This window comes from Semicossyphus pulcher, unplaced genomic scaffold, assembly GCF_022749685.1.
Source record: "Semicossyphus pulcher isolate SPU_LCO1_2020_fin unplaced genomic scaffold, fSemPul1.0.p SCAF_5, whole genome shotgun sequence".
Lineage (NCBI taxonomy): Eukaryota > Metazoa > Chordata > Actinopteri > Labriformes > Labridae > Semicossyphus > Semicossyphus pulcher.
In genome coordinates this window covers 15,662,308-15,734,396 of record NW_027211726.1, presented here as the reverse complement: position 1 = coordinate 15,734,396, position 72,089 = coordinate 15,662,308, and the positions used below count along the sequence as shown (strand labels likewise).

Genomic DNA, 72,089 nt, shown 5'->3' with positions numbered 1-72,089 from the left:
CTGACAGCCGCCTCGCCTAAGCGAAGGTCTGCCTCGATCGATCCGCCCACACATCTGTGACAAACTTTAAACGAACAGCGGTCAGTTCGCTCTGTGCTCTGGTGATGGGCTGGACTAATGTGACAGATGGACTTTTCCGCGCACGTTGCAATTTTAAATACTTAAACGATATACCTTGTTGCTACTGAGAAGGCCACTGTATTTTTTCAACTATAAGATACAATAATCTTATAAATCATTATGAGCATGTCTTTGCTTTGCTTGTGGTAAAAAGTCATCAGACTGACTGACTGACTCAGTGACGGTACTTTCACAGCGAGTTGTGACATCGCAATGGCGGATCATGGAGCATATTGGACCTCCACTGACGCGACTCTCTGTCTATACAGCTCTGGATACCTTGTTCGGGGAGTACCTGCTCCTCCGCTGTCCTCACCTACGTCCGCAGCGCGCACCTGCTTTCAAACACATTGTCATCGGCCTCATGAGGACGGTCCTTGTAACACATTGCCCACAAAAGCGCACATTGACCTGATCCGGTCAGGTTTTCACCTAGTCTTGTTTAATGCAACAAGCCTGTTGATTGTCCATATTGAGTTTCAATGGTTGCTCAGCTCCAAAGGAGAGCAGGCTGCCTTTCAATTTCTGAACTTCAATACATTCAGTATCCTCCCTCTGTGTGTGTAAGTACAACTTCATGAGCACATAAACTCCTTCAGCCCATTGTGCCTGTAACAATGTCATGAAATCAACACTTCTTTTCATCAAGGAAGCAGAGCGGGGAAACAACAACTCCATATGCTGCTAACAGTTATCCCAGCTGTAAACTTGGCCTGTATTGACCATTTCAGATAAAAGCAGCTACTATTGTAAGTCTCTAGGACTCAGCTTGTACAGAACAGCAGCAGATAGATCAGAGAGAATCACTCAGGAATGGTGTTTTTCTTTAGTTTGCCAGAACACTGGGAAAGCTTTCACTGGTGTGTAGGAGCCGGTTGAGGCTTTAGTGGTCAGATCTCTCCTTCTCAGACTCCCCCTCTCTTCCTACATCTCTAAAAAGTGCCTGGCAGAGCCAGCCAGAGGCCTGTAGAGAACTGCGAGGAGACTCCCCAACAACACGACTAACCAGATAGTTAGTCAAGGAGCCGACCTCTGTGCCAGCCATTCAGCCAGCCAGCCAGCCAGAGCAGCCGAGTGTCTCCTGCATGCTGCCAGCTCTCTGTTTCCTCCCAGCAGCTACAATGTGGGATTGTTTACAGCTCTTTTTATAGTCCAGTGAATAAGCCCTTATTTTCTCCCAATCTACCCCTGCTGGGAGAGCCAGCCCAGACAGTGGGAAGTGGCCCTGGGAAGTCGTAATTATATTTGGCAATGTGTGCAGAGCCACACACGCTTATACACACACACACACACACACACACACACACACACACACACACACACACACACACACACACACACAAACACACACACGAGTGTTTAAACACCAGCACTTGCACTTATGCAAAGCCACCTGTGAGAAGGGCGTACATACAGGTACCCACACAGAGCTGAGAGCTTGTGTGCAGTTAAAACACATCATAAAATCACATACAATTTTAAAACAACACACACGCACACTCACATATAAAAAAGGAACAACGCCAAACCCTCCCTCACAGGAGAGCCAGCATGCACATGCAGAAACGAGCGGAGACTCCTCCGCAGCTTCGCTTGAACTGGCCTCGCTCAGCCTGAAACATATGTTTAACAAGCACTCCGGCCCATTTGGCTGACTCGCTCCGAGACGTGAGGGGACAGAGGACCATCATGGGACGAATGGATGTACTGCCTGATTCTGTGTGTTGCCTTTGTAACAAATACACCTGGTTTTCTTTGAATGTACAGTGCAACTGATTGAATATCTTATCCCATATATTAGTGAATTAATATTGACATGCTTTACTCCTCTTTCTTGCTTCATACTTTTGCTGTATCCCGATTAATTTTTTTAAGCACGCTGAATAAACGATCCGATAACCAACCTCTGTTTGTTTGTTTGCATGTTTTTAGTGTGATGATTTATTTACTAGTAATTTTTTTTTTTTGTCTGTTATTAGTTTAAAGTTTTATTGGCTTGTTACATAGACTGTATAAAAAGATGGACGACATGACAGCTCCCTAAAAGTGAAGCCATACCATCTCTATCGCCCCCTGCTGACTGGCTGCAGTATAGGTCATAAAGCCCGCCTCCTCCATGTTAACAGATGGGACATGAGTCAAGCTATAAAATCAAAATACACGTCAAATAAATGTTTCTCAAACATGGTTTCTGTCATTATAGTTAGTTCTTATCATGCTGATTTATGTCCAAGTGTTTAAGTTTGATTATATATAATGAATGGTGATATTTTTACGTCTACTATTCATTTTGTTTTGTGCTATGACATTACTTTAGGTGTTTTTGTGCATAATGATTGGTTGTGGTTTATGTCTATTAATGCACTCAGCAAAAAAGGTTTACAAGTAAGAATATACAGGAGATAAACTATATTTGTAAGACAATAAATACAGTAAATGTGCAGAACTTGCACAGCTATTTAATCTATAGCCTTGCATATTCTTTAAATTGTAGTTTGGAAGTGATCATGGGTTGATACGTCAGCAGCTGTCGTAGGAAAGTGTATTCGCTTCTGTATCATTTTCTGTGCCATCTGAAAGGAAAAAAGTTGACCGAACACTTCCTTGAGGAGCGACGATGTGTAAGTGAATCTGTACATATGCTCCCACTGAACCCATTTTGCCGTGCCTGTAAATGAAACTGGTCTGTATGAAGTAATCTGGGTGTCAGGCTCTCGAGCGAGGGTCACAGTGAAATAATGGGAACAGTGGGTGTAATCGTTTTGCCTTTTCCTCCAGCGGCACTTCCAGGGGTCCTCTTAAGTGCTCTTTGTGTCTGTGCAACATGTGTGAATGCATCGTAATCCATTCCTTTTCACAAATGCAATTCAGCCTTTCAGAGTAACAACATTAGATGAGATGAATAGGCCATCAAATGTGCCATGGAAAATTTGCAGCGGAGGGCAGCGCATGGCTCCAGTTGAAAATTGCACCGAACTGCAACTGGGTAAAATGTTTTTTATTCCCCTTCTTCTCTTACCTTCCCTTGTTTGCACTTGATTTTTTTTTTATACAAAGAGGCAAATTCAGAAAATCTTCTCATGTTCTGCTGATGCTTTGACAGCATAATAGCTCTGGGCGGACAATGAATCGGATCATAGCTCTGCAAAGAAACCAGTGGAGCTTTACAGGAATCCCATTCATCTGCAGGCGGTACTCGGATATCGTCATCATAGCAACATAATTTACATGAAAACTAAGTTGGATTTATTTATTCAATATACTATCAGTGCATCAACAAAGCAGTGAAGCGAAGCAGCAACAAGTATCAGAAATAACTGTTCTTGCTTGATTGCTCGTTAGAAGTCATTTATCCTTTAAAATAAACTGTATAAAAAACAGCGTCAATAACAACACTCACATTTGAATGGTCATAAATAGACTTCAGGAAGACATCCATGAAAGGAAAGCATTAAACACCCACCACCTGCTCTTTGTCTTCACCCCCTCTGCTGAAGACGAGACTGTACGAGAAGGATTGCACTTCAATGCACACAACCTGTTCAGCTTGGCAACTTTAATGTAGCATAAACGTATCTTAAAAGATGTTACAAAGACATATTCAGTTTCTGTTTGACTTGAACATTTTAATTTTCCTTAAAATACGCTGCTTAAATTAACAAAATGTATAAAAATATGTTTATCTCTCCACCAATTAGTGTCAGGTGTGTTAAATGTGTTGGTGTTTTGGTTGGTGTTTGTTTAAGAATAGATATAATTCAGGACCAAATCAACACATTACATGATAAGGATACAAAAAAAGCCAACTATATTCTGTTACAGTTACAGGGGAAAAATGTGCAAGTTATGCCTTCCGGCTGTGTCTTTATCCAAGGACTTGACATCTAATTTAGAAACCCTTTTCCACCGAAATTAGCACGTTGACGCAGGTTTTTTAGACCCGGTAAGACCCGAGTATAGATGCTGATAGTCTCTTTCCCCATTGCCAGTGGAGTATACTCCTGTCGGTCTGTTTTCTGGTGCGTCACCGTCTGATTACACAAAAACACCGGAGACAAGGTTAGAAAAAAAAGTGAAGATGTTACGGTGGTTAGGTCTTTATTGTATCTATTACTCATTCAGTCTGTTTATCAAACTCGACACATTTACAGGTAAGACCAACCGCTAACGCCAGCTGCACTGAATTCCAGTTAAAATGTTAGCTAACCTGTCGGCCTATGGTGATGGTCGGGAAAAAACACGAGTTCTAGACTGGAATAAGTTTATGGCAGTTTACTGGAAGTTCCAGTGTGAATAGTACGGAAGCCCTAAGCAGACATACATTATATTTTCCCATGATAACAAGTTATTTCTGGTCATTTTCTCCAGACCTCGACTTATTTATCACGTTATCACGAGATAACGACGCTGCACCACCGTAACGTCAGATGATCAAAACTCCCCAGAGTTCTAACAGCACAAAACAAACAGGTTTAACTTTCCTCATTAGTGTGGGCAATGGCAGCATGGCATGTCGTGGTCTGTAATATCACAGTGACACACCTGTTGTTTTGTTTTCTATCGCCGGAAAATGATCCTGTTATCACAAGAAAATGAGCCAAATTAATCTGTTATGATAATAAAACCAGCTTTGATTTCCAGAGATGCCGAGAAAAATAAGTCGAGATCTCGGGAAAACGACCAGAAATAACTTATCACAGGAAAATGGAGTAAATAAAATGTATGGATGCATGTCTGCTAAGGGCTTCCGTAGAATAGCATACTTAACAAAGTACATTTAAATGTGCATAATTACCACTATTACGGCATTCCCGCATTACAAAAGTCTTGAAATTTCTTATCTGATGTCTTTCTTTGCAGGTTGAGTGTAGTAACAAAGTAATCAGTTGAGTTACTTTGAAATTGTGATACTTGGATCAGGTTACTGATTATATTTTTTAACAGGTAATTAGTATAGCTATGGTTAAATATGGTGTTTTTTGTATCACAGTAAAGATCACAGACAATGCAGCCCTCTGTTCTGACAATCATGAAATTGTTGTTGTTCTGAAGCTGTAATCGTACGCATCTTTATGAATCATTTTCATAATTTCATCAGACAAGAGCAGCATCTTTTTGTCATTTAAAGAACAATGAGATAAAATCAGAAAAACGGTGCCATTACTTTCATACAGGCAGGGTGACACTACAAAGACAGCAATGATAAGAAAAAGTGTCAAACCTGCAAATTACCTGCTAATTAAAATATTCCTCCATATGCTCAGATATTAACATCTCATTAGCATTTACGACAAAAACACATTAATAGAAAAGAATTTATGACAAAAATAAATCTGACATATCAAAGCTAATAAATCTGTCAGACAGGGAGGTTACAGCGCGTTGTGATAGCGGTGAAAGTAACAAAACTGTCTGAGAGCGAGAAGAAAAGGTGAGACAAACGAGGGAGCGAGGAGGGACAGGGTGTGTGGGAGGCCGGTGGAGGGGGAGCTGGATGAGCTCACCCCAGGCTGGAGGGTGAATCAGGGGGCAAGTATGCAGGGGATGCTCCCTGATTCACCCTGGTACTGGCTTGTGTCGAGGCCTGGGATCCATCTGGCTCACCCCCCTTTTACACTATCTGAGCGAGGGAGGAGAGGTTGGGTCAGGGCTAGGTGTGTGTGTAAAGTGTGTTTGTTTTTGTACGTTAAGGGCACATAGCGTTAGGACTGAGGTGTGGGGGGGAGGGGCGCACTTGGAAGGAGAGGGAATACGGTGGTAAATAGTGTGATAGTGCAAAGAGGTTACAGGGGTGCCGCAGAGGCAGGAGAGATGACCTGGGAAACTCCGACTAAAGCAACAACAGAAAAAAACAAAAATCCACAAGCATCTGTCCTCATAACTCACGTGCTACAAATGTGTACAAGCACACACACACGTTCTAGCTAAGCCTTTTGAGACACCCAATTTGCACCTGTAAATGATTTGCAGGGACCTTTTTGCTCCTTATTTCTCTCTGGTCAAGGTGACAGGATGATGAGGACAAGGTGTGAGGAACGCTTTTCTACATCTGCAGCTGATGCATGTTTTTAGCCGAGGTGATTTCATGTTCAATTTATCTGACAATACAGGCTGGTCTTCGCTTTGACACAGTAATAAATACGAGTCTGAGCAGCGCTGTTTATTTTTAAGGAGAGTAGAGGTGATAATGAAATCAAGCTGTGAGCTGGTTTAGAGGAACATGTTTAGAAAGCTCTGCTTAGCTGCAGAGAGCATTTTATGGTGCAAAATCATAGTGAACATTGTTTACATGTGGTTATTTTACCAACGCAAGGAAGTAAAAATTAGTTAAAAGTAGGGTCACGCTTTATATTAAGGTCCTTGTAATAAGCGTTATAGGTAATACGACCCTCATAAGTTATAAGATGCTTATTAACATGTTAATAAGACTGTATAAGTGTTAATAATAGTAACATAATCATGTTCATTGTTAGGTTATAAGACACTTATAAGCTCTTATAAGAAACTAGTAAACAATTTATAGACAGCTTAAAGGAGACATCTTATTTGAACTATAGAATCAATTTTGTATTATTCTAATGTGTTTTTGTGTCAGGTTGGTAAAGTCTGTATACATTTTTAAATTTAATTATATTTCGGAGCCTCTCCTTCCTCCTGAAACGAACAAGCCGTTTTGCCATTCAAAGGTCAGACCTTAGCCACGATTGGCTGACAGTATATGAATTGACTGCGTAGCCCCTCAACTTAATGTTGCAGTAATTAACAATAATGCACTTTTTTGCAGCTACTGGATCTAAAGCGAGAACAGTGCCTTATTAAGGTTAATAAATCCTTTATTGCGCACTTATTAACAGTTAACTACTGTATGCTTTTTGAAGCTCCCAATTGCAATGAGCACTCCATGGAGGCTCAAGGTTGAAAAAATGTAAACCCGAAGAAAAAGCTCTTAGACCTCGATCTATTTTGACAGAAGCTACAACATGCATAGTTTTACATAACAGCCAAATTTACTGATTAAACCGAGTGAAATGTGTAGATTCGTAGGGTTAAATTTAGTTTAGTTTCTGTTTTTTTCACACAAAAATAAAAACATGTAGGGAAAATATAAATCATGTCTGTTAGTGTCGTAAAACCTGTAAATGACTTGTATGGAAACGCACCCAAAACATAAACGTATAAAGTAAATAGAGAAACATCTCTTGAAAAAGGGACCATTTTTCTATATCTTGTGTATTCACACTTTCTGTATTGCTCTAACAATCTGTTCACTCATTTATGTTGTAGAGTGTCCACACATTTCACAACGTGTTAATGTCATCTGTATTGAAACAAGACAATTATTTGCATTTGTATTCAGCTAGAGCTGCTGGATGAAGCCATGTTTTGTTCGGTTTGTTTTTGTCATTGACAATCCCACTGTTTGGATATTGATGTGTTGAAGTTGTTGTTTTATAATGGATGTAACAAACAACAATTGTCAAACAAAAACTATTTTATATTCATGGAGCTGTCAAACCCACATTTTCCTTTTAATGACATTCATGTTTGCTCATTGTTTGTCGTCTGGGATAGATTTTAGGTGTTTTTACAGTTTGACAACAATGAAAAGAAATATATTTACGACTTTGTTCAAGGAAATTTCATTCCTCATACCGAACGAATAATGGAAAACATTGGCTGACACAAAAATATTGCTTTAGCCTGAAAATCAAGGTAAATGTGATTTGCAGGGGACTGTTACTTTCAGACGCTTTCTGATAAAAGCATTAGAATCAGATTTGGGAAGAACCATATAAAGTGCAGTATTTGTCATAACGTCAGAGTGTCATACTCAGGAACACTTTTTGTTTTTTGAGGGCTTGTTATGGAAACCAGAAGCTTTATTCTTGTAAGAAAGATGATTAAGATAGGTGAAGCGTTTGGGAGCTAACCAAATTAACAGGAAGGGAGGCGTGTTGCAGTTTGCATGTTGTGGTTTGAACAGCTGAAAAAGACACATTCAAACATACAGAGAGTGATGGTGCAGATGTAAATGTGATCAACCATTCTGTGGTGGTAGGGAAGCTGGAGTCGGGGGAGGGGCTGAAGCGATATATGGAAAAACACGGGATCAGCTCAACAGGGTTTGGGTTGTCTGTGTGTGTGTGTGTGTGTGTGTGTGTGTGTGTGTGTGTGTGTTAATAATGAAAAGGGCAAAGGTGTGTATCTCTAATCCTATCATTAAAACAGGTCTGGTGCAGATAGTTTGGTATAATAGTTGTCCAGAAAGGTAGTGGTATTTGCCCTGTCTGTGTAAATGCCACCTTAGCCACAAGGCCCGTCAACCTGCTGTCTATATCTCTCACATTCATTGGGTATATGCGTGTGTGTGTGTGTGTGTGTGTGTGTGTGTGTGTGTGTGTGTGTGTGTGTGTGTGTGTGTGTGTGTGTGTGTGTGTGTGTGTGTGTGAGTGTGTGTGTGTGTGTGTTTTAGGGGAGGATATTTAGAAGTCAAATGCAAATATCACAGGAAGTTTTTTTTTCCTCTTTGCAGAGTGGACACCTGTGTAAACTGCCATGTCACTCGATGTGCCGCTGTGTGTGCAGACAGCCCAGACAGCCGCCTGTCAGGTGATGTTGACTCTGTGATAACTTCAAGCTTCTCGTACACACACTGACTTCAAGGCACATCTGGATGATGTAAGCAGCTTTGTAGCGTTCAGCTCCATTGGGGCCTAAGGCCGGAGATATACTTGCTTGTCAACCTTGTGTTCAGGGACACGGCTGGCTGCGTCATGAGCATAATTGTTCACATACTTCTCTATGCACTACGCGCATTACTGGAGGATACCTCCAGAGGGCACACCAAGATGTTCAGCACAGACGTAACAGTCCCAGACTTGTTTCCATTTAGTTTTGCAGGTTTCCATGTCGACTTCTAAAATTTAACTTATTCGTCACCAGCTGTTTTGACGGGCATGTTCTTCGCAGTGCAGTGGCAATGACACATCGTTCAGATGTGGATAATTGCGTTCTTGGTCTATCATTTCTTCTTCAAAACTTTCTGCCATTGTTGTCCCTGCTGCGTTGTCCCTGTCACATCCCCTTTGCCTCTACGCTGCCCCTAGCGTTCATGTGCGTACTGCATCTCACGTGGCGTTAATTTCTGAGGAAGTGCACAGACGACACTGCAAACAGATGCAGGGAACGTGTGGCAGCCGTCATGCGTAACTAAAAGCAAGTCTCGCGACTAATATTTCTGAATTTATAATATCTGAAGGATGATAATAAACTCTTAATGCTATCATAAAAATAATGGTCCATTGAAGAAGACTCAAAGAAGGAATCGATTGGACTTGTTTGTAAGTGTTGCTTTGAAATTTGAAATTAATCTTGTATAAATTAGACTTCTTACTAAGACTACAGACATGACAGAACAGAAAGTAGCGGGAATTTGACCACTAGAATGTTTCTGCCCCTCAAAGCCAAGGTACTGATTGTATGGACATTAGCTGTAAGCTAGCTGATAACACATACGCAGGCAACGTGTGTCAGAGTGTGCTTATATGTGTTTGTGTGATGTCACTGAAACGACAGTGCTTCCTGTTTTTACTTTCCAATCTCCTTTGTCTGTCTGTTCCTGAAGTCTACATTAAGCCAATCTAAAGGATCAAGGGTTAGCTTGAATTACACATCTTTAACTTGCATTCCTAACTGTTCATGACAGCATACCAACACAATTATAATAAAAAAAGATGTATAGCAACTATGTTGTTTACTATGTCGCCATTTAAGTATGTCATGTTTTAGCATGCTAATTAGCATTAAACATAAGTACAGTTGACTTAATGAAATCGCTTGATGTAACGTTGAGGGATTTTAAAAGGACATAAAAGTCTATACCAAGTTTCATTGTAATCCATCCAGTTGAGACATTTCAGTCAAAAATGTAAATGTCAAACTCTTGGGAGTAAACAGAAAGAGTCAGGTGATCACTGAAGACATTCTCTGGATCTTCAATATCTGCACAAAATTTATTGGGAAAATCCAAGGCACTGAGATACTTCAGTTCAAACCAAAGTGCAGGACTGACCAACGAACTGACCAACACTGCCATCTGTAGAGCCACAAAGTTAAGATGACTGAAAACTTGAAGTTCCTTCCTTCAGCATCTACACAGCAAATATACATTTCTGTTTATAACGGAAGATATATTCACTAACAACACTGATAGCACAAAAAGGCTTTAAAAAATAGTGTAACAGCAGGACAAAACCCAAAGTCAGACCCATAAATCCATCTGGCTGCCATGAAAACATCTTTGAGCACTGACCGCTGCCCGTTGTCTCTCTGCCCTTTGACAGAAGATTTTCTGGCATCAAATATCTAGAATGACAAGAGGTGCAGGGATAAAAAGAAATGAAACAAGAGAAAAGAATGGCACCCTTTATTCCTCCAAAGCCCCCTGACTCAATGATGTCTGGCCTGACCTTTGGTGACCTCCGGCTTAAGGGGACAAGAAAGAGAGAGAGTGGACAGTGTAAATAGAGAGGGCAGTGTGTGCAATTTTGGGGCCAAGAAAGAGAAGAAGAAAAGGGAGAAAGAAAGAGCATGATTGTGGGTGCCTGCTATTTTTTTTTTGCCCCCGGGTATAAGTCCTGTGGCTCGGACTCTTTTAAATCAAAGACGGTGCACAACCATGATCTCTGAAAGACACTCTTACTACCTTAAAAACGTTCCAAGGAGCTGCTCTATCTCTCCACTCCTCTTGAGGATTACTGAGAGCCCTTACCCAGGTAAATAATGACAAGTAAGAAAGAAACAAGACACAAAATGCACCAATACTAAGAAAGAAACAAGGACACATGACTGCTACATGCAATTTTTGGACGTTTCAAAAAATACTGCCACTGCGTTCTGGCTCATTACCCCGGTGTCATGTGATATCTGTTCAGGTTTGTTTCACACACAAAGAGGGAACAAGAGAACAAGATGGAGAGGTGAGCACAAAGATTAATAGCCACCATTTTCTTGGACCATGTATCATCTGCCATTGTCCCTGTTGCCAAAACACAGTGACTGCTGCTTGAGCCCGTTAAAATGTCACCGTTAATGATGTGGGTAACCCTGCTAATGTCGCTAATGTGTTGTTCCTATGGGGTTTGGTATCCTGCCCAGGTCAACCCCTTGTCTGTAAAACGTGAAGATGGTTAATCGTTTGTCATCTGCTGTTAGGACTAGCTTTGAGCAAGAGATACAAATGTAATTTTTTTAATTGATAACAGTTATGGATTTGATTTAAAGCTACATTAATCAATATTTTATGTTAATGGTTAATCAAAAGACTACATGTTATGTACACAGCTTTACAACCCTTCAAGTCATTGCTTTGGCTGCATTGGGGCCTGTGTCCACTAACGGCATTTTTTGCGCAGCACTATACAAAACCACCGCAGTTCAGCGTTTTCAGCGCTCAGCGTGTTCAGCGCAAAAACACCCTTGGTGTGTTTTTTGTCGCTGCACTAAGTTGAAAATAGTTCAACTTTTGGAACAAAACCATGCCCGTCAATGTCACTTCTCCCTCACTGGCCAATCAAAATCAAGAAGGGGCGGGACTTAAGATTTAAGCGGAGGTGCTGCCAGACAACTTTCGTGACCTAGCAACAGTAAGCGCCAGCGAGAAGCACTCTGAAATTTATGTTGTTGGCTTTGCCAGCGCAAAAAACGGCTTAATGGACACAGGGCCTGGCGCAGCTGTTTTCATTGACAAAGGTCTGATACATAGACTGAACAAAAGCAGTTGGTTTGTGAACCACCCGTTTTGAAGCCTCAGGTTTGCCATTTTGGCCGTCAGCATCTTGGTTTTTCGGAACCAGAAGTGGTCCCTTTTGGATGGCAGAGTGGACACTTTTTGTTATGTCTACCCTGGTTAACACTTGTCAATCAAAGACAGTCACGCCCTAAAGCTTCCCTGCTTTACTCACATTTTCTTCTAAAAGGGCTTTTTTACAGAACTAAAAATCATGCAGTATTGGAGAAACTTGAAACCAGATATTAAGGCAATAAACTCATGAGGAAAATCTTTACTGAGACAATCAGAATTATTTTAGCAACCAGTGGACCCGCCCACTTTTGGCCATTAGAAAGCTTAAGGCATTTCCACTCTTCCACTTTTGAAACCAATGGCTAAGTCTACTTCTAATATACAGTCTTTGGTCTGATTCAACCACTACTGCTCATCAACAAGCAGTGGTTAGCAACTAGCTGGGGACTATAGTGGCGCATTAAGCAGCTGAAGAGCCAGAGGTTTCCCTCAGGAGTTGGTGGAGACCAAAACGGAGCAAATGGAGAATAATAGCAGAGGTGCATTCATTACATTTGCCATATTATCTTTATAAAATGTCAGTGGTTTACAGCTAATTGGTTGATTTAATAGGTGCACGCACATTTAAATATGCCAACAATACAAATAACTGTGTGCATAAATACAGAACTAAACTAAGTAGAAGTCGAAGAGCTGGATGGCTGATGGTTGGGAAACCAAGTGAGCCTCTGTGCTACGTGAATGCACTCATCAGTGCTTGCCTACTCTCTGGAACAGTAACTCACAGAGAGAGACGGAGGAAGCTGAGATCTCCTTACTTCCTTCTGCAAAAACACAAGAAACCGGGAGAACCAGGAAACAACCTGTTTGTATTATTCCCTCAGGTAATCCCACGCTCACTGGTGCATGACCAAGCAGACCACTGTGGTAAACACAGCACCACTGCTGTTTCTCTGAGGCTTCGCTTCGCTCTCTGGAAACAACTTTGTGTCTTGGTCTTCCACAAATCTCAGACAATTTGAAGACACTTTTAAAGTCTCTGAGACATAACATGCGAGATGTTTGTTTTGTTTATGAAATATAGTCTTGTGAGTTTCTGGAAGGGTATACTGAACTACGCAGACAAGCCATGGCCAAATTTGGTATCTGCCAGTGAAGCTTATTCCCTGATGTTTAGTTCAGATATCTTTGATGTTTACTACAGCTTTCGTTGGCTGATAAACCGAACCAGAAAGGCACAACAAATGGATGCCCAAAACAATCAGCCCTAGAGAATCCACCAGAAAGCACCAGTACTTATTAGCTTAATGCGCTAACAGAGTCCTCAGTGCTCTCCTTTTCCCACTAACTGACGTGTACAAGAGGCCCGGCTCTCAGGTGAGTCAGTCTCAAGTGGCTCCTACTTGGATAGTTTACTCAGGGTGTCGAGTCTCCTGGGAACTGAGGGATAGGATGTCAGCTGCTGCTTCCTGCTTTAGCCAGTAACAGGAACTGGCTGAGTTCCAGTGTGTGCTCATGTGCGTGTGTATCTGTGTGTGTCTGTCAGACAGAAGACTGGGCAACAAGCCCAGGTACAGCAGAGCCCAGGTGTTCCTCAATGAAGAACACAATGAGCGTGTGCAAACATGGAGGGACAGACAGGCAAATGGAGAGGGATTGGTATCAGAGAGCACACCTGTTGTGCACCTGCCCTATCTGCTCATAACACACTCATTACGGATGCAGCATTTGTACACACACGCACAAGAACACAGAAAGGCAAAACTAGCTCATGCACATTCCCTTCAAATCACAACTATTGAGACAAATAAAAAATGCCTTGAGTTTGAGGCGGTAAAACTAAGCCAGAGTTTCCTATCGAGACACTTTCTCCGACCTCGAACAACTTCTGATCCTCTGCAACTTTTCTGTCACTTTCCCCCTGCCCTCGCTTCCTTTCTGCGCCCTCCCGCTGAGTTCTTCGCTCTCTGTGTCATTAGGCAGCGCATCAGGGATTAAGAAGGCGATGGGAGGATGTGATTCGCAGCAGAATCCGCTAAGTCTGGCATTACCACACACCTCACAAAGCACAGGGGAGTTTCTAATCCACCGCGCAGCGCAATCCCGCTAATGCATTCATATCAGACACACAGGCGGCAGAGGTCGGCGGAGAATTAAACACCAAAGTCTTGCTGTCAAGTTAAGCAGTGATGTGGTCATGTTGGTAATGACTATGGTAGGTAGAAATATCCTTATTTTTACTACATAATTCATTGACTTAAGTATATACATAGTGAATGATGTAGAATATTGATAGTTATTAGAAAATGAGAAATATTATCTTTTATGCCTTCTGTCATCATGAACCTGACTCCTGATGTCTGCACCAAAGTCCCTTACATGATAATCTGCATATTTGAATTTTAAACAGAGCAGCAGAAGCGCTGAAAGAAATTCAGTAAAGCAGCAAATCAATAAGAGGGGGGGGGAGGGGGAAAAAGGGGGGGGAGACATTATGTGTGAGACCAGCAGCGGTACTCTGTGACATGCTTCATCGCTCCTGTCTTCTCACTATATCTCCCTAATGGGAGCAAAGCAGTGTGTGTGTGTGTGTGTGCACGGATGTGTGTGTGAGAGAGAGATAGAGAGTGAGGGGAGGGGGGGGCGATGAGTCTCCCTGTCAGTAAGACTGGTAGAGAGAGTGTGTGTGTGTGTACATGTGTGTGTGTGATAGAGATAGGGACTAAATGAGCTCCTGGCGGGACTGACCCTCCTCACTTCTCACCGGTCCGTCAGAGAGACTGAGCGCTCCACTGGAGCATGGCCACAGCACGGTGTTGAATACTGAAAATACACACACACACACACACACACACATACAGGAGAAAGGCGTCTGCACAAGCCTTCTGTAATGCCCACATTCTCACAAATTTAGCACAAACAGAGGTGAACGCCATCTTAGAAACTAAAACAGAAAAGCAACCGAGGTCAGCGTGCAGTTCTGTTCACATGACGTCATGGCGCGCACAGAAAAAGTGACAAAATGCATGTGTTTGTTTCTGTCTTGAACAAATACCACCAGATCCAAACCGTGCATTGTCAAAATGTGCAGTGTCGGGTTCAGCAGCAGTCATAATTATGATTCATGTCTCTGTAAACAGCCATGCATGCACGAGAACGTTCCCTGCAGCCTAAAGTGTGGGAAAGTGAAGCATTACGCACATTATACGTGTGTGTGAGTTGTTGCACATGCAAGTTTCGGGCTAAGTGTAATTACTCTTGGTGACATACCTCACATGACTAATGGGTGGGATTTGGCTGCACAGCGTCGAGCTCATTTGTCACAGGATGGTAGGTAAAGCTTCAGCGCGCCTGTGGAACGCTGTTAAGGTCGTGCTCATGCAACGATATCGCCTGATTAATTTCATGTGTTTGACTCGAAGAAGTCAGCGAAACAGCATCAATTAGCAGAGATAAGTCACGTGACACGCTCCGACGTCATACGCGTGTCCTTTTGTCATTGCGGAGGATTAACTCTGCTGTGTGTGTGTGCGTGTCACTGAGGGAATCCTCTGTCAACATCCTCACAGTTACACTTGCTAACAAAAGGCTGTGACATGACATGCAGACCAATGAACACATCACTACAGTCAATACAATTTAATAACCCATCACTGATAGAACACTGCCGTTTATAGCTCGGCATTGAAGCGATCTAAGAGAAATAATGGCGAGCTTACACCCCATTAAAGTAAATCGACACGAGAATTTTTTTATTCATTAACTTTTAAGACTGAAAGTAACGACTTCACCTGCGTTTAACAGCTAAATATAAACCTTTAGGGATGAAGACGCATAAAACACCACTGGTAGTAAAGATAATGTCAAGGTGTAATCTGAAGAATACACTGCCTCAGCTGCTATTATGTTCAAATGTAACCTTCACTTTATATTATTTAATATTCCTAATTACAATAATAAATGAGCTACAAATAGGTTTAGTTATGTTCAAATGTAAAACAAAAAAAAACATACAGCTGCTTGTTTTATGCTGTCAGTTGATGCTTATGGCACTTTCTCTGCTTGTCAAACAGCTCAACAGGCTCAGTTTTACAAGAAATCTACTCAGTATGCTTATTTTCTCTAATGCATATTTTGGTACACAGACACTTGATTCTGATTGGTTAATTACGGTTTTCCAAGGTCTGTTATTTCTCGATAACAGACCTTTGCTATGAAAAACAGACCGTTGCTGGGGATGCGGCTTTAATCACACAATGCAGAGAACTAACTGTAATCATATCAATCTGACAAAGAAGTCTGGTAAGTTTGACATCGGTCTGTTTACAGAGGGAAAAAAAGATGGCACATGAAGTAAACATTAAACGGAACACACTTCAGGATACAGATGCGTTTAAAGACGGTGAATGGAAAAGAAAATGTCAACACACTCTGACAGTGACGAGACAAAAAACCTGAGTCAGCTGATTCCTGCGGCCCCATTCACCATGTCTTACTTCACCAGTCAGTGGAAATGTTTCCATTTAGTGTCAGTAAAAACAGCTAGCTTAGCTCATTTTAATGTGAGTATTATTAGCTTGGTGGGCTCATCTAAATGTGAGTAAAAACAGCTAGGTTAGCTCATTTTAATGTGAGTAATAACAGCTAGGTTAGCTAATTTTAATGTGAGTAAGGTTAGCTAATTTTAATGTGGGTAATAACAGCTAGCTTAGCTCATTTTAATGTGAGTAAGGTTAGCTCATTTTAATGTGAGTAATAACAGCTAGCTTAGCTCATTTTAATGTGAGTATATTAGCTAGCTTAGCTCATTTTAAGAAGGCTAGAGTTAACCCTTGCTGTGACGCAGGTCTAACTGTGAGTGTAACGGGCTATTTTTATAGGGAAAAGACAATCATTTTTAAATTAATAAAATAATTTCCAAATCAATATTTTGTGTCAAATGATTGATTTCATAAGTAAGCGAGATGGTGTATAGTGAGCCAGGGTTCCATTCTGCGATAACAACCTGTTACACATTATCCCTTTAAGTATTATCGGATGAAAAAGTCTCCAAATTGCTTACACATTGTGCATCTGTTACATTGCCTTAGAAGAGATGTATAATTTTGATGTAACATATGTAAAGTATCCCATCACTGAAAAATGACAAAGCAAATCGTTAATGTACATTAAAATATGTAATTATCGAATTCAAAAACAGCATAACATCATGAAACAGTGAAAAGAAGCTTGCTTTTTACCATGTCAAATATGGCTCAGAGTAAAGACTGGTAAGATTCCAGGTCATGTATGAAGGTCTATTATGCTGGGCTATCTATTGTTACACATTTGAGTGACACATGGTGGGGAGGAGGGGCACCAATATCAGTTAAAAGCCACTGAGTGAGGGTACGAGTGCATGCTTATCATAATGGTTTCTTGGACATGTCGTCTTTTACTAGAGGTCAGGAGGTCATGGGAGAAAGGAGGAGGAAACTGAAACCTCAAAATGTGTCTCACATTTCTGTCTCTGAGGTCACAACAGGCACAGAGATAAGACTTGTTTTTAAAAGAGAAGAAAAGAAGAAATGGACGTCACAAGGCCGCTTGTGTATTTGGTATTTGCTTTTTATTACAGTAATATAAAAGAGTCAGAGCCAAAACAACGCAGCGATTGACTTTTAAACAGCAGTATCGCTATTGCTAGTTAGAGTCGATGCATGTTGAGAAAAACATGGAATAGAAATATGAAAAAATATGCAATTTGAGAAAAATAAATGGACTAAATAAAAGCCCTTGACACTGCACTCTGCTGCCAACAAAGAATCTCTCAAACAGTGGAAGCACTTGGACTGAAAAGGTTAATGGAAGGTCAGTCCGTGCACACAGCAGCCCTAGTGCAACAAAGAGTTAAGCAGTGGGATAAAAAGGCTTTGACAAACCTTCGTATTTCTCTTGTAGTGACACAACAAAACATACATTTGACAAGAAGGAATGATCAAGGTGCTCGTCTCTGTAATTTCCATTCAAATGAAAGAACAGGATCATATTTGTAATGCTAATCCCGCCTTGGTGCTGCATGTATGTGCGGCGGGCAGGTAGAATGTGTTGTTCTGTATTCTGCACACATGTTCAATCAGGGCGAGGGCTTTGTGGATTCTAATCTCACACTTTGTGATCTGCAGATATCCGCCAGGAGAGGGTTTGTGCACTGGAATGTGAGGAGAGTGTTTGCCTCGATGTGACGAGAGGTTCGGCGGGAGATTTACATTTTTCTATTAGTGGAGACAACAGTGGGACGTGACTCCGCAGAATACGATTAAACAGAGCTCTGTCTCGACTGGAGTTTGGAAGACTTGAGTGAAAAGAGGCTTTTTTTTGTGCTCAATGCAGATTTTAGAACAGACGAGGTCACTGACTTTTTTTGGGAGAAGAAGCAGAGGTAAAAGATTTATCTAGAGATACCAAGTATCATTTATTCCTTCATGATACAGATTCCAATCCCTGGACTTATAAAGACTTGTACATATAGCATTGGCCAATCAGAAGTAGAATTTTTGGGGGCTTATAAATCATGTTATGTGATTGGTGCATTGACAGGTTTACACTTAAATACCAGGTACTGCAATTAGGGCCTGTGTCCACTAACGCCAATATTTGCGCCCACAACCTCAATTTCAGAGCGCTTCTCATCGATTCTCAGTGTTGCTAGGTTACGAAAGCTGTCTGGCAGCACTTTGATTAAAGGAAATTTTACAAAGAAAACAAAAACACTGGAAAGGAATCATGTCCTGATGTTAGCAGCAGCACGAGACCTGGAAATTGTACCCTCAAAAAAACGAAAGGATTAGCTTCTCTTCCGCCATTGTTGTGGACATCTTCCTGCCCTTTCTTGATTTTGATTGGTCGGTGAGGGAGAAGTGACATTGCTCTAGAAGTTGAACTATTTTTCAACTGACAGTGCTCTGGCCGCAGTGACAGAAAACAGCTGACGTTGAGGACGTTTTTGCGCTGAGGATGCTGAACTGCATTGGTGGCGCAAAAAACGCTGTTAGTGGACATAGGCCCTAAAGGCTGTATTGGAGGCCTTTACAGTATTTATATCGCTATCGGACCAACTTAAAACCATGATATAATGGGTGTAGAAGTGATACTGATGTTTATAGTTTAATTTTGTGTTCCCATGCAAGAAATAAAAGGAATGAAAAAAGTAAGCATCTTAATAGAAAACAGTGCACATCTCAAAAAAGGCCAGAAACTTCAGTAATTTGATGCATTGTGTCGTTTCCCCTGAAGAGGCAGTTCATTGTCACCGTGCCACCAAAAGTGTACATTATATTAAGGCTGACAGAATGTGGACCAACCTAAACAGGACTTCAGAGCAGCTGGGAGCTCCAAGACACAAGTCGTTTGACACAAAGGTGCCTGCACAATAACCACCTGTCATTAATCCACGTCCACATCCAGGTTGATCTCGGTGCTCAGGTTGAGGTAGAAGAAGGCGTAGACGCAGAGGACGAAGAACAGGATGGCTGCGATGACCAGGAACGCATCCTGAGTGAAGAAAGAGAAGATACTTTGTTCTTATAGTTTAAACAGTATCTGCCTAATCTCTTGTCTGTCTGTACACAAAGGAGCAGCTTGACTTTATTTGAATGTGTTTGTACTGTTCTATAATTATTATTATTTATCAGTGTCTATATTTGCCAAATCCCTATTGTCTTCCTTTCATCTAAATCCGCTGCGTTCCTGGTGGAGCTTATATAAGTGTGACTCTCAAATATATTGTTCATTAGCTTGTGTTTTTCTTTTTTTTAAAGACAATTGTAATTACAGAAGTGCCAATCATCACTTTCATTTGAGCCACTGAAGAAAAAATCTGTTTTAAAACAAACTCTCCTCTTTTACTTTACAAACATACTCTGGTGCATCACAGGTATGAAGCATGTCGACACACTTCTCCTGCCATTTTTCTTAGTTAAACTTTCTCCAACAAAATGCCCTATTTCTTTCTTCCTTCCTTTTTTTTGATTTTCTATTGGCTAATTGTCAAACAAATTGAGGCTTTCCAGAGGAGTGGCATTCAACTTGAAAATGGGAATTTGGAGCGCTCGTTCATTACGTGGCGCTCGCTCGATTACAATCTTCATCAGTTGGAGTTTCATTAGGGCCACTCAGAGTATTGAACAATGCCAGTTATTCTTTATCAAGAGAACTCATTAGCAGCAAACTTTCTAATCAACACTGGAGAGCTTGGAGAGCTTTAAACGAGTGCCGAGAAGAACACACTGATTGGGGGAAAGAGAAATATTTGATTTTGGAAATTAGTTTTTTGGATGCAAACTGGGCCACAGAGGTGGAAATGAAAAGTGAAGTGAAAGTATATACTGTAAACTATATGAGAATCAGTATGCGTGTCCCGTTATGTCTTATATGCATGAGTGACAGGCGGAGGTGACTCAAGGTTACAGAGAGGGAAAATGACAATCAGAAAAGCAGCAAACAAGACGAGACTAAAGAGAAAAAACGATGACAGATGTAAAAGAAACAGAGGTAACAAAAAAAATGACAATTTGAGAAAACATCAGTTCGGTAATTGCCATACGTACACGCACACACACACACACACACACACACACACACACACACACACACACACAGAGAGAGAGAGAGAGAGAACTGCAGATTCACCCACCAGCCAAACTGCAGAGAGAAAAGAGCCTGGAAAACAAAATGAGAGAAAACAAGAGCGAGATAAGACTCGGCACAAACGAGGGGTGGCGTGGGGGCTAATAATAATTCCTCTCTGACGAAGGGTGGGGGTGGGGGGGGCAATTAAAAGGCGTCGCAGCATCCGCAGCTATCTGTGTACGAGTTGTAGTGCCTAGTCATCAGCCGCATTGGTCTTCATTAGCCTCAGCCCACGTTTATCTGCATCCCGGCAGCCTCCAAACAGCTTTAAGTCCTCGCTTAATTGGAAAACTTTTAAATTTCATGCACTTTAGTTTCATATATTAACCGGCAGGCTCCCACCGCTTGATTTACTTTTCTATTTCGCCCAGGCCTTGGAGAAAAGAGAAACCGTTATCAAATCACGGCGGCTTGATTGTTTTCGTCTTTTTCTTGTGTTCGCTCACAGCTTTGAAAAACATGACAAAGAGGAGCGTTTGTAATTCTGCCGACAATATCTCAAAGTGTGTGCGACTCAGGTAAGCAGCTGAAACAAAAGGACCTGCGACATCGCAGTACGGGTTTTTTCCCCCTCTTACTTGGCTTCAGGTTTTCCGACTGAAAGACAACAGCTGGTTGCAGCGACTCGTCTATGAAAACAAGCTGGAGGGGTTTTGGTGAAAACACTCGAGTTGTAGGAAGCACCTGCACTTGATTGAGATCATTGTTTTCGAGGAGAGTGGCCCACTGTGTTGACTCCTGCCTCGCCTCGCAAACATATTTATACGCCCACACACACACACACACACACACACACACACACTCAGACGCAAACGCACAGCCTCTCTGCCCACATTCTGATGGAGACCTCTGGATGGGGCCCGAGCACATCATCATCTTCATCATGTGGCTCTCTCAGCGCCGGCGGCAGCTGCAGCACACTCGGCATGCTGTGAGCTGGGTCCCTGTCACCCTGGCGACAAGCCACAGCTCAGCAGACGTCCCCTCATCTGGCCCGCCTTTTATTCTCCTCCTGGGTTTGTTTGTGTGCGTGTGTGCGTGCGCGTGTGTGTACGTGTTAAGAAAGAGAGATTCGGTGTGCTCGTGGCTGAATGTGGGCGTCAGACGGCAGCGACAAACAACTGTTGGTTAGCATGTCTCATGTGTACAAGTCACAGCGACAAATAACCAGCCATTAGGTTATATTTCAGGTGGGTTTAATAAAAGCTGCTGATGATTTTATGGATTTGCTTTGTGGCTGTAAGAGCAGATTTTACACCTTGATATGAGAACAGCATCTTGCCAGAATTCAGCACGTGCATCTTGGATTCTTTATCTATTTCATATCTGTTCAGGGCATCACTACTTTCCCAGAGCCACGGCTTAAAAATTGCTTCTTTTGTCCGAAACAATAGTTGAAAAAAAGAGAGAGACACTCGAGTTACAACCATAACTTGTAAAACAGAAGCCCAAAAAAAAAATTTAAATTAAGAATGAGATGGAACGAGCAAATATGTGCGATCATTCAGCACTCAGTGTTTGCATCATAAGCTGCTCTCAATGTAACAATGAAAGGACTTCCATGACATCTGGTTACATTTATGATACGTACTGTTATCTAATTGCATTCAATGCTTCAAATACAAAATGCTCCAAAAACAGAAACGTTTCAGATACAAGAACCCTTCAAATAAAAGCCTTGTGTGCTGGAGCTACTTCTGGGGTGCTTCTTCTTCTTCTTCTCTCTCTAGGCAAACTGAGGAGAGACTTCCTGCCAGTTTCTTCATCTTTGCCTTCGTGACCTCATGCCATCCAGAGACGCTTCAAACACAAACATGCTACAAAAGCGCTTCAAATGCAAAAAGCATAAAATACAAAACGCTTAAAAAACAACAGAACCTGCGGGAACTGTTTCCGGGGCACAATAAAAAGTGGCCGACAGGAAACAGCCGGGACATGTCTGTTGTTGACACGGTTTGAGACTCATTTCAGTTATTTGTGAGTGGGGTTGAAAAATGTTCTAAAATCTGAGTTTATGTTGCTTTATTTTAACATTGTGATCACACGATTCAGACATCATATAGTAGGGATGTGAATTTGGGATGTTAATAACCGGCTAACCGACAATTAAAATGTACTTTTTGGTCCTCTTGAAGTCCTCTTTAGAAAAACAGCCGGGGACTGACAACAAGCTCTCCATCATGCACGCTCATTCTGATGCTCTCTCTCTAATGCTTGCAGACACACACACTCACGCACACACGCAACTAAGAGGTCAATTAATTATTATCCTCAGACATAACTACCTGTGGCATCGACAATCGTGTCCACAGACATTAATACACTGTCCATTACATAGAGCATAGAGCATACAGTCATGTCATCCAGCAGCGTCAATGAGTAAATAAGCATTTACAGTGTTCCTTTCTTTGACGGTCAGCACACAGAACTTTAATAAACATAAGATCCTGCCCGGACCTGACGACGTGCGCAGCCTGTGAGACTGACAGCGGAGAATACGGACAGTATCGTGATCTCCCAGGAGCAGAGAAATGCAACAAAGCTTTGTTTTTTCAGTTTTTAAACTGTTTAACTGATTATTTCATTTTTCTCTCCTCTCAGCTCAGCTAACGACAACAAACAGTGTGTTTCCCAAATATATAAAAAAATGTATTTAACCGTGTAACTGGTAGTGTTAACCGGTTAAAGTGCACACCCCTATAACATAGACATCTGCTGTTAACCTCTAAAGATGTGACTCATCTGTGCCCCACTTTAGAAATGCCAACTTCTCTCAATCTTCATATACCAGACTCGTGTTTTCATGTATAAATATGTACACTTAACGAATGACCTGCCCAGCTCTTTCCAGAATTTGTTTATGATTGACACTCAAATGACTTCCATCTTCCGTATTGTCGGACTTCTCTTAATCAATTTTCTTTGAAATACAGAGGAGCATCTCTTTGGAACAACCTACCTCCATCACTACAATCAACATCTACATTATCATCATTCAAAAAACATCTGAAAAGGACTCTAATTAGCCAAGACTTTTAACACTATATGGATACCATTTCAATGCATTCCACTCTGTAAAAATAATCCTCAGTCTAGTCAATATATCTTCAATAATGTTGTATTACTACTGCTTAGTCTCAAAATTTTGATCACTCAGGAAATTTTTGTTTTTATCTTTTAGTGATATTTACTCGGGGAGAAATCTTCACAAGCCTTTTTTGGCTTCTAACCTCTCCGGGACAATGTTAATCTCTTTTACTAATATTGTAATCGTCTGTTTTGTATGCGTGTATATGTGCAAATAAATAAATAAATAAACAAAACCTAGCGTTAGCATTATTCTTATTATTATTATGGAATAACGTTCAAGTTTTTGTATTTGCTGCACGTTTTCTAAATGCGGCGCATGTGCTTGTGTTTTGTGTGTTTGCAGGCGTTTTCCAAAGTCGCTGTGCGTTGAGCTCTCAGGGCCACCGTAGCAAACGTAACAACACCACCATAAAAACTCACTGAGTATTTGATTTATCTTATTATAAATTATTAAAGCATAAAAGGCTATAAAAGCTACACATTTCCATTTGCTATCTGACAACGCTCCTCACCCACTTGAATGTGTTTGAATGAGCCTCATAAAATAAATGGCCAGGGCGGATAACAGATCCAAAACTCTGCTTCAGCGAGAGGCTGCAGGAGACATGTTATGAATCAGCACACCAAACCTCATGGTTTATTCTGATGCTTTTTAGCACTGATTGTCAGTGTTTATAATAATTACTGCCTGCTTCCTTCCTGCTTCATGATTTAGGTTATAAAAGTGTTTGAACGTACGTGTACTGCAACCTAAAGACTGATTGGTGAAATTGGACGGATTTGCTAAAAGACTTTGTGGGGAAAACTGATTCACTCTTACGACATACACACAACGTACATTCACATATGACAGCTGGAACGTACCCAGAGTTATTATCTGTATCCTCCATCCTCTGCCAATTCTATAAGCACTTTTTCCCAACTTTCCAGACTCAGCGGCTAAATAAGACCGAGGGAACACACTGCAGAACTGAACAGAAGGCTAGAGTGCCAATTAGACAAGGCAGCAGGCTTGTTTCCTGCGCTGCAAGCGAGTGTGCTGGAGCTACTTCTGGGGTGCTTCTTCTTCTTCTTCTCTGGGCAAACTGAAGAGAGACTTCCTGCCAGTTTCTTCATCTCTGCCTTTCGTGACCTCACGCCATCCAGAGTTTGACGCAGCTGGACAGGAAACGTTTCCACGCTCGCACTCAGGCGGCAACAAGCTACCTCTGTGAACACACCATGAGTCACCGTGTGTTTAAGAACACACACGGGTGCAACAAGTGGCTGGTTCTGCCGCTTTCTGAGGTCAACGTTTTGTGATCGCTCGCAGTGAGAACAGAAGTTCTCCCTCTCTCACTTTCTCTCTCTCCGAGTCTCTCCATCCTTTTTTTCTGCCAACTTACCCAGACTGCCCTGCTACTAGGACAGCCCCGAGACAGCCTGGCCCGGCAGCTGCCAGATTCTCTGTGCCCGCAAGTCTGCTGGCCCTTCTGAGCTGCCAGCTGCATCTGAGAGCAGCGTCTCAACCGGGGGACGTGGGGAAAGAAGAGGAGAAGGAGGAAGAGAAGGGAAGAATAAAACTGGAACCAAATAATTGCTGTTAACTAAAGGTTCAAAGACAGAGAGGAGGGAGCTTTTTACCGTCATCAGAGCTGTGTAAAAATCACAACTATATAAAACGCTAAAAGGACTCGATGGGAAAGCGAGCATGACCAAATATCCATTACATTTGGGCTGAATTTCAATCGAACTCGGGGCCAAAGGGTCTGAGTGAGTTTAATATACTCGTCCCAGAGGTATTTTTAATCCGACCTCTGAAAATTCCCCCTCGTCTTGGGCGTGAAAACGCTGAATTATTCATAAGCAATATCAATATTTCAAGATATGGACTAATCTAATTGGATTAAAGACGTGCTTAATGAGGCCTTGCGTGTCTAAGAGATGCATATTTTAAAACCTGACCGTTTCACCCAGTGTTTAATCCTCACTGTGATTTGTTCGTGTCTGTGTACTACGCGCCAACTGAAGCTTAATGTGGAAGCGAAGCCTTTTAAAGTACTGTAAACACAACACATTATCAATGCCACGCAGGAAAATAAACAGAAACATGTCTGAATTATATATGTGACAGCTTTTTTTAACTTTTAACACCTGTGAAAAATCACAGAGGATTGATTTTTTGCAGTTTTAAAGCAGATTTACAGACTTTTAAATGTTGTGCGAGGGCTTACTCTACACGGAGAAACCTTGAAACAGTCAAATGTTTAATGGTAACTGTGTGCGGAGAAGCATAAACAGCTGGGCCACATTTGCCAGTGTGATAAACGCGGAGTCATCCATCTCTGGCTGCACAACGGCTCCTAATCTCTGCAGTGTGACACAGCAAGAGAGAGATGCGCTACTCTCTCCTGGAAACACCCTCGCCTCCCTTTACTTTAATGTAAGCATATTTTATGTGCATTCTTCTCGTTATATTTCCAGCTTCTCTGTCTTAGTATCTCCGTACGCCTCTCCACTGAACCTTTACCATTAAAAGATTAAGAAACCCTTTGAATTATAACCCTAGCAAGGATTCATAATGTGTTCAGAAGTTATGACAGAGTATTTCTACAGAGGACTCCTCCATTCCTTCCTTTTTTCCACTGATAGTTTAGGCAGGGGGCCACATCACTTCATTCCAGGTAGAAAGATATTGCCACATTCCCAAAAGACCTACAGTAAGATGTAACGGCGCTTAGAGTCTGGGATATGAAAAGCGATCTAGTGAGACACGCTCTCAGACAGGCAGACAAATGGAAAGAAGATGGTTGGCAGACAGACAGTAAAGCGGAATCACAGATGGGCCGAGACAGACAGGCGAGCGGAGATAGAGGAAGACGTGTGGATGCAGACTTCAGGAGTCCTGAGGAGAAAGTAGATCCAAGCCTGTCTCACCCTGAATCCGGAGGACGTCTTCTTTGCTTCGGCTTTCAGTCGTGTGGCCTTTAAGACCGACTTTGTCTTCTTGTAGTCCTGTTTACCTGAAAGACAGAAAAATCGAGTGAAATAAATTAGAAACGTCAGGTTTCAGCCGATGCTGCAAGCGGAGCAGAGACTTCAAGAAGTTGGAACGCATGAAAGGAAATAGTCCCTCAGACAGCCACCCGTGGAGGTCACAACTTCTTATTTTCACACTTCTGTTTGTGCAAATATTAATCAAGAAAAGGTATAACTCCCGTTTCATGTTCACATAAAAATCAAGGCTAAGTGTATAACTGAAATTTACCCACGTGCATCAAATATTCAGAGACTCTCCTCGAGCCCGAGCAGCTTAAAGTTCACCTGCGCCGGCTCCGCTTCCCGTGGGCTCGACTCTCAGGGGTGAGTCTTGTGGGCAAACAGGCCACCTGGCAGAGCATGTGTGTGTGTCTCCGCAAGTGTGTGTGTGTGTGTTAGAGAGCGTGCTGCACATGAGGCAGAGCCGGCTGTCTTGGTCTAATTAGAAACAACACGCTGCAGGAAAAGGAACTTTGCTAACAATAGGTTGGAAAGGCAACAGCTTGCTGAACAGTGTGTGCGTGTATGTGTGAGTCTCTGCGCTCAGTTTGGGGACATACAGGCCTTAAAGACGTTATTCTAGATGTTTAGTTCAGATTTAAATTTAGAACCGGGATTAGGGCAAAACTAGCGTAGAGTTGAGGTAAGGTAGTGGACGGTCCCCATAAGGAGAGAGGTACTGCAGATGTACGTGTGTGTGACAGAGACCAGGCCCCCAGGTCAGCTTACAGGTTCTCTCAGCTGGTGATGTGACATGGAGTTTATACTACCAGCCAATTAAGCCTGATTTACATCGAAAGAGGAGGAAGGAGAGAGGAAAGAAGGAGTAGGTATCCATCTGGAAAGGTTGTGGGAGAGAAAATGAGCTGGTGAGAAAGAAGAGGTAAGGAGGTGTGTGCGTGTTGTGATTCTAAAGACAGACTGGGATGCATACCGCTGAACATCACGTCTCCTGGCGAGCCCAGGTTCTCCTCTTCTGGAGACAAGCATGGAGGAGAGAGGAGATGACCATTAGCACTGCGTTAACCACATGCCTCCTTCTACTTCTCTTTCCCGGATATGTCTTTCTCTGTTTCTCCTTCCCTCCTGGTCCCGGACACCTCCTCCTCCTCCTCCTCCTCCTCCTCCTCCCTCTGACTCAGTGGAGGGCTAATAGAAATGGGAAGCATGTTGCCAGGAGCAGACAGAGAGCTAGTGGGAATTCATTAGGAGGGCCACTGGATGTCTCCTCCACTTGTCAGAAAGTGGAGAGGGAGGGGGGGATTTGATTGGAGGGCAACTCAGGTTGATCACCATTCACAGAAATCGTTCCGGGGCTTACAGACCGAGCATGTCTGCTTGTAGGACTACAAGAAGCTACATTAAATGTTCAATATCTGAGGAAAAATACAGAAAGCCAGATGGTGTGAAACATGTAAAAATGTGCAGAGAATGACGTTTGCTGAAGCTTAACTCAATAACTTGCTTACTAAGTGGCTGCTACAAACAAAGATTTGTAAAGCTTCTTTAACTCCTTGGTAAATCGTTGTAGCTGCCAAGCTAACTACAAACACACGCTAGCATAATGGGAAAATGTTAGCTCTAGTCAAAAAGCTCTCAAAGCTTCTTCTAATTTTCCCACTGATGAAAGCCTTTACATTTCAGTATTATAGTAAAAAATCACAAGCAGCGCCCAGTTAGTGACGCATTTTCCATCAGCCAGCAGTGGTTGGTCTGCCAGAGAGGGTAGGCGGAGCTAAGCGGCTGCTTTTCCGGTCTCTGCAAGTGTTGCGAGTAAACAGTAATCTACTATGGCTGAACAAACAAAGAAAAGATCGATGACTACAGATACAACTTCAAAAATAAGTGAAAATCCAAAGAAAAAGAAACAAACTCGACGCTCAGATGAAGGCAAACAGTCTAAAAAGGAAAGCGACCGTCAGCGAGGAAAATCAAGAGTTACAACCGGAGCCAACCGTGGACGTCACACATGCAACACTTTGGACTTCTGGAATGTGTGCTCCTGCAATTACCGCTTATCGCCAGAGGTGCCGCCAAAGAGAACGAAACTGAGATCTTCAAGTTTACCACTTTAACTCCTTTAATTCAACTCCTGTAAAAGAGCGCCATCACAGCAGAAACCTCCAAAGGAAAATGAATCCTTGTCTCTTTGTGAATACGAAATTTTACAGGCTACGAAACTGCTAGCAGGGCTAGTTAATAAACCATTATAGCTGCCAAGCTAACTACAAACACACACAAGCATGATACTTTTAGTCTGTCAAATAAGCTCTCCAGGCTTCTTCTGTTTTTTCCGTACTGGTCAGTTTATTACCATTTTGTCCATACTGTCATTTACTTACAAATTACTAGAATGCGAGAATCCCTCGATATCAAGGTTGCTAACTGGCAGTGAAGTGGCTGATTTTAGAACTACAAGCAGCTGCATGAAATGTTAAATATCAGAGGAAAAATAAAGAAAGCCAGGTAGTGTGTGCAATGTGTAAAAATGTACAGAGAATGACATTTCCTAACATTTACAGAATTGTTGAAGCTTAACTTGCTAACTTGATGCTAAGTAGCTGCTACAAACAAAGACTTGTAAAGCTTCTTTAACTCCTTCATTAATTCAACTCCTGTAAAAAGGGCCCCATCAGGCTAGAAACTCCCAAATAAAATTTGAATCAGTGTCTGTTTGCAAATACGTAATTTTACAGGCTACAAAACCGCTAGCAGGGCTAGTTGGTAAACCATTGTAGCTGCAAAGCTAACTACACATGCTAGCATGATGTGAATATGCTAGCTCTAGCAGTCACAAAGCTCTCCTTGCTTCTTCTATTGTTTCCCGTACTGGTCAGTTTATTCCCATTTTGTATATTTATTTACGCGTTACTATAATGCGAGAATCCCTCAATATTAAGGTTGCTAACTTATAATGGAGTAGCTATTAGTCAATGGCGTGATTTAGCAAGTTTAGTTTAGATGTGCTTGCTCCTTGTCAGCTTAATAAGCCTTTGACTGTGCCTTTAAACTTTTAAATAACAACACTATCTACCTTTAAGTAATGCAGTTATGAGTAAGATCATCATAAGCATAAACCAGGTTACCTCGGGGGGGAAAATGTAGACATCCACAATCTCTGTTTTGCTACCGTCCTCTACCCAGTGCTGGAAAACAAGCTGTACTTTCTGTTTTCACTGTGTCTGGCTATCTGTGTCCTCAGGGTACCTTTTCAGCAGAAAAATGCCCAAGGATACTCAAAGACAGAGCAACATCAGAACTTAAGCAAGCTGGGGTTTAAATATCAAAGGCAGATATCCCACAAACCGCTTCCAAAACACACACCTGTGCCGCTCGTTCCCGGGGCTAAAACTTGTTTCAAGTAAACACGGAGAAATTACGTTTATATGCAAAAATTCATCCGAACCTAATAAACCCATAACCATCTGCTAAGAATCAATACTTAATTGGAGCAGAATCCGAATAATTAGAGTATGAAGAGTTGATCTGGAGGAGGACTGAGGATTACATCAGGCTGTGTAAGGTATTGTAATGTTGTTGTGTTACAGCGGGGCGCGCCTTAAAGCCTCATGGTGCCTTTCTCCTGTGGTTTGTTTGCGTGGGTCTGCAGCTCTCACACACACACACACACAGTCCTGATGATATTGCAGTGGGCTTATGAGCTCTGCTATTTGTCATTGCTGTTCCCCATAGTGCACCAGCGCTGTAGACACTTTCTGTCACCAATTATCTACCTGCGCTGGGCTCCACTCCCGTCCCTGCCTGCCTCTGCCTGCCACACTGAAAAGGCATCACTGTCCTCCTGTACAGCAGCCACGATGATTTCTCTCACAGGGACATCAGCCAAAAGAGTGTCCACTGAGCGTGCCTTTCATTGAAGGCGTCACTGATTTCATGTAAAGAGGACAGGAGGAAAGTGAAGGTGGCTCTCTTCTCTCACATCTGCAAAGGTTAGACGACATGGACGATACACCCGCACATTAAAAAGAAGAAGCAGTAAGCAGACAAACCCCAGCACAGGATAACTTCTGCGGGCGGAGGAGACAGATGATGGAGGGAAACGTAGGTTACAAATAAACTAGTTTCCCTGTTTCCTCCTGACATTTGCCTGAGTGCTTTAGTGCTGTCTGTTAGTGAGAGAGGAACAGATGTTGGATAACATTTAGTCGCTCTTATGAATTACTTGTTGTTGTCGTACTATGTGATTTGTCTTGTGAGTCGCAGTTGTTTGAAACTTTGTCACCAACAGGAAATATTTAGTCAAATTTTAAATATAAAAAAAAGCCTTGCGATGAAAATTGAGACTTCATCAGTGTTACACAAAATACAGTTCACAGTGACACGAGAGGAAGCCATTCTTTATTTATTCAGATGTGATATACACTGTAAAAAGGATCAGTCATAGTAACTAAACTAAGCATTTTAAATGTTGTGATAACTTAATATTTTGTGTTTATGTCTCACAGCTAGAAGGTTATCGGTTACAAGTTGGGTAAACTAAAGGATAACAAGTTAATTTAACTAGAAACATTTTATGTTTTGAGGTGAGACAAATTTATCTTAGCTTATCTTCTCAAGTTAAGTCAACTTAAAATTTGAAGGCAGCCCGGACACTAACTTTTTTTAGTTCAAACAACAAGTGTTTTTTTACAGTGTAGAAGATAATCATTACCAGACAGACTCTATTAACTAACACAGGCTATATAGTCTTGGCTGCACAGACATACTGTAAGCCGTGTACACACCAAAACACATTACGTTTAACTGTATAAAGATTCAAGTATCATTTTAAGCAATGTTAAAATTCTGATGGGCTTGACAGGCAGCAAACTATCTTTGACCGCGTCATGGTACAACAGTCACTTTCCTTATGCTTAGTTCAGACTTCATCTATTTGTGGTAAAAAGTAAGTCATGACTTTTACAACTTACTGACTTCTTACAGCTGCCCACTGAAGTTAAACTTCTGACAGCTGCTCCATCACTGAACTGAAACTGTTACTTTACCAGCTAATAAAGAGCTGAGCCACCACAATTACATTCCTACAACGCACACTATCAATCAATCAATCAAACTGTATTTGTATAGCACCAAATCATAACCAATGTTATCTCATGACACTTTACAAAAAGAGCAGGTCTACACGTTACTCTTTTTATATTATGAAGAGAGAGACCCAACATGAATCCACCATGAGCAGTACTATAACATTAACTGTTTCCTGAGTTGCTGCCTTCTTGTTATATGTCTGTCCCTGTTTGCACGTGTCAATCTCACATCAGCTACTGCTGAAATAAGTCCACTCTGCATCATCGGCCCTGTTTACAAGATACGGCAACCCAACCCATTTCTGTACGACCAGCACTTAATGCTGGCTTTAACAATTAGTTATGAGTTGATTAGTTTTTTCTTAAAGCACAAACATCCTGCTAATTAACTCTAATGCCATTTAGCCATTCAATATCTTCTTTACATATTGCCTGTGTTTCAAAAATGGGGGGTGGTTATCAGATGTTATCAATACAGGTATCGATACCAATGCTGCTCATCGATATCGATACTTTGTGATACTTTTATCAGTACTACTCTCCATTATTTGGTGCAAAAAACAAAGACATGTCTTTATTCGGGTGTTTGATAATGTGCCTCTGGAAGGGGGGTTGTTACTGGACTTAAGGGCTGTGGTCATTTACAGTAAATGTAGGAACAGTAACAATCATAAGCAATACAACATTTTTTCTGGTTGTCATGGCAACTCAAAATCTACACTTTACTAGGAGAGGGATGCCAGCTACGTAAGAATGAAAGCATTAAATAAGACAGAACGTTAAATACAGATAGGAGCACTGTTTGTCCATGAGCTTATTGTACTTTTGGTACTGACCAATCACGTACCAGTAAAAATACTGGATACCCATCCCTCAACATGGCAGATTTCTTCTCTGAATAAGCATCATGAAGGCAAAATGACTAAATACAAGCATACAAGTGTGTTAAGAGAAAAAAAAACATACCTGAGGAGTACACTGTGCGTGTGTGTGTATTTATGTCCATGGGGACTAAGCGTGCTGCATATGCACTACATGCACGACGATGGGGTGATTTGGACAGACAGACCAGCGTCCAGTTCTCTCTGAGAGCTCTGGGGAAACTGGGCCAACACGCTGGCAGCGTGTCTGACAGTTCCTCATACTTTGCTTTGCTTCCGTGTCTGTGCAGCATGCCGGCCAAATAGTCAGCGGCCACATGGTGCGGATCGCTGGCATCTGCCAGGACGCATGGAAGTGGAACTGGAGATGCCAGACACATGGGAGATATTTATGACTGGTTCTTTGCATCGTGTGAGGCCAGGAGAGAGGAAGAAATATCTTCTAAAACATGTGATTTCTAAAGTAAAAACATTAAAAATAACTTGGAATCAAGTCTTTAAAAGCTACTAACTTCTAATTTGCTATCCTGTACTTGAAACTTTGGGTGTCTTTATCTGAGTGGACAATTACAGGAGTTATTCTTACTCAAACAGAGTGACCACTTGCTCTTCCGTGTTAGAGCACTCCAGCTCTACCTCTCCTGAAGGCAGCTTGTCACAGTCAATTATAAGAGGCTTAATAATGGTATTTAAAAAGAGAGTGTCAACAGTGGCCTCTTGATGGCCATCTGACATGACAAAAGCTCTCCAGCAGAGATGATGGCACGGCTCAACAACCAGCTCGGACTACCGCTGATGTTCTGTGAATGAGCCACCCCGTTACCATTTCAAATTACCATGTGGGCCGGTTCCAGCTCTGAAAAGACCCAGCCCCATGCTATCTTTGAAGATTTCGTTTTCCTCTCTGGTGTCTTTTCACCTCTCTCTGTTTTCCATCCTCTCTGTTAAACAGGGGGTTCACTGAAATAGCCTGATGGAGGATATTCTCAGTAAAAACAGTAGAAATTGAGGGGCTGGAAGTAGGCGGAGGTAAATAAAAGACAACAAAAGTGTCCATAACACCTGTATTACATGTTCTTGAATTGATGAGATGTGCAAAGAAACAAAACACTAAATGCAAATGAAAAAAACAGACTTTCTGTGCTGATGGACGTATGAGACGAGCTGGTTATGGTATTTCTGTCTCTTATTTGTTGACCCAGCAGGGCTTTACTCAATAGCAGACAGTTAAAGGACACCTAAGGGCTTAGAAATACTATTCCTTAGTCCCAGTATGAAAATACACACAACCATTATAAAGCTTTATGAGACCCCAGCCCTTAAAGAAAGGTAGAATAAATAAGATAAGTCTCAAAAGGCTGTAATCTACAACAATGTCTTAGGCCCACCATAAAGAAAAAAAACAATCTGAGATTTCAGGAATAAAGTTGTAATATAACGAGTAAAAACGTTATATTACGAGAAATAAAGTCGTAATATTACGAGAAATAAAGTCGTTAGATTACGAGGGACAAAGTCGTTATATTACGAGAAATAAAGTCGTTATATTACGAGGGACAAGGTCGTTATATTACGAGAAATAAAGTCGTAATATTACGAGAAATAAAGTCGTTATATTACGAGGGACAAAGTCGTTATATTACGAGGGATAAAGTCGTTATATTACGAGAAATAAAGTCGTTATATTACGAGAAATAAAGTCGTTAGATTACGAAAAATAAAGTTGCTATATTACGAGGGACAAAGTCGTTATATTACGAGAAATAAAGTCGTTATATTACGAGAAATAAAGTCGTTATATTACGAGAAATGAAGTCGCTATATTACGAGGGACAAAGTCGTTATATTACGAGAAATAAAGTCGTTATATTACGAGGGACAAAGTCGTTATATTATGAGAAATAAAGTCGTTATATTACGAGGGACAAAGTCGTTATATTACGAGAAATAAAGTCGTTATATTACGTGGGACAAGGTCGTTTTATTACGAGAAATAAAGTCGTAATATTACGAGAAATAAAGTCATTATATTACGAGGGACAAGGTCGTTATATTACGAGAAATAAAGTCGCTATATTACGAGAAATAAAGTCGTTAGATTACGAAAAATAAAGTCGCTATATTACGAGGGACAAAGTCGTTATATTACGAGAAATAAAGTCGTTATATTACGAGAAATGAAGTCGTTATATTACAAGAAATAAAGTCGCTATATTACAAGAAATAAAGTCGTTATATTACGAGAAATAAAGTTGTTATATTACGAGGGACAAAGTCGTTATATTATGAGAAATAAAGTCGTTATATTACGAAGGACAAAGTCGTTATATTACGAGGGACAAGGTCGTTATATTACGAGAAATAAAGTTGTAATATTACGAGAAATAAAGTCGTTATATTACGAGAAATGAAGTCGTTATATTACAAGAAATAAAGTCGTTATATTACAAGAAATAAAGTCGCTATATTACAAGGGACAAAGTCGTTATATTACGAGAAATAAAGTCGTTATATTACGAGGGACAAAGTCGTTATATTATGAGAAATAAAGTCGTTATATTACGAAGGACAAAGTCGTTATATTACAAGGGACAAGGTCGTTATATTACGAGAAATAAAGTTGTAATATTACGAGAAATAAAGTCGTTATATTACGAGGGACAAGGTCGTTATATTGCGAGAAATAAAGTTGTTATATTGCGAGAAATAAAGTCGCTATATTACGAGGGACAAAGTCGTTATATTACGAGAAATAAAGTCGTTATATTACGAGGGACAAAGTCGTTATTATGAGAAATAAAGCCTTTATATTACGAGAAATAAAGTCGTTATATTACGAGAAATAAAGTTGTTATATTACGAGGGACAAAGTCGTTATATTACGAGAAATAAAGTCGCTATATTACAAGGGACAAAGTCGTTATATTACGAGGGACAAAGTCGTTATATTACGAGAAATGAAGTCGCTATATTACAAGGGACAAAGTCGTTATATTACGAGAAATAAAGTCGTTATATAACGAGGGACAAAGTTGTTATATTACGAGCTACTGAGCTATATTTGTTGAACACACCTGGGAGCATGAAAACATAGCATAGCATGTACCTCGCTAGAACATGTCAGATCTAGCCTCCGAGGTTTTGCTGAAGACTGTTACCGTATAACATGTAGAAATACACAAGCATTACACAGCTTTATATTTAGTACCGGTTTCACAAATACAAAATGCTGAATCTTTTGGCACATCAGCACCACTTTGTCACAACTATCAGGACAAGTTTTTTTATTTGAAAATGAGTTCTGATTTTAGTTATTTTAGCGGAGGTGGCTGGCTGCTCTTCTGATATTACCCTTCAAAATAACAAAAGCATGTGCTGCAATTGACAAAAAAAAAGTGCAAATATAAAAACTTGCATACACAAAAACTGTTGAAGAGCCCTGTTGACACAACAGGAACACCAGGAAGTATAAAGTCTGGAATGATCAGAGGATGTGAATCACCAGGGGCCAACAAACCACCCTCCAGCAGGCAGATGGGGACCAGTTAAAGGCCATGTTTGACCCAATCTAATGAAACGGATGATGTACGGAGGATTATTGAGAAATTCTCTGAAACAAAAGACAGAAAATCCTTCTCTGTGCAAGCTCGAGTTTGATGAAAATGCTCTAAAGCTAAAAAGACAAACTTTGGACATGCTCCGAGGAATCGCAAGGATATAAAAAAATGATGCCATATTGCTAACAATTTGCAGACTGTTTCTTGGGTCAGGACTTAAGTGAGGACACATAGCAGGGCTTTTTTAAGAGTCTTGCACCATGTGCTGTAAAAATCTTCTTCCTTGAATCAGAAAGTGGGCACCGTTTGTGCTTAATAAAACTACTTGGTCACATTTAGCGTTTGCAGTATGCCGCTGCTGGGATTTGAAGTAGAGACTTTAAGCCTTTAAGGAGAACACTGCGTCCCTTTGTGTTGGCTTCACTCATAGCTGCTCACAATTATCCAGCTTTGCCATTGGCAACCTTTTGCTTTTGCTCCCAAAGAGGAAAACAAAAACAGAAGGACGTGATATGAGCTGTGATCTTCAGAACCACAGCTGCTCACGCTAAAGGGACCAAAGTTTTCATTGATACCGACCATATTGCCTCAGTTAGGCCTCAGTGTGGTGAGGGGAAAGATGGGGAAACAAAATACCGCAGGACTTGAGTGGTGTTAAAGTTTGACAGAACAGCTTCTGACATGATATCAAAGGGGCACATTTTTAAGCGTTGCATTCACTGTCCGTCAGAGAAATGCTCGTCTCCAAGTGTAATAACCTCCGCGGCTTGTATACTGGTTCTAATTCAGTGAGTCTGGTTAAAGTTTATTTCAAATCCACTACAAATTGGAAAAGTTTGACGACTGCGCAGAGAGATTATGCTAATTTTTGCTTAGCCGACGCTAATAAAGGTCTTCAAAAGAGTTGGGCTGTCAGGCCGGGATGTGAAACTACAACAGAGCTGCTACAACATGATTTCATGTGTGATTTACTGTGTGTGACATTAGCTGGTCTCTGTGAGGGAATGCAGAGTTTATTACCGTGTTGTGACATCAAGCACATGATTTATGTGGAAATAGAGTTACACAACCAGTCGGAAAAAAAGCTGTCAGAAGGCATCATGAACTCATTTACTGCATGTTTGGTTTTAATTGTTAGGTTATATATTGATTAAGTTTGTGATTGAACTATCAATCATTTTAGGACATGTTACAAACATTTACTTTATTTATGGGACCCGAAAGCAGAGAGAATTTAATTTATTTAATCAAACAAAGAAAAGCAAACTGAGCTAGGGCTGTCACGGCAACCGCATCGCCGCAATACCACAGTTATGTGACGCCAACCACGGGCTGGGCCAAGTGAACGTCATCGCTGCTGTTTTTTTTAAATGCAATTTGATGCATAAAAATCTAAAGGGACACAGTGAACTCACTATCCATTCGTCCTAGGGAAGCAGCTCATCTTTCCATACAGAACAAAACATTATGAACAAGCTCTTTAAAAAATCACTGTAATCAGCAAAAGAAACCTGGCTGTTTCAACCCTCTGCGCATCTAATCAGCGCAGACAAGCCCGTGTGCAGTCTTGCGACATGCTAGTTTAGCTGCTACAACAAAAACTAGCGATTTTATTTTTACAATTAAAAAGGTATAATCTCGAAGATCTCAGTTTCGTTCTCTTTGGCGGCACCTATGGCGATAAACTGTAATTGCCGGAGCACACTTCCCAGATATCCAGAGTGTTGCATGTGTGACGTCCACGGTCGGCTCCGGTTATAACTGGTCGCTTTCCTTTTCAGACTGTTTGCTTCATCTGAGCGTCGAATTTGTTTCTTTTCTTTAGATTTTCACTTATTTTTGAAGTTGTATCTGTAGTCATCGATCTTTTCTTTGTTTGCTCAGCCATAGTAGATTACTATTAACTCGCAACACTTGCAGAGACTGGAAAAGCTCCGCCTACCCTCTCTGGCAGACCAACCACTGCTGGCTGGTGGACAACGCGTCACTAACTGGGCGCTGCTTGTGATTTTGTCCACGAAAGTCACCACAGACACCCAGTCTGTAATACTGCAAATGCAAAGGCTTTCATCAGCGGGCCATAGGCTCAATCACCATTGTGTTCGGCGATAGATAGTGACTTAACAGACATTTACTTAAATGTAAATCTTCCAGATAATATCTTTAAGGAGACGAACTCAGTTGTGGTTAATAAACTTGCGTTTCCACCGCTCATGCTCTGTTCACTCATTTTGATGATGTGTTACAGTCTGGGGGACGCAATGTAGCGGCGGTTACCTGCTGAACCACAAGGGGGCGTTAGTGTTTCACCGCGGTTAGAAAGATTGAGTACCGTGACAGCCCTAAACTGAGCGTTTCTGTACATCTGTTTTCTGATGTTTTCTGAATGATCGCTTTTTGACTGATTTCACGATTAATTAAATCGTCTTAAAAAAATTAATTGGACAAATGCTCGTCAATTTCCAGGAGCCCGACATTTTTTTTATACAACTAACCGTTAAAATAAGCCAAAGACGCTTCGTTTGCTGTTATAAATGACATTTCTGCTTGTAAAATCTCAGAATACATTAACACCTTATCAAAGTGGTTGAAGATTCTTTTTCTTTTGATCGAGCGACAGAGTAATCGATTATTCTGTGCAGCTCTAATCAGGATTAATGAAAACTCACCGATCTGTTTTCTGTACTGATCCACTGGTAGTCTGGTCGCACTGGCGTCCTTCTTCCCCATTCTCCTTCTTCAGCCTGTCAAAACATGAGAAAAAAAACACAACCTTATAAGTGAGAGGATTCCACAGCTGGTCGTCACCGTTACACCTGATCATTCTGTTTAATTAAATACGCATATACGTAGCTCCGCTCCTGCGACTGTAGCCGGGGATAAACAGTGAAATCTGCAGGAAGGATTCAAGTTAAAAACACAATCACATATAGAAAGGAGAAGTCAGTTTTGATCAGGCAGATGGTTTATCTTTCACATACATCTGCTCCACATAATTTAATTAATTCTCACCACCTTCCGTGTGCGTTACGCTCGCAGAACGTGCACTTCCTATTCATCTCATTTAGCTGCTTCCCTTCACACCAGGAGCTCTCTGTGATTACCCTGACAGCTCACAGGGAATATATAAAGAGAGAAAGTGTGCGGAATAATACAAATAGTATCCTTAGGCTTAACATGTAATTATGCAAGCGTGTCTGCAGAGCTGTACATTTATTATAAGAACATGACACCAGAAATAACCACACCTGTATTATATTCTTCTTTACAAAGTGCTAAAACTTCATGTGTGTTTCTTGCATCCAACATGCTTGTTTTTAGCGCGGAGTCTGCTCTGTATTCCAGACAGGCTCCCTCACAACACACTGCGTCAATCAATATTGTAGCCTTTTGTTTAAAATAGTGGAAAAAGCAGGTGTGAGTCAAGGGGCAGGCCCGTGCACGAGTTACAAGAAACCCATGACTAGCTTTGACAAATAACACGCACTATCCATGTAGTCTTATTATGATTTATTTTTAAAGAAGCATGTTTAAATGTGACAGAGAGAGAAATGTGTAAATGTATATGTGCTAAAACTAAAGATAAAAAGTGTCAGTGTGCATCCTAGAAGAACAGCAGCGGTGTAGAGTCTCGAGGTGCAGCCAGGGAATAGAGCAAAGAGACTGAATTAGCATGTTCAAACAGTGCGGCTGGCTGCTTCTGCAGACTGATACCTTCTCAGGGGAGACCTGAGTTTTACCTTACACTTAAAAAACACTGTTCCAAGCGTCGTTAGTGCCAGCACAGAAAGACAGGAGGATGTATGCACAGCTATTGTTCTCCAGCGGTTGGAAACCAGAGTCAGCAAATTAAGGGAAGTGAGAGGAGGACAAAAGAGGAAGGGAGGAAATTGTCTAAATGTGATGTTTACAGTGGGACACAGTAGGCTCTCTGATTTGCCAGCTATGTTGTAATGTGCAACACATCGCTACATAATATCTAAGAGCAACACATTTAAAGGCATAACCTGTGCTTGTTCCAGCCTGACATTTCTACAGAGGTGTTGTGGTATGTTTTGCATCTGCAACAGTGTGGTATACAGAAGTAGAAAGGCAGTGAGCTGACTGATATCTGACAATGCAGGAGCATTGCTGGTTCTAATACAATAATACTTTTCAGTCCGTTTTTGCTCCTTATATGCATAGATAGCATTTTATGCTAGTCAACAACTGTGTTTTCATCATGTTTTGTAATGATATGAAGGCCTGGGGAGGTTTTACACTAGGTGCACTGTGCAATACAAGGTAACTGAAGTAGGTTTTTGTTTCGTTATGAGTATTTCAAGACATAAATATGTTTTCTTTTATTTTGAGAGCACATGGTTAAACCACTAAGTTAAAATAGTATGCAGTATGCAGAGTTTGGTTTTCTAACTATGAATCCACAAGGCCACGTGGCAATGAAGGAAAATAAAATGAGATTTGAAATGTGGCAGTTTATCATAAGGACACTTCACTTAAGGTCATGCAGTCTGGTAAAAAATTCTATTAAGGATGTATTTAATTAAATTCTAAGAACAAATATTGAATATTTCAATATTTATCAAGGTACATTTTAACTTGTGTGATGAAATAGGTTGCATACATTTAAGCTAGGTGATTCTTAGTAAATGGAAACACATGCAGCTTATATAACACAGCTCTGTGTTTTGGGTCGTTAGAAGTAAAACTTTCCATCTGTTATAATCATGGAAAACGACTAGCTATACTTTCTTATATTATAGAAGGTGTGTGAGAATAAGCTGCGTGTGTATTTGCCCTTTTTCTCTCACAATATGCAGTAGAAAGTTTCAGCACGTGCAGGTCTTACATTTAACTAGCAGGGCTCCTACTTCAGCTGTTAGATCATTTAACTCTACAAAACGTCAAACACTGAAGTGGAGATGTAATTGACAACGAGCAGGCTTCATTCATTACATTCACGTGCATACTTACACTGTTCCGGTTTATCGAGAGAATATGTCGCTCAGTAGAGATGTTTCTGCATAACGCAATGCCAGGCTGCTGTACTTGGACACACGCGACAACAGAATTGTCAATTTTATCGTACTTTGCTCCTAATTTCTCCAGAATGCCAACACATCACTGTTTTCACTGCGAGTTCCTGGTTTACACGTCAACACTGGTGACGGACAGCCTCTTCCTCCAATCAGACGCGGGTATTTGTCGAGTTGACCAATAGTGCGAGAAAGGGGCGGGGCGTTCAGACAAAAACACTGGAGGAGCGCGTGACGAGTGATGGTCGGGACGCTCCCACTTATTTGACAGACACAAAGCCTCATCGATCAAAAAGACAAATGTATAGTTCATTACGTTAGAACCTAATTACAGATTTTCAACAAAACTATGATATTCGGGGAAAATCACTGTAAAGTTATAATTTATTACAAAACTATGGTGGTTTCTGGCCAAACAAATAATAAAAAACATTGGTTGGTAAAAAGTAAATTCCACTATTCAATATTACAGTACTTTGTTATAACATTACAATACTAAAAAATTATGATGTAGTACATTTCTTTTTTTCTTTTTTAAAGTTAATAGTTACTAATGAGCCGATCCATATTTTGCACACAAAACATAAAATTATTTTATGAAATATAATGAATTGTCTATATCATAACTACCAGTTGTTAATGAATTAGTAAAAAACAAGCTGAATTTAAAGCTACAACAACAATGGAGTACTCTTTACATATCAAATATATGAATTAAAATAATCTACTGCTATAATTAAACAGGGACCACTTGAAATAAAGTACATTTGTGAAGTATATTATGTTGTATTGCTACTTTAACTAAGGAAAATGAATGCTTCTTTCACCATTGCAAAAGATGATCATACAGGCCTTGTGCAAATCCCGATGTTGCATTCAAGGTTGCCTGCACCCTTAGATCTTCTTAAAATTAAAAAATGTTATTATTTAAATGATGAAGACAGACGTACTGTTAATTAAAAAGAAATATTAGTTCAACGCGTTGGCCTTAATTCTTTCTTGCCTTGTCAGACGACAACAAATGGCACACTTATCCTTGCTGAAAACAGTAGCATTACGCTGCGACAATTAAAAGAAGCAACAGCCGACCTCATCAAAGACGAGGCAATCTCACTCCGCTTCTCTTTCATCAGTCTTTTTTTTTACATTTTTTTCTTTGTTTACTGTGTAGAATTTTATTTCCTCCTTAATTGCACCCAGCGTCGTTGCTGCCTGGGGCATTGTGCAGATTATGGGTAGACTTGCCACCGCTTGTAACTTATTGAAGTCTACAATGATTTTCTGCTCTCCCATGGGCACGCCATTTGCATGCAGCACAGCAGTAACTAATAGATCTAATCTGCCCATAATGTGCCTGCATTATGCTTCACTTTATATGAAGCTGCCATTGATAGAGAGCACTTTAACACAGCTCTAGATGGAAGTACAAGTATTCGGATGAGTGTGCACGATGATATTTTCTACAGAAATGTCATGAAGGAAACAGGACATTGTGCTTCATACTCAGATGAAAGGCTTTCATAAATGTGACATAAAAAGTACATGTAAGGCCTGCATTTTTACCCTTACATACGATCATTTCATACTATGGAAAAGGCATACAATTTACACATATTAAAGCCCTAAAAGCTGCTGCGATAGTTAAGTAAGACCTGTTAACAAATAGCCTCAGAAAGTCTGAAAAGGTTATCTGGGCCATCAGGAACCAGCATGTGTGTCGTTAACGCAGAGCTCAAATGTGCTCTTGTTATACTAAATGCGTGTGATTAATTTCTCCTGTTGAGTGAAACAAACCAACGTGCTGCGCCTGTCACATTGATAGATATGGAAGGCATTAGCATCAACTGCTAGTGTGAATGAAACTAGGCAGATGGATTGGCCTGATGAAGAGTTGCGGTGTACGGACTGAGCACATTTTAATGCATAGACAGCACTTTAGAGGAGATGACAGTCCCTTGGGGCCTTTAATGTGAAATGAAAAATTCCACTCACAATCGAATACGCCTTAATATAAACAGAATCTAAGTGACCACATCATAGAGACTATATTAAATACCCTTAAAGCCTTGGCAGCTCTCCTAACATGATCATCTTGTTTTGCGATCTATTTCCAGTCTTTGTGCGATTCTCTTATTTCTCTCCGTCCTCGTCTTTCTCTTTGAACTTTTACACTCAGTCCCACTCTCTCTCTCTCTCCCTCTCTCTCTTCCTCTCAGGCAGTTAGTCGGCCTTTAATTGCCAGACATTAAAAAGAATGCTAGAGAAGAAGAATCCCCCCGGGGCCATTGGCGGGCTAAATGGCATCTCTGCTGCCGTCGCCTCCTCCTACGTGCGGCAATGAAGACGTGTCAACATAATCTCGGGCAATTTGCAGTCATCATCAGGGGGACTGATTAATTTTCAGATGTGTCAGATGTAAACAGCAGGATTGTCTTTCTTCTTTCTTGAATGTTTCAAAGCAAGAGAGTGATCAACAATCAATAAAATGCATTACCATGGATACGGACACAAATCCACCTTTATGGGATGTTGTTAAACGTAGATAATGGGCCTGTTTTTAAAATGGTCTTAAGGCCCCGATGCATTGAGACAGATCTCATTAAATTGTAGTCACAATCCCGAACACACTGCACGCTATGCTTGTGGGATTATGACACTTTAACAACACGTGTCATCCATGTGTGGCGTTCCCATGTTTTAAAAGTTCAGCCAGCGTGTTCTGCAACATTTAAATCAGTTGGCTTGTGGACATCGGCTGTTGCAGCGATCGTGTCATGAGACTTCAATCATACATTTTTGACTGTGAAAAATGTTTTGGACGGACGCTGTGATTGGATGCCAAAGCTCTGTGTGATTTAGATCTACAGTTTGGTTTGATGGCCAAAAGTTGAACCACAGTTCACCCATGAGTTTCAACTTCCACTTTGGACAGCCCAAAACCAAGATGGGTTCTATAATTAAACTGAAATAGCGTTACATGAATGTCATTTCACTGTATGTTTTACAATCCACTGTTCTAGGACACACAAGCGAAACACACGCCGGTGTAGAGTGTTCCCTTTTCATTTCCATCCTGAGTCATATTATTGGTTCGGAGGAGAAGACACAATTCTTCCTCCTGTTTAATATTCTTATCTCAGCTTTCCCGCTATGCCTGCAGTGTGCGGTGAATTCTCTCCCCCTCTCTATCTCCCGGCCCCAGAGTTCCCTCTCATTGACGGGGAAACTGTATCAGCACAGATACAGAGCGAAATGAATTTTGGGTTTATGAAAACGCAAGGCCTTATATATGAAAAAAAAAAAAAAAAAGTCCAACAGACCTCGAGAGATAAGTTATCATACAATGGATTTAGTCCCGTCTCGCTCCAGTCATTATCCTGTATCGGAGCATAGCGACTCTGATGGCTGGGAGTTATCCCCCAGTGAGTGTGGAGGGTTTGGATGTGTCAGGGCTATCAGGGTAGACTTCCCTTTGTCATCCGCAGCAGTTGGCAAAGACTTGAGAAGAATGGTACGCAGTGATGCTCCACAAAACCAATAAAAACAGAACATGTTTAAGCTACCTTAGGCTACCTAGCTTATGTGTGTCTGTTTTGTACAGTGTGTTAATGAAGAATTAAAACATAAGCGCATATTTACGCTCCTTTAACAGTTTAAAAAGACATTAGCTTACCGGAGAATCATGGAGCAAATATTAGCTTAAATAGCTAGCTTACAGCTAAACAGTCCTCCCAGGCTATAAACAGACATACGTTGAAAATGACAACTTTGCTGTTTTTTCAAGTTTTTAGTTTTAACACACATTAAGTTCAATGTTAAAATTTTAAACATTGACAAAATAAATATTACTGGAGACAAAACTTTCAACCAACTCAAGTGGCAGTCATTAGCTTAATTAGCTAGCTTGTTACAGCTAAGCTGTCCTCCGAGGCTATCAATCAACAGTCATGAGCTACTAAATGACCAGCAAGCTTTTGTCTACTTTGCTGTTCATTTCAAAGTTTTTAGTTTAACACACATTTAGTTCAAAGTTTTATCATATTAAAGATTGAAAAAAAATGTTTTACTGGAGACAAAACTTTCAACCAACTCATGTAGCAATCATGAGCTTCATTAGCTAGCTTGCTACAGCTAAGCTGTCCTTCAGCTGTCGCAAAAATGATTACAGTACAGGAGGTGAAATTAGCTATTGAGCGAAAAATGTAACCTTGTATTGCCATTTATTTCCATTAATTCACTCATTTTGGAGCTAGCATCTAGTGGTTATTAGAGCCTACATACTTATGTGACTTCCACATTGGCGATAACACTCAGCCTTATATTGTTCTCTTTATTTGGGTTCAAATTAGCTTCCACCATGTTTTGGCCAGTCCTTCAGGGCTTAATAGACACTATGATGGACACTACTAACAAACAGATTACATGCTGTTTTGCTATTCCTGTCTTTGTTTAACACATTAAGTTAAATGACAATGTCCAGCCTTTGGATACAGATGGTGCATCAGCTTTCCACATCAAACTCCAATCTGAGAGCAGTTTCTACTTCATTCTCCCCACACAGTGCTCGTCTGTGTCCCCAGCTGTGTGTGGTGGCTGCCCACACTGAGTTTCAGTGTTTACGCAGGTGCTGCAGCTGGATCCCCCCGTGGACACGCTGCAGACTTGCTGGCTGGGCTCGACTATTTCTTTTTCACTGTTTACTCTGGCAAGTCGAGCCTGGCCCCTGCTGAGAGCTATTTTTGAGGTAGTTAATTTTTGTCACTTTGACTCATGCGGTGATCCACCCCAGGACAGACACATAAACACTCATTCTGTCGCCCAAACACAAGCGCACACACACACAATGACTGACTGACTGACTCACTAAGTAAAACACCCGTAATAATCCATGTGACACACACACACCGAACCATGCACATAATCCTACACTACCCTGCCAACAGAATTTGGTACACCCCACCACTAGCTCGCCTCGTCGTCACCAGACAGCTGCAGAGTTTTGACATGTTAATTTCAGCCCTGAGTTGACCCCCGGCTAATTATCCTTCAACTCTGTAAACACTAGTAGCACCAGTTAACACCAATTAATGGCCACTAATCATTGCCAGATGCTGCACCTTGAGTAATTTAGCCCACTTCCTACACTTGCACTTACAATTTCACACAGGCTGGATTTCTGTTGTTTGTTGAACCCTAAGATAGACGTTTGTGCACCAATGATTTCCTGCATTACTATTAAATATACACTACAACATTTTACAAGATATGGCCGTCCTTTCTGGAATTTATAGACAACCACCCATCCCATGTGATCGACTGTGCCACTGTATAATCTAACTGTATCGAGAATGTGCGAATGTCTGTCCATGTGACCTTTGAAGTAAGAATGTGACCTGTGTCGCCTATCAATGTTTTAAGTTATGTTGTGTTTAGGACCACAGTATAAATGCTGTCCACAAGAATTTTGAATGAAATGAGCACATAAGTGGTATTAACATGATTTAAATTTAAATGTTTTTCTGTTTGTCACTATGAAACAGGTCTGAAGTATTTAGGTTGAGAAGTTTTACAATACAAATAATTGAGTTCCAATGGCATCTAAGAGTGCAAATCTTGTAAGCATATGCTTAATCGGTGTTACGATTATCAGGGGGTCCTTGGAAAATGTTCTCCCCTGTAAGGGGTCCCAGAGGTTTGAGAACCCCTGATTTATAGGGAGGAGAGTGAATAGTGTCGGGAACAGGGCGAGAGAGAGTGGGGACAACCATGAGGCAAAGGGCCGAGGGTGGGAGCTGAACCCTGGGCTGCAGCATCGAGGATTGTATCCTCTATACCTATATAGAGGCTATAGGACGCGCAAGCTAAACCAGCGCCCTTGCCAATTCATTTTTTTGTTTACATTTTATAGAGTAAGATTATTATGAGTATATTTTTATTGTAGTATAATCGTTTTTTTATGGATTGTATTTTTCAGTTTTATAAATATACACTTTCCGCTAATGTACTTAACCATGGGACAGCAATATAAAATATTCCCACAAATATGGGTGCATTTTTTTTTTTTTTTTTGTCTTCCTCGACCTGAAAGGAGTCAGATTTACAACATTACGTTTATGAATTTGGACTTTTTTGAACCTATTTTTGCTTCTTTCTGTTCTTTTCCTTTTAATGTGATTATCATTTGATGCGTTGACAATATTGTCATGCTTATAAAGCAAATTGAATTGAATATAAGTATTATAACAACACACATTTTGGAGGTGTTACTGTCCTAAAGACAAATAAGGGACTCATCATACACACCATCTACAGATGAGACACACACACTATTTCCAAAGAATAGTTCAGCATGATGACAACATATTTTAACCAGATCTAAAAAAAAACACAATCATTCATGAGCAGCACATCATCAAAAGCTTCGTTCTCTCTCTCATCTCTGTCTGCTCCGACATTATTCTTCATTTGCTGCTTCATTGTTTGTATTGATTGGTGGAGTGCGCTCTGCTTGCTGCCTCTCCTGCCAACTGTACTGTTGCCAAGGGAAAGCGTGAACAAACCTCTGCCAGCGCCAGCCTCCGCCGACAACAGCTGTGCCACATATGCTGCCGATCAATATAAACAAACATGGCCTCCCTGCACCGGGGAGAAGGATTGACAGGTATGATTCATCTTCTGTGCCACCGGTGGGAGGTGGAAGTAATAATAAGCAGAGACAGATCTTTTCCCTTCGCGGTACGACCACTGGGGTTAGTAGGGGTGGGTCGGAGAGATCATTCGCCCCCCAAGGTAACTGGCAGGGTTCCCCATATAACCCCTCACAGTTTTGCAGAGGATTAGAGCAGCGTGAATCCACCAGGGCTGTAATTTGTGGCGTTCTGTACACAGAGCGAGCGACGAAAGATGAATGGGGAGCGGGCATGGATCATTGGTGCCGTGCCAGTGGCTCTGAAACCGAGAATATTCAACACAGACAGTAGGGAAGATCACAAATGATTCATGACACTCTGCTTTTTAATAACCACTTTGTACGCTACACCATTCCAGCATATGAACATCTCATCAAGTGGATGGTGTTTGATGCATTTCACTCCCTGGAATAATGATGAAATTTCTATGCAAGAGCCATTTAAAGATTTTGATCACTGAACTGTGGTCCTCTGCGGCCACGCGACAGGAGCTGAACAGCTTGTACATCACGTAAGCTATTGTCTCGGGGGCTCAGCTGAAGACACGGGGCCGTGGAGGACAATAGCTGCGCGGAGTGGGGATGACGTCCCCTTGATGAAGAGTAATGGCCTGAAACAATATTTCCCCAAGGAGTAGGATTGAAATCTGAACACTGCGATATGGTTTCATCGCCGTGCAATTTGGAGATGTCGGATCAGGTTTGCTGTCGGGCCGGCACTGTATGAAGAAGCAGAGCACAAACACGGGAGGGTTGTGTACAGAAAGCCATGCTGTTTTCATCCAAACCTGGGATATATCATGATGAAGGGAGAATAAATACAGTATCTGAGAAAACGAGACATGAAACTAGGTTGGTAACTTTCATGGACCCGATCTTGGAACCCATCAGCTATCATCTGACGCCATCACAACAATAAAGCAATGGAAGCACAGGTCAATATTTCGGGGCTTCCGGAGTAGCTTGAGGTTATTCCGGGCCAAGACTTCATTTTCGTTACGTTGTTCGTTAGCAACTTGAGAGACCAGAATGTAGTTGGTATTAAGAGACGACTGGACGGTTGGCTGCACTCCTAAAGATAAGCCTTGGCTCAGAGGTAGAGCGGTAGATGCCCTCCAATCAGAAGGTCAGTAATTCGATCCCCAGCTCTTCCAGTCTAAGAAGTATCCTTGGGCAAGATGCTCAACCCAAAAATTGCTCCCAACAGAGCATGCGGTGTGTAAATGTGTATAAATTAGCTTAGCTGAAGAAGCCTTTCGGATGAGAGGTGAAACGTCTTCAAGAACTTCAACTAAGTCCAGTTGCCTTTTGGTTTAAGCTTAGAATTATCATGACCTGGATGACTGAGAACCTTCACAGACAAGTCGCTTAGCTAATAGTGGCCTTGCATGGCAGCACGTGTGTATGCATGTGTTTGTGAATGTTTGGTGATTATGACATGTCGCGTAAAAACGTCTTTTGCACCCATCTAGTCTTTCCCTACCCCACCCCCTCTTTTCGGAAGACCAGAAAGGCCCTACCTGAACTCCCTCATCCAGATCTACACTCCCTCCCGTCCACGTGCCTGGTCCTCCAATCAAAAGAGGAGAAGACCGGCCAGCTGGACTCTTCTTCTCTGTGGTCCCCCAGTGGTGGAATGAGATACCGAAGTCCATTCGGTCTGCAGAGTCCCTTTCCACCTTTCAGAAACAGCTAAAGACCCAGCTCTTCCATGAACATCTCTGCACTTAATGATATTGATGCTATTGATGATGACGACATTGAAGATGTTGATTAGGATATTCATGACGATGAAGTGCACCTGTGTCCGGTCGCACTTGAAGCCGTTTGTTGGCACTGACTTTGTTCCGTCCTGTCTTGATGTTCCATCCTGTCGTTGTTTGTGTTGTATTAACTTTCAGATGTATGTCGCTTTGGACAAAAGCGTCTGCTTGGGGTAGACGGTAGCTCAGTCTGTAGGGACTAAGGGGCTTGAGAACCGGAGGGTGGCTGGTTCAAGTCCCGGTATGGACCAAGCACGGAATTGGGGCTGGTAGCTGAAGCAGTGACAGTTCCTTTCTTGGACTCCGTCAAGGTGTCCTTGAGGAAGGGACCGAATCCCCCACCGCTCGGGGCGCATGTCCATGTGCAGCCCCCTCACTCGGACATCTCTCCATTAGTGCATGTCCATGGGATCTTGTTTGTGTTTGTGTGTATTCCGGGCCTTTGTGTGTGTAGCATGTTCATGGAGTGAAAAGATTGAATTTCTGATAAAGTATATCTTCTTCTTCTTCTTCTAAATGAAATTGTAACATTGTAACTATATAAGTACAGTCCAATAATGACAAGCTAAACGGTCATCAGCTGACCGCAGATGGGTTCCAGGATTGCATCACGCCCAAAGTGTTCTGCATTGTTGTTCCACGTGGCTGTTTTCCTGAAACAAAGCCTGAAGACACTTGGGGACAATACGACTCCAACTATCCTCATACACTGAATCTGTAAAAGACATTATCATAGACCCAAACAGTCCTTTCTTTTGATAACCTTTGCCCAACATGCTCCATCTAGCTATCCCTAATGCTAAATGCTAATAAACCAAACTTCAATTAAATTCCGTCCAATAATTTGACACTCTAAAAACCAGCTATTTTAAATAAACACAATGCCTTTGTGAGCAAAGACTATTGGAATAATTAATAACAAAATGTCTTTAATCAGAGCTACTGATACACAGCTACTTAATAATCAGGGTTGATATTTAGATAAGGGTTGATTGCTGCATTTAAATCAGTCCCATTGTGCCGCGCAGTCATTAACACGACCATGTCTCTGCTGGAAACCAACGTCAAGATGGCTGTCAAAAATCACGAGTGACAGTTTCCTCCGAAACTGATCAGATAAAGTCAGGAGAAGCGAAGGCACAGGATGGTTGTATTTGTTAACCAGTGGTTCCAAAAACTCATCTTAATGGGCGACAAAAAGGAGAAAGAAGACGCGGCAATTAAAGGAAGAAAAGAAAAGATGTACCGCAGAATCTCCGGTCAAGGCCGCAGCGGCAGTCTTTTTCTTACGTTTTCTTCTTCACAGCTGCGGAGATAATTTATTTGTTTTCTTTCTTTACCAGTCAATTACATTTTAATGTGACTCGCCTAATGTCCGCATTCTGTGTTCAGATGTGGCCCATGTAATGACTGTGATAGATAAAAGACGCTTTAATTACAGCAGACCCTAATTGTCTGCGTGCAAAACCGCCATTACAGCTGCATGGAATCTATACCATCATGGAGAGGGGACGAGTCTGATGGAAGATATTATTGCTTCTTTAAAGGCGAGGTAAATGACGCCTGTGGGGGCCACAAACAATGACAATGTTTGTGGGTAGAAATTCAGCAACGTTGGAAGGAAGGATTGAATGTTTCAGCTTTATAAGAATAAAATAAAAGATGATAAAGATATACGTTTAAATCAGCTGCACTACTTCCTGTTTCCTTGTGACACACACACACACGCAGCATCAGCCCACACACTTATCATCCCGTCCCCCCCGCACACAGTCACCAGCGACAAGTTGTTAAGAGAAAATAGAATATTCCGGTCATTCCTCGCAGTCGCCCGGTGTATTTTCGTCCCAGTGTGATGCCATTCATTACTGCCCTGTCAGAGCTCTCACGACTCGGGGCTCAACAACTAATTGAGATGACATTTCCAAATACACACATGCTGCCCACGCTGGTACGAGCTGCAGCGGTTACAGCCGCTCACACACACACACAGAAACAATGACATGAAACCTTTATTCAAGCTAATATTAAATAAAATATTATTTTTCAGATTTTTTCTCAGCACTCAAAGAAGCAACGACATGATGATGTGTGGTTTGTGAAAGTTTTTCTTCAACACCCTGCTGATCCTGACATGTTTATCCAGTTGAAATGGGAGTTAAGACAAAAGAATAAGGAGGGAAACAAAGACGGACGATCGATTTACTTTCACAAAGAATTGGACCATTAATACAGCTGCCTTTGTTTCCTTGAGGGTGGGTTTGCTTAAAGCTCAAGCTACACCTTCATAACTTCAGCCATCACAGCAGCTATATGGGGAATACCTTTCTATCAAATTAGATGTACAACATATTACACATGTATTTATACAAGCTGGAGCAGTTTAAGCTTTTTACTCAAAACAGAAAAGCATTAAAGTGAACGTCATCTTCTTAAGTAGAACGTTTATGAGGGGTTCAAACTGCTCAGAAAAGTTAAAGAGCAGCTTCTGTCCTGTCTTAAGACCTATAAAATGCTCTGCTTTAAATGATAAGTTGTGTCTGATCTTTTTCTTTCAGCAAAATATGTTTAATTACCTTGTAAAAATCCTCCCAAGGCATCTCCTCCTTCTCCCTCATTAAAAATTCCTCAATCTGCATAGGCCCCGCCTACTATGCCATCTACTGCCATCGCTTAGTGGCCACTTGTTGAAACTTAGCTAACTTGAAATGTAGTAATTAGTAGCAGTAACGTTAACGTTAGTAGTCAGTAGTGAGTTTGCGGTGTCACCCCGTCCATTAACAGGATTGGCTCCTTAGGTTTGTGACGTCACAAACCCTGCCAATCTGAAAACGTGTGGTTCAGCCTGTCCTTGGTACACCGCAGTTTAAAAGCAGACAGGCCCAGCCATGGAGATGACTGCTGATGTTGTCCCTGATATGTCCTGTTGCACATGAACAACACCGCATGGAGATGCTTATAAGGTTAAACACTTGATTTTCACTGGAGGGGGGTTTTAAACCAGGAAGCTGATATTCATATTAAAGCATGTTAGGGGTTGACTTACCTGGAGCACACGAGGGTAACGGATTGTTTCGCCTCATTTCAGGTTTCAGCAGCACACACGTTTCCTCATACTGCACTGAAACAACTTTTTACCTTTTGCTTTTTCTACATTTCTTGTTCATAATATTTTGTATGAAAATCTTGCAAAGAATTGACAGGTTACAAAGATTTTTTTTATCCATTTGTATTACACTGGAAAAACCTGTTTTGCTTTTAGTCGCCTCGACACATTTAACTCTCTTCACATTTTACTTCTCAGATATTTTCTTTATTGCACAGCATAATGCACTCAAGCGAGCCCCTCACAGCGAAAAATCATCACAGGGAAACTGTGTTTTTCTGTTTCCATTCAATGAACTTCAATCATTTCAGAGCCGTTAAAGGATTCAAAAGAGAAGCCCAGCTTGACTAAAAGAGACTGAAATACAGTCTGTTGTCAAACATATCCTGAGGGTCCTATTCTCTATTTTCAACCTGTTTTTTTAGTGTACTCAGTGGATGCAGGAACACAGCCGTGTGCGTCCAGATGGGAAGAAAAAAATAAATAAAGCGGCATTACGAAGCTGAAGATGCTAACCTGGATTTATATATAAAAATTATTAAACTGCAAAGCTCTTGAGTATGTTTAAAACAAAAGAAAGCTAGCACACACACCTGAGCGCACACACACATGCAGCGAATTCCACACTCACTGAAGTGCATCATTCGTTCCATTCGTCAGTGATGTCAGGACCCGATGGTCTCCCCATCTGTGCTGCAGTCTGATGTCTTTGTCTGTTCCAGGCAGACACAAAAAAACAGATCCAGACCCAAAGCAACTCTTCTTCTGATCACCTGGGAGATGACATCACACTCCTCTGGCACTCAGACCAGGACCGTTCATACCGGGGGAAACGGATCCTGGAACAGTGTGTGTGTGCAGCAAGTGACGTTCAGAACTGCCCAAACAAATATTAACAAACATTTATATGAACTTTATCACACAGACTGAAAGGGTGTGTTCAGGGGCTGCAAATGAAGCGTTTTTATACAAATTTACAAGCTGCTGGATTATTTAAGGTGTTTCAGTTGAAAAAAAGATGATCTGTATTCATAACTGTAAAAAGGCTCAAACTGTGTGTGATGTAACAAAGCATAAAAATAACATTCTTTGTTTTATAATGACTTTAGAATGGGTGCTTTAAAGCTACAGTTGTGTATACATCGTTTGGTCCTAGATATCTTGTGTTCTTACCGGTTTTCACCTGTTTTAAAGCTCCTGTGAGGAACTTTAAGTTTGTGTCCATTTTGGCGCCCCTTGTGGACAAAGCCGTTTGTTGATTTTGTCCTCTACATGCTTAAGTGTTGTTTTTTTAACAAAATTCATGATATGTATCACTCACTTTGAACCTTTGCCCTGGAAAATGTAAACAAAGGCAGTGTGTTCGTCTGACACCTACCCCCCGCCAGCTGTTTGTCAGACATTAAAAATAACGATATAGAAATAATCAATCTCGTCGCTGATGGTCTGGTTTGCTTTTGTAGCTCATATAGAGTAATCAGAATAAATTTCAGTCTGTTTCATAACCAGTGAAAAACTCCTCACAGGAGCTTTAAACTAAAATGAAACTGACTTTATGTAGCAAATGTTAAATATCAGACATAACATACACTACCAGTCAAAAGTTTGGACACACTTTCCCATTCACTTGTATGAGAAAATGTGTCCAAACTTTTGACTGGTAGTGTACATAATAATATAACATATTGAATTATTTTTCATATATAATTATGTCTTAAATATCAGATACATATCTAGCAAACCTCATATCAAAAATTTGTAACCAATAAAAATATACAAAGCTAAAATATGTTTTAGGTTTTACAGATTAAATCGGCTTCCTTAAATTGGCCTTTTTCCAATGGAGGTTCTGAATTGAGGCATGCCTCAAAGCAAGCTTTTCCAGCAGGTCAGGCTAATTGCTATGCTAGTCTACATGAAGCAAATAGACTTTTATTGAAACTGTGTCTTAACTGTACTAGTTGATAATTAATGTATTCAAATTTTAAACCAAACTGACTTAGTAAGAAGGATATTTGTGCTCATATTTGTGCTCAGCTAAGCAGCAAAGTCATCTTTATTTAAATACTTCTGCTGAAGGATTTTTCTACACAAACATGCTTGTTTGCAGATCATTTAATAGAAGCGACCCGGGGTCACATCTTTTAGTTTTGTTTCTGCTAGAAGCAGAGGGAAAACAATTTCATTTGTTACTGACTGAGGCGGCTGAATAATGACTTGATTAAAACACACACTCGAACACACACACACACACACACGCGCACGCACTGTGTCCTCAAAACCTGGGAGACATGGCACATGAAAGGTGCTCGACATCAGAGGGAGTCAAATTGGCCTTGGCTGCGAGGATTGGTCCAATCAACCTCCAACCGTATAATTAGTAATTAGATTGGGATTAGAGTCAACTCTGAGTGGAGGAGCGTGGCCAATTCAAATCAGCATATGAAATGTGATTAAATTAATAAGAGAAAAATTGAAATATTAATGTCCTTTTTTCCACTGGGTCTCAGTTTGATTTGTTTGAACTTTGGTTAATTATGGACTCACATGGAGCAGAAGACTGGTGGCTATTTTCCATCATGTTACTTTATTGTTCTTCATGCAGACCGTTTTATACACAAACATTATTAAAGATGCACGTTAGTCGACAGGCAATTTCTTTTATCTCAAATTAAGACAAACATTAATATTGTTTAGAATCAATACTGTTCTACATTATTCCAAAATACTTTATGGCTGATGTTAATAAATGATCTGCATTTTTCTTAAGAACAGCAACTTTCATCATTTACTTTAACTCTTGTTTTTTAACATAGGAAACACACATATGTTGGTAAAATAACCAGGCTTACATTGTTTTCTTTTTTGAAAGGGTGCATACAGCAACAATAAGAGACCACTCTAAATGTTCCTTAAATCAGCATCACAGCCAGCTCAGTCCAGATCTGAACCCCACTGACAACCTCCTGAATGTGATCAAGAGGACGATTGATGGTCGCAAGCCTGCACATGCATGATCGCTGTCATTAAAAACACGGCTATTCCACCAAACATTGACTTCTGAACTCTTCCTTTGAACTTGAACTTGTTTTCTTTGCATTATTGGAGGTCTGAAGAACATCTTTTTGTTTCCTTAACCTTAAGTTTTTATTTTCTGCTGGTAAAAGACCTAAATGAGAATATTTTATTTGGAAGCAGATTTGAGATATTTATTGTCACTTCGGTTATACAAGTACAACTGTGTGAAATTCTTTAGCCGGGGTACGTATTAAAGAGGTACATATTAAAGGGGTACGTATTAAAGGGGTACACATTAAAGGGGTATGATTAAAGGGGTACACATTAAAGGGGTATGAATTAACGGGGTAAGTATTAAACAGGTATGTATTAAAGGGGTACGTATTAAAGGGGTACGAATTAAAGAGGTACGTATCAAAGGGGTACAAATTAAAGGGGTACTTATTAAAGAGGTATGTATTAAAGAGTATTAAAGAGGTACGAATTAAAGGGGTACTTATTAAAGAGGTATGTATTAAAGAGTATTAAGAGGTACGTATTAAAGGGGTACGAATTCAAGGGGTACACATTACTAAAATCAAGTAAGAACATTTGAGGGGAAAAAATTTGATTGAGAGCAAAAATATACAGCTTAGATCTAAGGCAAAAAATATATACATTTAAGGCACAGGCAGAAATATAAACATATACAAATACATTTAAGAGACAAATGTGTATTGCACAAGGGGGTTTTGTATATATAAAGTTTTATATATACTTATGGCCTGATGGAAAAAGCTGTTCCTCTGTCTGCTGGTGCTTTGAGGGACCTGTCCCTCCAACCTGAGGGCAGCAGGGTGAACAGGCGGTTGTGTGGGTGTGATGAGTAGTGAGAAATGTTGTTTACAATAAAACAAAAGTTTATTCTACTCAAACACAAACCTTTAAATAGTAGAACCAGAGAAAAAAAATGTTTTTGCAGTGGTCTCTTAATTTTTACGGAGCTGTATTAATGCTGTTTGGACTTTTGCCTTCATTCGAGGACAGCTGAGGAGAGACAGGACATGTGGGGAGGAGAGAGTGAGGGGTGACATGCACCAAACTGTCACAGACGGGGGAGTGGAGCCTGCAATCACGACGCACTCCACCACCTGAGCTAAACAAGCGGTGCTTTTATGCTTTCCTTCTCTGTTATTACTCTTCTCTGTGTCTGCTGGTTTGTGTAGGTTTATGTATCATATTTTTGCTGCCAGTTTTGGATACGACTCTTCTAGAAAAGACAAAAGAAAGAAGAAGTTATACCAAACTCGCTTATCTGAAAAAATAATATTGTGAAATAATCCCACGTCGGCTGATTATTTGGAGGAGGCAGCGGGTTAGCACCTCTGCCTCCAGCCCCCCGAGCGCCTGTCCGTCTCTCTGTCTGAGGCTGTCCAAACTTCTCTGACACATTGCAGAAAACTCTGAATGTTCACAGTTCAGTTTCCTGAAGTTTCTACTGGGTCATTCGGAGCACATTTCTCGGACTAATGGCCGCACATAGAAGCCGGAGTTGGCGCTTTCTGCACTAAATAAAGCGGTGATTGAGCTCCTTTTGATCTGAGCCCTGGGAGCCGCAGATAATTTACAATCGGCCTTTTCATTTCAGTCCTCCAGTAACCATTTGTGTCAAAAGTTTCCTGTATGATTAGTGCTTAGGTATTAAAAGGATTAATTCTTAACAACATGCCTGTCATTGTGATCAGGATTTCTGAAAAAGATTTAATAAGCGTAGTGATCAAAGGGGCTCTTATGTGCAGCTGACAACCGCTCATTTAGAAAAGGGCAGGTATTTCTTCTTAACTATTAAGGCCCAATTTAAAATTTGTCTTAATTCCATTATTTAAGTTCACAATGTTCAGTTTAGTCCTGCAAAGAAAAGCCTACATTGGAGACCACTCCTTTTGAGAGATTTAAGACACTTCTTCACGTTTCAAATATTCATCACGCGACACACGCTCGCACTATATTTGCATTTGAACCTGTGTTAGACGCTGCGCAGCTCGTCTGAGCACGTATGAAAAATTAATCTGCAACAAGCCACGTTTGAAGGGGAGAAGTTAAATATTGAAGACGTCGACGAGTGTTGTGTTGCAACAACAGGCAGAAGTGGGTTTTCACCGGCAGCCAGGTGTGTTTTACAGAAAACAAGAAGTCGTTCCTGTGATGGTGGATTGACAAACATGAAGACAAGGAGAGGAGAAGGAGAGAAAAGACAGAGAGGGAGAGATAACTCATGCATGTGCAAATGTATAAATAAGTATCTACCGTGTTTGAGTCCTCCAGCTATGCCCCGAGCGAGCCGCCTCACCCTCAGGTAGCTTCTGGTCCTGCCAATAACACGATGCTCCTCTTTTTCTGATGTGTCGAGCTCTAGACGGAAAACAAGTTCAGGCAGCACATATGAATGTTCCAAAAACATGCAAAAAAAAAAACTTTTAATGAGAATATAATTCTGCAACTGACTGGTAACCTCAGAGTGACTAAGCTGAGCTAATCAATAGTTTTATATTATCAGTGATTTGAAGGTCTCAGGTAATGTTAAACAGCCAGCTCATAATGATAAACCCACAGAGGATTCTTGCAGCTGATTATATTGGTTTGTCCTTGGATCAGCTTTCACTCTGTCGAACATTTTCATTTGTATTTACAGATTCCACATTAAAATTTAGAACATGTTCCAGACCAGAATCAAGTACGGGAATTGTTCTGATTTCTGTTAGTAAGTTTGTAGTCTGAGTAGTGTTTACCAATCAGGTATGAACAAGCCTTGGTGTATGCAGGCGGAACGCAATCCCTTCATAAAACCCTCCTGGCTCCCATCGGCGGCCATCTGATGACTATTTGGCTTTAAATGACTCTGAAAAACAGACATCTGCATGCAAGTTCAGCAAATTCCAACTAGAGTGACAAAGTCTCTTGACGCTGTGTCAAAAAAGCCATTCAGTTTTCAGATTTCCTGACTTCCTTGAATGCACCAGAAAAGATCACTCGACCTCCGTTCAACAAACAAGCAAGTACTTTTCTTCCCCTCTTGAGGACAGACCTGACAAAGCTTCACTTTTAGTTTTTACTAATCTGCATCATGATGCTGAAATTCCAGCAAACGTAAGACTTCTTCAGGTTCATGCCGCTGAATTAAGCCCGAGTACAGCCCCCGTGTAACTGAGACTCACCACAAAGAGATGAACGGGCGCTCCTCTGGAGGATGTAATGAAGCCAGTTCATTTTACAGACATATCTGGAGGGGCAGATGTGTCGCTTCACTTTTGATCTGAACCCATGTCCCCTTCTACAGATGCTAACTAGACTGTAAACAATACAAAGAAAAGGAAGTCTTGACTGGAAGTCCTTTATTGCTAACCACTGGCTAAACCAGAATACCCAAAAAGGCTTCATCGTCGTCAGAAGATAGCCGATGGGTTCTGAAATGTATTAGCAACTAGCTAGCACCTAGCTAGATGCTCAGACAATGTTAGCAGCTACAAGGTGAATATATTCACTTAGCTGGTAAGGAAGATATTTATATCTGAATAAACCCTGTTTGCTTAAAAGTTTTTCAATAACAATTTAAAAGATGACAATATGTCAGATTTAATGAGTGCAGATTATTTTCACTGTGGACAAAAACATCTATAATTTTAGTAAAAATATTATACAAAAGAATAGTTTAAAGCTCCTGTGAGGAGTTTTTCACCGGTTATGAAACAGACTGAAATTAATTCTGGTTACTCTTTATGAGCTACAAAAGCAAACCAGACCATCAGCGACAAGATCGATTATTTCTGTGTCGTTATTGTTAATGCCTGAAACAGCTGGTGGGGGGTAGGTGTCAGACGAAGGGATTAACCGCTCGCTGCCTTTGTTTACTTTTTCCAGGGCAAATATTTAAAGTGAGTGATACATATGACTGTTAAAGAAAGCAGGATGAGATGTTTTGTTAAAAACCACCACTTAAGCACGTACAGGACGAAATCAGCAAAGAGATAAGAGGTACGGCTTTGTCCACAGGGGGCGCCAAAATCAACACAAACAGAATGTTCCTCACAGGAGCTTTAAATAAAGATGAATTATAAATAATAAACCAGCTGCAACAAAAAAAAAAAGTTCCTTTTTTATTTTTTGTATTTTTATTAGGTTTTTTTTGTTACTTTGCATATTTAAACATCAGCACTATTCATCTGTAAATATCATCTCAAATTGTATTAAATACTTTTACTTTTGATACATTGTGTTATTGATAGTAAAAACTTAATTAACATTTTCATTCCAGGACTTTCAACTGTGATGAGATTTTTTACGATTTATTATTGCTACTTATTTTAAACTTTCATTCAATTGTTTTCAAAGATATTTCAGTTCCATCACACGTCAGTAAGCAAACAATAAAACACTGTTTCATCGTTTTTTAACAATTTAAAAGTGTTAAATTACAATATTCGATAGTCTGATCGTTCATTTGAATGGATCCCAGCTCTTACTGCTCACTATATCTGTTCAGCTGGAGAGATTCTTGGCTGAAGGATCCGTTATGTTTTATTAATGACGGTGCTTGTACTACAGAGGGAGGGCCAGAGAAACTCGCACACACCACTTGCGGGACGCGATCGCTCAGTGCATTAAAATGGATGATACAAGGGAGCTAGTGAGCCGCTTATCTACGTGTAGAAGAAAGATGAATAAATATTGAAACATCCTTATGAAATATTAACGCCAACACAAACAATGAAAGTAACTGAGGGGTTTAGGAGTGGCCAAAAGAGGCCCGCAGGGGGATTCATTTTCAAAGCAGTATACGCTCTTTTAGACTCTTTTCACTAAGGGGGGAATAGGAGCAATTTTCTGACGCATCTCCGATGAAGTGCTTCACAGCAGGAGAAAATAAATACTTCTTAGAGATCACAGGTTTCCCCTCAGAGAATCCAGTGTTTTTAATGCATCACTCAGAGACACGGGGGAAAAAAGAGCCGGGTATTAAATCTGATGACTCCCGAGATGTTTGATGTATGGTGGGTGTTTCCTTTGATGCCATATTTACATAAAAGAGTAAGAAGAGAGAAGAGAGGGCTTATTTACTGACGGACAGGTTTGTCACGCCGTGCTGTTATCAACGTCTTCATCGTTGATCTGGTAACGTTTCCATCTGTTCCTTTGATTTGCTCATCATGCTATCACTCTCTGTTGTCTGAAGAACGCGTATCTCATCTGTACCTTTTATTCCAACACAGCCTGCAGAATACATCCTGAGGAAGAGGAATACTCAACAGGTTTGTGCGGATTATGTTTGAGATTTCATTTCTTTTTCTTGCCAAAAAACATTCGGCTCACCCGTCTCCCTTTGCGACTCGAAAAGGTTTGCACCGCAGAGATCGACCGCTCTTACTTTTGCATTGATTGTTCTGCAGAAAACATGCGGAATACTGAGATCCTCGCGGGATTAGAAAAGGGCGAGACAGGTATAACCTCCTCAGACTCCCTCTCACAGCAGGAGCAAGAACAGGAGACAATGCCAGACTGCTGATTGATACACTTTTGATCTCTGTACAATGTTCCGGGAGCCGAGCAATCAACTGTGGTTAGATTGAGGAGAGAAACTTTCTCCTTCGTGAAGAAAAAGGTCTGTGGAAGACACAACAGGCTGTCTGCACATGTCGGGAAGCGCTGAGTAATTGCACATGGAATCAAATAAAAACTTCATATCTGCGATTAATATTTAACTGTTTACGTGTGTCTGTTCCAGTTGTGACACAATTGTAAGACTTACTTCAGAAGCACCGGGTTGTGCTTCACCAGGCCTGTTCAAGCCAGCTGTCTTGCCAATGTTCACTCACATCAGTAACTCATCCAAGGGCAATACCACTGTCACAAGACTGCTTCAGTGATTCAAAGTGCTGTTTAGGCTGGATAATCCATCAACTATCGATACCTCTTATCCTGCGCAGGGTCGTTGGGAGGCTGGAGCCGATCCCAGCTGTCATTGAGCGAGAGGCGAGAGGACTGAACGGCAGTCAATCACAGGGCTGACACATAAGCCGTGTCCCAATCCGGAGGACGTATTTGAAGGCCGATTGCGTCACAGCGGCACGTCGAAGGCTGCTTCTTCAGATGCATCCTCCTTTTCCCGGGCCACCAAGGATCCATCGGGTCCAACAAATCCCAAGATTCATTGAACGCATATTCAAACAAGATGTTGGACTCTTAAGCGGCCGAGGAATACACTTTCAAATGTACATGTTTTTGGTGTCAACTCAATCGAATAGCTAGCAATACCTTGAAACAAATTATTGTTAAAATAGTTACGTGGTGTTAGTTATGATAGCTAGTTAGCCCACTAGCTGCCTGTTGCTAGGCGACAGGAGCGGCATTTGGTGACGCAGCTGGTAATGCAAACAGGAAATCCTCCATAGACCAGAACATCTCATTTCAGTTTGGCTCTAGCATCTACACCTGCTACGCTGGCGCATCCTCCGTAGACCGCGTCCTTCGAAGGCTGCAGCCCCCGAATTGAGACACAGCTATAGAGACAGACAACCTTTCACTCTCACGCTCACACCTACGGGCTATTTAGTGTCAAAAGTTAACCTAACAATCATGTCTTTGTACTGTGGGCGGAAGCAGGAGTACCGGGCGGCTGTGGTTCAGTGGTAGAGTCGGTCGTCTTTCAATTGGAAGGTTGGAGGTTCGATCCCCAGCTCCCTCAGGCTACGTGTCGAAGTGTCAAATCGGTGGCATAGCCAACGGGTATGAATGTGATAACTGATTGACAGTTGGGCACTTTAGGTAGCAGCCTCTGCCATCAGTGTATGAATGTGTGTGAATGAGGGAATGTGACATATAGTGCAATAGCAGCTTTGAGTGGTTGCAAAGACTAGAAAAGCGCTGTACAGTCCATTTACCCGGAGGGAACCCATGCATGCACAGGGCGAACATGCAAACTCCACACAGAAAGGCCCACTACGTTTAAACCCTTCTTGTGGCTAACCACTGCACCACCTAGGCCGATAACTAGATCATTAAAATTATTTCACTTGATGGAACAAACGCTGCCTGCTCTTTTTTCTGATGTCAAAAATGGAGGAAGTTGCAAAGTTCAAATTTTTCTTTCATTTCTCCAAAAGCCCAAAAAGTGGCGGAAAATATCCTTGAATTTAAATCGAAGCTGCATTCAAACTCAATGTCCTTTGCCTTTTTTAAAGTCACGTTTTCCCTGAAGGTTAAGGCCTTTTAGTCATTCTACTTCTCAACCACGCAAGTTACACCCATGTTCTTTCATTATCGTTGCAAGCGCGGCAAGAGGCAGGAGTGTGAATTCCTAGTTGAACGTGAAGGATCCAGTGGACAATCAAACCTATACTCAAGGCAGAACTCTCTAGAAAGTTAAACATGAAGCACTTTAAGGATTTTTTTTTTGCCTTAATTAACCTTGATAGGACAGCTGAGGAGACACAGGTAATGTGGGGAGTACAGATAGGGGGATGACGTGCACCAAATGATTGGTAGACCGGGAGTCGAGCCTGCGATCAGTGCATCTAGGACCTCTACCTCGGCACATGGGGGCGCCTGCTCTACCAACAGAGCTAAACCAGCGCCCCACGAAGCACTTCATCACTGCGGCAAACAATTACAACAAATTGTCGAGAAAAACTGACGGCAGGGTAAACAAGTAACTTTCCTCCTCTTCTTGGCTCGGAAGTTAACTGAACTTCTGACAGCATCCATCATTTTAATTGGCTCGAGTAAGGTAAGACCTCACCAGCTTATTAAGGAACAGAGGATATCTACCGTCTCTACACAAACATGCACATACATTAAGAATAATCCTGCAGTTACACACTGCAGACAGAGTAAAGAGCAAACGTTGTATTAATCAATAAGAAAGACAAAAGAACGTGAGACAACAACACGCCTCCCCCTCTCCTCTCCTCTTCCTTCCTTCCACCACCGTGGGATATCAGCCTCTCCACCAATCCACCCTGCCCACCTCCACCCCTCTGCCATTTAAGTACCAGGCCCTCAGGTGGGAGCCGGAGGGATGGGAAGAATAGTGTGTGTCTGATGCGTAGGAGTCCACAGCTGCATGGCGCGTCTGCTTCCCCTGCCTGTAGACATGCTGCCATTCATCGCCTCATTACCATGGAGGAGAGGAGCAGAGGATGGGTGAAGGTAGGCTGCACACGCGGCAATCAGCTCCCTGTTGCTGTTTTTTAACACACTGCATGTCACATTTCAGTGTCTGCATGCTCCGTAGCCTCCAGTAGCAGAAAAGTTAGCAAGCTGACAAGTAAAGTGAGAGAAGAACACATGAACTTAAACCTGCAGGTCTGACTTACTATAGATTTTACATTCATGCCTTGATGCTAAAGTGTGAATGCCACAGGTATGGTTGAGTTTCATGTTGATTTTATGCTGTTGCATATACATTGTCTGTATATAAAGATGTACGGCGCTTCTCCAGTTACTCTCACTGTACAAAAGTGAAGCCAAAATACCCTCAGAACCAGGGGCTGCCATCGAATGCATTTGGAACCACAAGTGGAGCCTCGGAGTGATGTCCCGCCCCTCCTGTTAACCAAAACACACATTTAGCTTACCAAAAGAAACGGCAAAGAGCCCTCATGTTGGCTCAGTCAACAGAAAAACAGCTTCTTGTGTTGATCTGTTTACGGAAACTTTTCCTCACCGTTCCTCCTCTACTCTGCTAATCTGGAACAGACCGGCTGCAGGAGCCGTATTTGCTAACAGAGCTGTCAGTCATGGCGTGACGCCCCCTTTTTGTAGCATCAAATAACTAATTAAAAATAAACTTGTCAGAAAAATGAACACCTGGACATAAATCAGCATGATAAGAACTAACTATAATGACAGAAACCATGTTGGAGAAACATTTATTTGACATGTATTTTGATTTTATAGTTTGACTCATGTCCCATCTGTTAACATGGAGGAGGTGGGCTTTATGACCTATACTGCAGCCAGTCAGCAGGGGGCAATAGAGAGGGTTTGGCTTTACTTTAAAGGTGACATATTTTAGCTAATTTTCAATTATTCTAACGTATTTTTGAATCACGTTGGTAATGTTTGTTTCGTTTTTAAAATGTGTATTTTAATTTAATTATTTTTCTGAGCCTCTCCTTCCTCCTGAAACGAACACGCCGTTTTGCCATTCAAAGGTCAGACCTTAGCCACGATTGACCGCATAGGGGCCACACACTGTCACTCCAAAGTTGTAGAAAACATGGCCGCTCTAGGGTCGGTTATTCGGCCTTATATGTACATGCAAGAATCAGCAGGAGGTATCAGAATGGTAAGTACAAATCTTGACAACGACTTGACTACAAGCTAGTGCAAGAAGACAGCCTGAGGTGAACGACGGTGAATGACGATTGGTCGATTTCAGTGAAAGCAAGGTTCTGCGTAGAAACCTGCAGCTGTTCTGAACGGCCGATTTCAGAGGCGACCTTTTTAAACTGAAACTCTGGAAAAAAACGGAATTATGCAGTTTTCACTTTTTCACTGTGAACAATTAACACCCAAGCATGTGAAACACCAAAAATGAGAATATCCATTCAAAAGATACGGCCCCTTTAAGGGAGCTGTCATGTCATCCATCTTTCTCTTTGTGCCTAAACTCACAACAAACTGGCTGCAAAGCGACGACAGTCTGTAATGGATGTTTGAACTTGGCTATACTGTATGTGAAAAACAAGCATGTCTTAATTTTCAGATCGAAACAAGTAACACAAATGATGTGTTATTCTGTTTAGCACTGACAGGGTGTCGTTAAATGACTCTGCCTTAGACATACTCGCTTTATAAGCAAATAATGTATCAAGATGGATTTTCATATCGTGGCGTCTCCTGTGTTTCAGCGCTATTTAAAGTTTGGCCATAAATTAAGCAGTTATGCATTATTCATGTCGCCACTTCTACACTGTCCCGGGGGGCGTATGCAAAGTGGGGATCTTTCTCTCTCTCTATCTAACTCTCTCTCTCTCTATCTCTCTCTCCTCGCTCGCAACTGTCATTATCTCGCTAATGGTCTGAGTCAATGAGTCACTCTCACACATGTCAGAGCCACAGCATCGTACAGGTTGTTGAGACAAAGTTGGCAGCAAATTAATTGTCTCTTCAGAAAACGGTGCAGAAGTCAAACAAGATGAATATTATTGTGGTCAAAACACTGATTTAATTTGATGTAATGCTACATCTTTCTCACCACACTGTCTCATTCACCTGCAAAGTGAAGCAAGCTCGAAAACCTATTTGCTCCTGGAGCCACGTCCAACCAAGTGTGAGTGATAACCACAAAGAAAAGGGAAGCAGGTATAGAAAGAAATGTACAATATACAGAAAACAAAAACCCTTTTCTCCCAGAGAAAGGTAGTAAATGTAGCGTTACGAATGTACCGTGGTGTTTCTCTCAGTGGGGAAGGGGTTGATAGTGGACAGAGCAAGGCTGCTTACCAGAGCCGACTGACGCTGAAAGGAGGGGAAAAGTGTTGACAGCAATTTCACCGCAGGGTGGGAGCACACACAGAGCACCCCAGGTGCCCCGGCCCATACACAGTGTCTGATTGCAGAAAATTGTGGTGCTGTTTTTAGTACACAAACAAACCTTACTGTGTCTGGCTGCTCTGTTCACTGAGCAAGGGGGGAAAGGAGAAGCGAGGAGTCTGCTGAAAATTAGAGTTTAATGTAAGGTATGCTGCATACACCTTATTGATCCGAATATAAGAGGGTTTTTCTTCCCTTGACATACATCTGAAAAAGTGGGATCGTCCTATATTCCGGGTCTAGACTTTTAAAGGCCAATATACGTTCAACGGTCGATGGCGCTGCTTATCTGCAAAGTGAGTGCACCCCTAATGATTGAGGCCAACCGTCCCTCACAGTGCCGGGGGGGTTGAACGGTGGAGAGACACGGTGATCATCCGGAACGAATGGCTTAAAAGGAGGCGAAGTTAACCAACAACCGAGGCGGAGCAATGATGCCAATTTTAAGGTAATTGTTGAGTGTAATGTCTGAAAATGGTAAGCCCAAATAGATCAGGGCTTGCTAGAGCACTGCATAGCCCCGCGGCTAGCTGCAGAGCTCCATGCCATCCTCCTGTTTCCTCAGCGGGCTCAGCCCGGCCCTCCGCACTTTGGCTAAGCTCCTGGGAGTCCCCCATGACCGTGCCTTCCTTCCCTGGCCCCGGAATAACGCCCAATCGGGCTGCCGAACCGGCGTGTCTTAGCTAACAGATGCTAACAGAAGCCATTTTTACATTGCAGTTCCGCCTCAGCGCCGTAACGAAGCTCCACTGCAGCCTTTGCCACTTTACATTGGACCAAGCAACACCGGCATAAAGCCGCCCCAGTGTGTCTTTTTACACAGCGTTCTGGCGTTGTGGAAACAAAACGTGCACGATTTATAAAAAACAGTGCGTGCATTAAATACAGACATGGCCCTGTTTCGCCCTGCTGGCTCCGCTGTTTACACAGACACCGCTTCGCCTCTGTTACTGAATAATCCCACCTTGAACTGGCAGTGTATAAGGGGCCGGAGAAAATCGTACCGCAGTCCTCAAAGCAGCCGATTCTAGGAGATCGACAGGAGGTATGTCCGTTACCAGAGCTGTCAGCTGTTTAACGACTGCTCTACAAATAGACCTCACTTCAATGGTTAATGATTTATTGACATTTTGGCATTTCATTCAATTTAAATGTGACAATTTAAGATGAAAGATATAGAAAACTAAAAGAGGAGTTCTCTTATAATCAGGGTGGTTATATTCAGACCAATACGGTTATATGTTTCCATGTATGTAAAGGAAATAAACAGCATCAATAACATCTGATATTGTTGTAAATGTAATATTGTTTGTGCTGGAGCTGTTTGTGAATTTAAATGAGGGTATAAGAAAGCTTTACCGAATGCATTATTCATGCAAATGTAATTACAACAATATTTAAATACACAGGAAATGTAATTCTGCAGTGAAAGCCGCACACGGCTCGGCTTTTTATTCCCCAACAATCCATTATGAAACAAACTGCGCTCCCCTAACTTGCTTTTTACAATCACACGCTGCCTTTTTATCAGTAAGAGCTTTTTATCAAGAGCTCCAAACACTTAAAAGTTATTACAGCAATGTGTTGTATGAAAAAATGATGAAGCATGGCCGTTTTAATAAGCTGCGACACCTCATCTGAGATTCCCACTTTGTCTAACAGTGCACTTATTTTCCGGAGAGCAAAGTATTTTCCCCTCCTATCTCATCCATCTCGCTTATGCAAATGGGCGTCTTAATTTGGTTAGGGGCAGAGTCATGTGGGAGATAGGAGAAAGTACAATCTTGTTTACCTTTAATGGGGAATGTTTTCAGCCCAGTTAACCAATGCGGAGGCTAATTTAGTCATGCTAGAAGCAGGAATGAAGAGGCTGAGAGAAGATGAGATTTGACCGCAACATGGGAAATGAAACGGTCAAGCCCTGGCTCCATACTGATAGACGACTTCAAGCATGTTTCATATATAATCCTGGACTTTTTGTGATATATTTAGGTATACAAAGTATTGAAAATTTGAAATTACACTAAATAAACACAGTTGCAATTACATAATGCATAAAACAGACACTGTCACTGCAACTGAATCATTGTCTTTTACGTGTCACTGCTCGCATGCCACATATGTAATCCAACCCGAGCCCACTGTGCAGATAAGCACGAAGATGTGAACAATTCCTCCACAGAAAGTAACAATAATGATCTAAAAGAGTGCTGAGAACAAAGGGCTGAGGTATAATAATTACAGCTGCCACTGACCCTTCTGTGATAGCCACTCGCAGCGGGAGGGAACGGGAGCGTAATTATAGTCAACTCATTTCAAAGCGGTTCACAGTGAACGTCCACTCGCTGTGCGGTACGCTCCTTCCACCGCGTGCTTTGGCAGAACCGTGAGATGAATGGCTTTCTTTTCTGTCGCGACGACATCTTGTGTAGAGGGGGCTGTTTTTCAGGTATTTCACAGTTTGAAGTCCAATATTTGAAAATATACATGCTTGAAATTTACACGCATTTACATATAAACTTTGCACATACAAAGTATTTGATTATTACTGTCTGCTTGCATGTCACTGTGTAGTTACATCAATCGTGTTTTATTAAAACTATAAAAATTATCATTATAAGATATGATACAATTTAAGTGGAAGAACTTAAGAATTACTTAACGTCACACATTTATGGATATGACAGACCAGAGTGGACATGGTTAATGATGATTTCCTCATGATCATGAAAAGTTATATTTTCTACCTGTTTTTCTTTTCAGTTTTTCTCTTACGCCTGCTTTTCATAGGTTAGTTACTGTTCATACATGTCTGAGCGTGGTGTTTTATTTGTATTATGCTTAAAAAATACAAATAAAAAAGTAATATTTTCTCATTCAAATATCTTCTTGAAAAACTGTGTTTATATTTTCAGAGGACTTCAGACTTGGTGACTTGGACTCGAGTTGACTCGAGTCACTGTTTTGATGACTTGCCAAAAAGTGAATGACTTGAGACTGGACTTGGACTTGAGGCATGATGACTCGGATGACTTGCGTGTGTTCAAAAGTTTGAATGTTAGCTGTTAAATATGAAATGATATAATTCAAAGTTTCTGTCTAACTATCAAGTATGAATGCAGCACAAACTGGGAATCATGATTGGACGACTCAGAAACCTGCCCGGTATGTGATTGTCATGATTGGATCACTGGCTGTCAGTCAAACTCGCTATGGCAACACGCAACATCAAAGCCCCCCGCTACCTCATGTTTTTCCCTCATCGGTCGAACTTCTTACTATTCAATACGGTCTCACACCAGACCATCATCATGGCTGCGTCTGTGCCAAGATAATACAGATACATTTCATTGTCATACTTTTTGAACAGATCATATAAATTGGCCAATAATATCATTATTAGACGGGCTACTAATACCTTGTCTTTTCTCTTTAGAAAGACCGGATACTACAGGTAAGAGCACTGTATCTTGGGTGAAAAAAAGTGACTTGCCTTAACAAAGGTATCGACTTGCCTTGACATAACCTGTGACTTGACTTGACTTGCCCTAGAAAAAATTACTCGAGACTTGCTTGAGATTTGAGCAGAGATGACTTGGTCTCAACGCAGGATATTTTATAGTCTTTATATCCCAATATGTCAAAGATTTTGATCAAAGGATAATTACCTTCTCTACCTGATGTAACGTCTGAATGTTTAAAACATTCTTAAGGAAATAGAGCCAAAGTCAAGCTCATGAAAAAATGATCAAAAAAAGGAAAAACCATGAGAAATAATTACTTTAACATTCTTTCTAGCGTTCTGTAATTTAGCAACAATCTTGTATGATACTGACATTTTGAAAAGTGTTGAATGCATCACTTTGTTATATTTTCGACATTGAGTGGATTCGAACTAAGTCAAGGGTCCAACATAAAATAAAACAGATTTCTTGGCAGGAAATCCAGCTCCTAAATAAAGGTGCATCTAATAAAACACAAATGCTAACGGGCGATAATTATCCAACGAATGCTTCTCTAACCTGTAACACCAACACCACCCGCTACCTCTCTGAATCTTCGCAGCGGTTTCCTCCGTCAATACAGCCGGAGAGTAGAGTCACACCAGCACGCTCCACTGGACCCTGTGAAAGGATGCCAGGTTAGTGTGAAAGGCAGCCCGAGGGACTTTATGTGTGCGCCTGTGTGTGTGTGTGTGGGTGTGTGTGTGTGTGTGTGTGTGTGTGTCAAGAGTGGGTGAAGGACCACAGTGGAGTGTGAGGTGAATGTCACACACATCAAAGTGCACAGGTAATGATGCACTGTGAGCTGGCATTGCTACAAGGTATAACCTGGATGTCCACTTACCTGCCCACACACACGTTCTCGCTTAAGCTCACTCTGGGGACGCATGTAAAAAACACGCCTTGTGGGGACACTTCTTTTTAAGCAGTTCAGAAGGAAGATATTGCTTTTAACTGAATAGAAAGGACTTCCACATAATGAAAAACATGCTATGATTCAGCTACAACCATCTTTTGTACCATGTAAAGGGAAAGTGATAATTATGGACCAACGCTTGGGGTCACATGGTACACTTCAGTCTATTGAAACCTTCTTTAGAGGACTTGAAAGAACATTTCCTGGAATTATTTCCTGGAAGGTTCTCATTAGTTCAGAAAGTAACCGGTATTAATCATTTTCTTTTGCACTCATCCAAACATTAAACTGTATACAGTAATGCTTATTACTTGTTCCCGAAGCACAACATGTTTTTTTCTCTCATATCGCTTGATTTGTCTTCACCAAGATAAGAAAAGATAAATCCCCGAAATCAACCTCACGTGAGTAATAAATGTAGTACAATGCATTGCAAATCACATTTTTGTTTATGACACCAGGACTCGACTTAAAGACACAATCTCAAATATTTCAGTTTCGTCTCTTGAGCGCCACCCACTGGCAATAATCAGTAATTACAGGAGCGCACTTCCCAATTTACGGGTGGCTCCCATTGACATGGTTCTACCTCTTGACTTTCCTCGCTTTCGTTTTCAGACTGTTTGCCTTCATCTGAGCGTCAAATCGGTTTCTTTATCTTTGGATTTTCACTTATTTTTGAAGTTGTATCTGTAGTCAACGATCTTTTCTTTCTTTGTTCAGCCATTGTGGATTACCATTTCCTCGCATCGGTTACAGAAACCAGTAGTACAGCCGCTTAGCTCCGCCTACCCTCTCTGTCAGACCAACCACTGCTGTGTGATGGAAAACGCGTCACTAACTGGGCGCCGCTTGTGATTTTTTCCGCAAATGTCACCACAGACATCCAGTCCATAAGTATACTATATACTAGGGATAGACCGATTATCGGCCGGGCCGATTATCAGCGCCGATATTCGGCATTTTGACGCATATTGGCATCGGCCTTTTCTTTTTTTTTTTATCCGACGACCGATAAGAGATTTAAAACTGGGTTATTTTGGCTCTGATGCTTATGCTTAAAGGCATTTAAACAAAGTTAAGTGTTGGAGTTTGTATTATTCAAAATTTTGACGCCAATATTTTCACTTTTACTGCAAATGAATATCGGCTTCAAATATCGGTTATCGGCCTCCTTGACTACTAAAAATCGGTATCGGTATCGGCCCTGAAAAAACCATATCGGTCTATCTCTACTATATACTGCAAATGCAAAGGCTTTCATCAACAGGCCATAGGCTCAATCACCATTGTGTTACCT

At 41.2% G+C, this 72,089-nt stretch overlaps 1 protein-coding gene across 2 annotated transcripts; it reads right to left on the bottom strand.

Annotated features, from left to right (window-relative positions):
• Positions 1-17,529: 17,529 nt before the first annotated feature.
• Positions 17,530-58,099, bottom strand: triqk (triple QxxK/R motif containing). 2 transcript variants are annotated; one of them, XM_069681696.1, is made up of 4 exons: positions 58,085-58,099; positions 38,857-38,931; positions 26,600-26,685; positions 17,530-19,456 (listed from the first exon to the last, which is right to left on the bottom strand). In XM_069681696.1, exons 2-4 carry the CDS (start codon positions 38,915-38,917, stop codon positions 19,349-19,351), a joined length of 255 nt encoding a protein of 84 aa, XP_069537797.1. In that variant the 5' UTR covers positions 38,918-38,931; positions 58,085-58,099; the 3' UTR covers positions 17,530-19,348. The 2 variants fall into 2 exon arrangements, with proteins under 2 accessions (XP_069537797.1, XP_069537796.1); XM_069681695.1 differs by lacking the exon at positions 58,085-58,099 and adding an exon at positions 41,162-41,308.
• Between the last annotated feature and the right edge of the window lie 13,990 nt (positions 58,100-72,089).

Coding starts and splice junctions, on each gene's coding strand:
- triqk (XM_069681696.1), bottom strand. CDS start 38,917: ATGGGGAAGAAGGACGCCAGTGCGACCAGACTACCAGTGGATCAGTAC. Junction 26,686..38,856: donor TCAGTACAGAAAACAGATCG/GTGAGTTTTCAT, acceptor TCTGTCTTTCAG/GTAAACAGGACTACAAGAAG. Junction 19,457..26,599: donor AGACGTCCTCCGGATTCAGG/GTGAGACAGGCT, acceptor TTCTTCACTCAG/GATGCGTTCCTGGTCATCGC.